Source organism: Helianthus annuus, chromosome 10 (assembly GCF_002127325.2).
Source record: "Helianthus annuus cultivar XRQ/B chromosome 10, HanXRQr2.0-SUNRISE, whole genome shotgun sequence".
Classification (NCBI taxonomy): domain Eukaryota; kingdom Viridiplantae; phylum Streptophyta; class Magnoliopsida; order Asterales; family Asteraceae; genus Helianthus; species Helianthus annuus.
The window spans coordinates 38,828,255-38,900,343 of NC_035442.2; the positions used below are offsets into that span (position 1 = coordinate 38,828,255).

At 39.0% G+C, this 72,089-nt stretch overlaps 3 protein-coding genes across 6 annotated transcripts in view; 1 reads left to right on the plus strand and 2 right to left on the minus strand.

The window, feature by feature from the left end:
* The first annotated feature begins 15,014 nt into the window (after window positions 1-15,014).
* On the plus strand, window positions 15,015-21,340 carry LOC110884430 (protein WHAT'S THIS FACTOR 1 homolog, chloroplastic). Of its 4 annotated transcripts, XM_022132144.2 has the most exons (3): window positions 15,015-15,172; window positions 19,374-19,467; window positions 19,886-21,340. In XM_022132144.2, the coding sequence occupies exon 3, from the start codon at window positions 20,074-20,076 to the stop codon at window positions 21,268-21,270; it is 1,197 nt and encodes a 398-aa protein (XP_021987836.1). In that variant the 5' UTR covers window positions 15,015-15,172; window positions 19,374-19,467; window positions 19,886-20,073; the 3' UTR covers window positions 21,271-21,340. The 4 variants fall into 4 exon arrangements, with proteins under 4 accessions (XP_021987836.1, XP_021987832.1, XP_021987834.1 ...); XM_022132140.2 differs by lacking the exon at window positions 19,374-19,467; XM_022132142.2 differs by lacking the exons at window positions 15,015-15,172; window positions 19,374-19,467 and adding an exon at window positions 15,392-15,660.
* Window positions 21,341-29,576: 8,236 nt separating this feature from the next.
* On the minus strand, window positions 29,577-38,206 carry LOC110880974 (protein FAR1-RELATED SEQUENCE 5-like). Its single transcript, XM_022129381.1, has 4 exons — window positions 38,149-38,206; window positions 37,827-37,901; window positions 29,840-30,599; window positions 29,577-29,631 (listed from the first exon to the last, which is right to left on the minus strand). Exons 1-4 carry the CDS (start codon window positions 38,204-38,206, stop codon window positions 29,577-29,579), a joined length of 948 nt encoding a protein of 315 aa, XP_021985073.1.
* A 30,175-nt stretch (window positions 38,207-68,381) lies between these two features.
* The window catches only part of LOC110884431 (aldose reductase), a 6,630-nt gene continuing 2,922 nt past the window's right edge, over window positions 68,382-72,089 (minus strand). Inside the window, exons 3-6 of the mRNA XM_022132145.2 lie at window positions 72,055-72,089; window positions 71,762-71,968; window positions 69,488-69,559; window positions 68,382-68,949 (exon numbers count right to left, since the gene is read on the minus strand). The exon at window positions 72,055-72,089 is cut by the window's right edge and continues 127 nt beyond it. Coding sequence (XP_021987837.1) covers window positions 68,617-68,949; window positions 69,488-69,559; window positions 71,762-71,968; window positions 72,055-72,089 — 647 coding nt within the window. The 3' untranslated portion in view covers window positions 68,382-68,616. The remainder of the gene's footprint in view (window positions 68,950-69,487; window positions 69,560-71,761; window positions 71,969-72,054) is intronic.

Here is a 72,089-nt window from a genome sequence, read left to right on the forward strand (position 1 = left end):
CGGTGCATTGGTCACTAGAGCTGGTCGGTGATGCAACTGCTGCTGAGCCTGTACGGCTTGCAGAGGCGCAGCAGTAGTTATGACAGCATAATTCTTGTTGCTGGAGCTGCTGTTGTTGTGCTTCTTTCTTCGACGTGATGACTTGGATGGTTGAGCAGAGGTGGTGTCGGCGGTTGCTGCACTAGTAGCTTGATGCAAAGACTTGGAGGGCTTATCCCATACACCAGATTTTACCCGCTTGTCATTGATCTCGGCGGCAAGCAAGTAAGTCTCCTCAATTGATGATGTCTTGGCGACGTGAACAAAATCGGCAACACAATCAGGTAGAGCTCGAATGTACTTCTTGATGGCCATGTCTGGCGTCTTGACTTGGTCAGGACAGATAATGCTAAGTTGCTTGAAGCGAGCAGTCAAGGCAGCATTGTCTGCGTCCTTCTGCTTGAGGTTCCAAAACTCGTCCTCCAGCTTCTGGCGTTCATGGGGAGGGCAGAATTCGTCCATCATGATGGCTTTCAGCTCTTCCTAAGTCAGCTTATAAGCTGCATCATTCCCGCGTTTGTTTCGTTTGGCCGTCCACCAGTCTAGAGCTCGGGACTGGAAGACGCCGGTCGCATTCAGGGTACGGAGATTTTCCGGACAGCCGCTTTGGCGCAGAGTGACTTCGACCAAATCAAACCATTGAAACATCATGGTAGGGCCATCTTCTCCGGTGAATTCTTTTGGTCCGCATGCCTTAAACTGTTTGAAGCTGAAAACAGTCTTGTTAGCATCTTTAGGAGCTTCGATTCTCGACTCCTCAGACGATTTGCTAACGTTTTCATAAACATCGCTCACAGCTTTTGCCACTTGCTTGGCGATGATAGCAGCAAGGCGACGGTCTCGCTTTTCTTGACGGGTAAGAGGGTGTCGGGGTCCAGATGACGACATGGTCTGCAACAGACATCGTCACAGAACTCAACACAACTATTCGAATCTCACCTCACACGTCTACTACTTACTAAAGCTCAGGAACAAGATAAGCACGAATCACATAAACACATAGGCATGAAAATCACATAATCACATCACAGAAGCACATAAGCACATACGCATTTAATCACAGAGGTAGTCAGAATACAGAAACCTATCATTCAAAGCTCGCGTGTCGTTCGATTATAGCGTTCGCGTTTAGTACATTGAATAGTATAGCACAATCGTATAGCATGTCGAGTGTAGTATAAGCGTATATCGTAGCATAGTATCGTCTAGATTTGCAGCGACTTGTAACCGTCTTGAGATAGAATAGCAATGCGAGTCGTGTGTGTCGATCGTAGTGATAGCAAAATCGAACAATTCTCCAAAAATTTGAACACATAAAAAGATAATTACACATAAAACACATAAAACCAACGAATTATCAGAGTGGCAGTTGCGGGCTCAGAATCGAAACACATAAATTCGAAAGATAGATTGTCTGTGGCTATTAGACATCGACTACCTAAAGCGATTCGACTATTCTCAATGGACTTGTCGTCACATTCCGACTTTCGGGATCGTGTTTCTGCCTCGATTCTTGGGCATTCCGCACGCGTTCCCTAGGCCATACTCGTGAGTTCAGGTCGTTGGAGTCCGTCGAGGCTTTGGTGAGATAAATGAACGTCGGAACAAGTTGTCAAGGTTAGGGTTTCACCCCTAGCTTAGCAACTTCTTCCTTGTTTTTAGTAAAATTGAGGAGATTATTCATCAAAATATGGATTTCACTCCTGATTTGGTATAATTCTCCTCGTACGTTATTGAATGTAATGAGGAAATCATTGATAAATTGATAAAATCAGCATTGACCAACCAATTTAGTCGAGAGTTTGCGGTTTTCACACCTAATCCCGACTAAATCGCTTGACCCTATTTGAAAATTCGAGTGCAGTGATAGCGAGAAATAGCTGGGTATAGCACATAAGCTTGGTCTGTTGGGTTCCTAACTATAGTCTAGGTCTCTGAGGCAGCGACCCGGACTAGGTCGTGTCCAGCCTAATTCCCTATAGTTATGGCTCTGATACCAATCTGTCACACCCCAACCGATGGCGGAATCATCGGGGCATGGCACTGAGCGAAACAGATTGTCCAGAAGTTTCCACAACAACTATCATTACCATTCAGTTTTAAATAATACGTCCCATACCGTATCCCAAACAGTAAAACAAATTATTACAGATAACAACTAGTCAAATACTCTGTTTCGACAACTCATATTCAAATATAAAAATAAATATTGTTTGTTTGCTTCTAAAGACCCCTAGTTTGACCACTGCAGACAACTATTTGTTGGGGGGCTCTAGAGCTTTATTCTAGCCTCACTTCCCTAGCAAATAAACACCTTAAACACCTGTCACATACGTTAAAATAAAGTCAATACATATAATGTATAAGTGAGAATACAAGTTTGATAATAGCATATAGAGTTTGAAATAGTTTACGCATAACTAGCACGTACACAGAGGAAAACGAAGCATGTTAATTATCGACATGGATCCATCGATACCAATGACTGCGGGTTGACTGCCCGAGGCAGTTCGCAATACATGATTACCACCGTAATCCATGCAAGTAATGGTCCTTAACAACCCCCGTGTGAACGGGTGCTGAGTCCAAACTATAGTACTACGTCGTTAAGGTAGGTAGACAGCATTCCACGTGTAAACATAACAACAAGCATTCATTTAGTCACGTAATACATGCAGAACAGTTAGCGTTTAAAGTAATTGAGTAGTGTGTTCGATTGTGATTTAGATAAGTAACGTATGTAACACCCAAGAGTGCTAAAGCAAAAAGGATTCGAGTATACTCACAGCGGTTGATGGATTGAAGGGAGCGCTTGAGAGTAGGGTTAGCCTGAATAGTTTGATAGCATAACGATGAGTAACGCGTAAAAAGGAAACAAGTGTTGATGGGTCGAACAGCCTGGTCGATCGGACGGTAGGTTCGATCAAACGGGTTGTTCGTTCGGTTTGACAGTCCGTTCGGACGGCCTGTTCGGTCGGCCGGTAGGCTCGATCGGTTGGGCTGTTCGAGTGGATTGTTTCTTCCTTTGAGTAGGATGTGTTTGTGTATGATGGCTTGTCCTTTTGAAGATTTCGTTGTAGTATTTGAGAACATTGAAGTGTCCTTACCTTTCAGGTCGATCGTTCGAACGGACCGTTCGATCGCTCGGCTTAACCGATCGGTTAGGTATTTCAGTAATGGGTCCTTAGCAGGATGTCACCTGATCGGATGGCATGTTCGATCGGGTGGCACCCCAATACGTCGAACGAGTTGAAAATCGATTAAGTGTTGAAGCATAGTATCTCATGATCCGAAGAGTAGTGTTATCAAACAGTCGTTCGATCGAACATCACTTCGTTCAATACTAGACTTCATGAAATTGTCAAGGTGTGGGGCCATGTGCTAGCCGATGTGCTGGCCTGGTCGATCGGCTGACATGTCCGATCGGTTGGGGTGTTCGTTCGAACAGCCTGTTCGATCGGTCAGCATCCTGACCTGGTCGTCCTGTTCGTCTAACACTTGGCTGTTCTGATTGTTTGACGTTACATCGAGGTATTTTGACAACGAGTTGAACCATGGAACCTTCATTCTTACTTGTTTCCCCTGCTCGGACAGGAATCACCCAAGTCCGGTTGGTGAACAGTTCGGAACGGAGTTTAAGTTTAACCCGAAATCGGTGAACCTCGTAGATAGAATCCGAATCTTGAACCACCCAACTATTAGAATGATTAGTGAGTTAGCTCAAGCTCCGTTTCTACCTGTTTGAAGGTATTGAGTGTAAAAGAGTTGAAAGAAAGTTGGAAAATCCTTCTTTCAATCCTTCACACCGCATAAATGTTCAGATCTACCACAGATCTTTGTTTGTTTATGTGGAAACGGTTAGATCCAAGTGATTCTGGGTGGATTGAGGCCAAAACATGAAGTTCTTGAAGAACACCATGATGACATCATCCTAGAATACTTAGATCTTGATGATTTCCCAGTTAGAAATCAAGATTTGAAAGATAGAAAGGTGTAGGAGTGTGCATAGATCAAGGAAGTACAAGATTTAGGATGAAATCTTACCGGGATTGAGAGAAATCTGAGAAATAGTGAAGAACACGAGCTGGTCGGTCAGAGAGTTTCCAAAAGTGGAAAGAATGACAATGACAGGGCTATTTATAGGCTTCCAAAAGGGGAAAGGGCTGGCCAATCGGCCAGGCATCCCGATCGGACAGCCTGCTCGATCGGATAGTCCGTCCGATCGGCTGGGCTGTTCGATCGGCTGAAAGCCTGATCGATCAACAACCTGTTTTGAGCGTTCGGTGCGACGATTTCTGATATTTCGATTTCGATTGAGGATGATACGAATACGATAGAGTTTCCTATTCAAATTACTTATAGTCCCAACTACTATATCTACATACAAGCATCTATATCTCGCACTATCTTTTCATAATTCGATTTCGATTGAGTTCCATTGAGTTTCGAGTTTCGATTCGATTGATCACCACACATAACATAAAGTAAACACGCACAAGTAACACATAAGGCACACACACACGTATAAATAATACCAAAGCTGCATAATTCGAGTTTCGATTGATGATTCGATTAGCTTGATTATTGATTGATTGACTTTATCGCATTGTTACTTCCTACTATTCACAGTCGTAAAACGTTTCGCGTCGATAAATATTCGATTACTTCGATTCCTTTTGATTAACAACACTTACTCCACATAATACAACTAATAAAACGTAAAATAGACTAATTACAGTCAAAGAAGTCAATCTTGACTTTGACGTTGACTTTGACATTCGAAAACACGGGGTGTTACAGAAGTGATGACGAATTTCGATGTGTTTCGTTTTAGCGTGATGAACAGGAGTTTTTGTAATGTTTATTGCGGCCTCATTATCAACAAAGATAGGGGTGTTAAGAAATTGCAAACCGTAGTCGCGCATCTATTGCTGGATCCACAAGATCTGAGAGCAGCAACTGCTAGCAGATACATACTCAGCTTCACATGTGGATAGAGCCACAGAGGTCTGCTTCTAACATTGCCAGGTGACCAAACGTGGTCCAAAGAACTGACATCCCGCAGTTGTTGATTTTGCGTTAACTTTGCAGCTTCCGTAGTCGGAATCAGAATACCCTTTGAGCATGAAATCGCCTGTTTTTGGATACCACAACCCCAATGATGGAGTTCCTTTCAGGTAGCGTAATATCCGTTTCACAATCACCATATGCGAAGCTCTGGGGCTTGACTGAAACCGTGCTGCGAGGCACGTCGGATACATGATATCGGGTCTTGAAGCAGTTAAGTACATCAACGATCCGATCATGGAACGATACATCGTTTCATCTACCCTGTCTCCGGTGAGATCTGGGTTTATCCCATGATTTTTTGCTAAAGGGGTTGAAGCTGGAGTAGATCCTGACATCCCAAATTTCTCTAAGATATCATGAACATACTTCGTCTGGTGTATGAAAATTCCCTCGGTAGTTGATCAACTTGAGGACCCAAGAAGAATTTCATCTCCCCCATCGATGACATTTCGAATTTTTGCTTCATAACTGATTCAAAATCTTTGCACAAACTTTCATTTGTTGACCCAAATATAATGTCGTCCACGTATATCTGCACTATCAGAAGATGTCCATCGACCTCTTTGGTGAAGAGAGTGGCATCCACTTTTCCACGGATGAAGCTGTTGGCTAACAGGTGTTGAGACAATGTCTCGTACCAAGCTCTCGGGGCCTGGTGTAAACCATATAGCGCTTTATCCAGCAAATAAACCTTGTCTTTTTGGATTGGGTCGGTGAAGCCCGGTGGCTGTCCGACATATACCTCCTCTTTTACATTCCCATAAAGAAACGCCGATTTCACATCTAACTGAAAAACTTTAAAACCCTTCCATGATGCAAATGCTAGAAAGATTCTAATTGCTTCTAGTCGAGCCACGAGAGCATATACTTCGGTGAAATCTATACCCTCCTGCTGACTAAAGCCCTGGACTACGAGTCGAGCTTTGTTTCGAATAATAACCCCTCGATCATCTCTCTTGCATTTAAACACCCATTTTGTGTTAATTTTCCTGTGACCATCAGGTAAATCTACTAAATTCCACACTCCTAACTTCTCGAACTGGCTCAGTTCCTCTTGCATCGCATTGACCCAAGAATCTTTAATAAGCGCCTCCTTATAAGTCCTCGGTTCAATCTGCGAAATAAAACAACCAAGTGAAAACTTAGTTTGTAACGGAGCAACTGTAATATAAAGACAAGTAAGCCCTTGATCAATTTGTCGTCTAGTGCGGACACCTGATTGTAATTCTCCAATAATCAGCTCCTCTGGATGATATGAAAGAGTTCTTGGCATCACGTCGCCTGGAACATCTACCTCGCCCTCCAGATTTGTAATATTTTGATCTACACTTTGTTCACTGACTGGAATAGTTTGACTTGAAATCTGAATTTGCTCCCCCTCAGAATCTGAATCACCATGGTCAAATACTGGTTTGTTCTCAGATTCTTGATTATCATTCTCTGTCGTCTGATTATCATGAGCAACTTCATTTTGTTGAATATCATCATGTTCTCCAGCATTGCTTGGACCTGCTTCATCATCATTTGAAGTATGCCTTTGACGCCTTGAAGACTCAGCTGGGAACCTTTCCTGAGATGACTCGTACTCTCTTAGAATATCCAACTCGTCAAAGAAATCTTCTTCTTCCTCTTCTTTTTCCATGTCAAATGAATTCCACAAAGTGTCATAATGAAAACGCCATGAATCGCCTGGATTCGATGGTGGCATTGTGTGACCTTGACACTCAACATTCGATGCTTCAATGATCCTCTTTAAGCTTGGAACAAAGACTCGTCTTAGGGGACTTGAGTAACCAACGAATATACCTTCGATGCTCTTTGTACCAAACTTTCCAAAAGGCTCTAGAACAGTGCAGGGAGACCCAAACGGTTTTAAAGGCTTTAGGTTCGGCTTGCGGTTGTTGATCAGCTCGAAACATGTTTTATTGAATTTCTTGACAGTGAGAACCCGGTTGAGCGTATAGCATGCGGCTGATACTGCTTCTGCCCAAAAGTTAACAGGTAGTTTGGAATCAGCAAGCATCGTCCTGGCCGTTTCAACTAGCGTCCTATTCTTTCTTTCAGCTACTCCATTCTGTTATGGAGTGTATGGAGCACTAAATTCATGCAATATACCTCTTTCATCGCAATACTCTTCCATCTTGATATTCTTGAACTCAGTACCATTGTCACTACGTAATCTTCTAATGCATGTCTGGTACAAATTTTCCATCTTCTTGAAAAGCGTCATCAAATGATCAAACGTCTCATCTTTTGACTTCAGAAATAGTACCCAAGAAAATCTTGAATAATCGTCTGTGACTACAAGACAATAGAGATCCCCAGTAATACTTTTGACGTTCACTAGACCAAACAAATCCATATGAAGTCTCTCTAAAAGTCTTGAAATTGAATTTTCTTTCTTCCCGGGGTGAGATTTCTTCTTTTGCTTTCCTTTGATGCAGCTAATGCACTCCCCCTCAAAATGAAAACCTTTTACATGAACACCAGTAACCAAATCATTGTGCACCAGGTGATTCATTTTTCGCAAATGTATATGACCCATCTTTCGGTGCCACAACTGTGATTCTTTCTCTGTTGCTCTAGACATAAAACAATGAGCCTGATCCGTGGTAGTAGTTGCTACACTCATGTCCAACACGTACAGATCATTGACTCTTGGTGCTCTCATGATAATCCATTCTTCAGGAATAACAAATCCTGGTTTCAAGATCAAACACTCTTTGTCTGTGAAGTGCGTTGTATACATCCTATCACAGATCTGAGAAATACTCAGAAGATTATTCTCAAGCTCAGCAATGTAGTTAACTCTTTCAAACGTGACAATGTCATTGGATAACGTTCCTTCTCCAACTATGCTACCTCCTTGATTTCCCGCAAAACCTACATAACCTCCATTAAAACTACGAACATCGTACAACAGGGTCTTCTTCCCCGTCATGTGCCGAGAAGCTCCACTATCCATAATCCAACGTGAAACGGATCTTGGAAGCTCCTGCACAATTCACAAACATTTAGTTAGTTTTGGATGCTACCCAAGCCTCTTTTGACTCAGGTAGCTGAATATCAATGACAGTTCTTTTGGCGATCAATGGTGGAAAATTCTTGTCATTTTTTTTCAAGCTTTCTTCAGATCCAATCTCAACCTTTTTGTATAAGAAAAAATCATTTTTGGAAGGTTGATAAGATGATTGGTCTTTCTTTTGAACATTTTTCTTTTCAGATGTAGAAATCTCTCGCGGTTCAAGTTTCTCATAGTAATCTAAAGGAACATTCATCTTTACCGGTATGGTAGAAGATGATTGTTTTTCCGACACTGAAACCTTTGGTTTTGGAGAAATTGTTTTCTTTTCCACAACTTTTGGCTTCCATGTTTGTTGAGATGACGCAACCCGTTTGTAAAACATGTCATTTTTAATTACCAAATTTTTAACACGTTCAGTTTTGACTTTGATATTTTCATTTTTCAAAACCTTTTGCTCAACAACCATTGGAGCTTTACCTTTCACATCAATTTTCCTTTTCTGAATCTCAACAACTTCAGTCTTAGGCTTCAAATTGGTACACTTTCGAGCAATATGTCCAATTTGATTGCATTTGAAACATATTCGGGTGTCAACTACCCGACTTGTGCCTTCAGACTGAGACTGTGAGGCCTTCTTCTCAAAGAACTCTTTGTTTGATTTTGAAAAGATTTTAGATTCTTCATCAGAAAGTGAACTCGAACTTGAACTTTTCACAAACACTTTCTTCTCAGCAAACCTTCTGTTTTGAACATTCTTTTTCTGATAATTCTTACACCCTGATAACCACCCGACCATTTATTTCGATTGTTGTTATGAAAACGCGGTGGAACAACAGGCTTCTTATAGTAAGCTTTATCTTTTTCAAAATTCATTTGCCTCTTTGTCTGATTTAAACTTTTTACCTCAGACAGATCAATTTCAATCATTTTGAACACGTTTGTCAATTTAGCAACATTAACATTCTCCAATGGAAACTCAGAATCCGAATACAACTTATCCGATCCCGACATCTTGTACATGACAAGAGTAGGTTCTTCATTTAAGTTGTTTTTGGATTTTGGTTTTGGAATGTATTTGGCCAAAAAAACATTCATCTTCCTCAGTAGTGTCACTTTCAGACTTTAAAACTTTTTCAACCACACTTTTCACAACTTCAGTTTGGACACTATCTTCATCGGAAGATGAAGTGAATGTGACATCAATTGTGTCTGGAAGTTTCACTTCATGAACATCTCCATCATTAACCACCCCTGATTGTTTCTTTGAATAATTGTTTAGAACTGGTGATGGAACCTGGTGAAACCCAACCCCGGTTCCATCAAAGTATACATCTTCGCCTGCTTTGTTTTTCCCGATGGGTTTGGGAACAATGTGTTGTAAAACAAAGCTTGCAGAGTTGTAACTGTTCAGTTTCAACTGGATGCGTTCATTTTCAATTTTAGCTTCTTGGAATTGAAGCTTCAGTTTAGCAATTTCATCCAGTTGCTGGTTGATTAACTCTTCTTTCACTCTAAGAACACCGGTCAGTTGAAGATTTTCTTTGTCTGCCTTACCATTTCTTTCATCAGAATCTTTAACCGTTCGTTTTAGCTTCTCAAAATTTTCTGAGATTTGACGATTTTCAAGAATCAATTTCTCATTTTCTTTCCTAATTCTTTCTACGTCATTTTTATCGTTTTCGATTTTCTCAGTTAATTATTTTAATTTTTCGTTTGAAGCTTTTAACAGTTTATCACGGTTTAAGATCTGATCTTCAACACTTCTGACTCTACTAGTCAGTTCTTCAACCTTCTTACCACTGAGGTAAGCATTTGTACTACAAACTTTGCACTCTTTCATGTAATTTTTGCAGTTGTTCTTAGATTTAATATTCTTACCTGACACATGTGTATCGTTTAAACTAACCTTGTTTTTTGACTCAGTTCCAGAACCAGAAACTACCTCTAGTTCTTTTGCAGCTAGAACCTTGTCAGCCATCTTCTTCAAGTTTTCAGCGGTGAATTCTTGTGAAGTATCAATAATTCCATCATCGATCTTCTTTGGCTGCGGTTCTTTTTCTGTCTCTTTCTCTTTCTCATCAAATTCTCCTCCTCCCCACCATTCTCTCTGTCTGGCTTCTTCTTCATCAGCAAGCTGTTTGGTGAGAACTTCAATATCAACAGTATCTGGATCCACAGCTATGTTACCATTAGGATCAAGATAACATTCTCTATTAGGATCCCATCGCCTTGCTTTCTTTGCTTCCATCCATGTACGATAGATTTTGCCTTTCATGACTTGAGCTGTTGCCTTCCTGTTCACATACTTCACTTCTCCAGTTCTGTTATCTTTAAACGGAACAATCTTTGCTGCTGCAAAGGCATAACCAACTACGTCTTCCTCAGGCAAAGCATCACTCCAATCATAACCTTCATCGTCATGAAAAACTGCAAGTGCCCTGGATTTTTTCTTTGGGTGCCTCCTCTATTTGCTTCATCCTGGGAGGTTCTGATTTATTCTGATGATAAATCGCTCTTTTGTAATAATCCGCTCGAAAAGGATTTGCAGTATCATCAGTGTAAGCATTTCTGCACTCACGCTTAAAGTGACCTTTCTGTTTACACTTGAAACACGTGACTTTTGACTTGTCAAAGCCTAACTTGGTAGAAGGTCCACCAATAGACTGTCTTCCGGTAATCTCCATGAATCGATGTGCTCTTCTCACTGCACTTGCCATACACCACCTTATGTCAATCAACTCCATCACTTTAGGGTCTATCTGATCGTAATCTTCCTTTGTTAGGTTGGTGTTGCCTATCTTTCCTGCAACGAGACTTTCGTACGATTCTAACACAGACGCTAAAAACACCATCTGTTGTTTAGCAGATTCTTCACTGAAATTCTGACGAAGAACCACCATGGTAGCCACTACTAGGAGTTTCTTGATTCACTTTGTTTGAGCTTTCTACAGAAAATGCTGTTTTAGGAGATGCGGTCTTTGGGATCATACAACCTCTGTAATACAGCTCCACATTCTGCTGATAAGATGTGTTATTGACTTTATTGGATTTTTTGATCTCTAATTCATGGCTTTCCAGTCTTTCAATAAGCAGATCAACCTTCAAATCAGCCGGCTTTATCGTATTCTTCAGCATCAATGCAAAATACTGCCAGTCTTGCTCATTCGGTAGTGCGTCAAACAATTTGTCTACCAGCTCTTCTTGAGTGTAAATGATGTCATGTCTAGCAAGCTCCATCTTCAGATGCCCGAATCTCTCAATCATCTTGGAAAAAGACTCGTTCTTTAAACAACCAAACAAATCAAACTCTCTTCGTAACAGTTTCTTTCTGTTCTTAACTATTTCAGCACTGCCAATACATTTTATTTTTAATTTTTCCCAAAAGTCTCTCGAATCTTTATACTCAATCAGTGCGATAATGTCATCTCGGACAGATTGGTAAAGCAGAGCAATACACTTTTGTTCAGCTACATATCTTTCAATTTGATTTACTTCTAAGTTCTCATAATCATCTCTCCCCAAATCAAAGCCATTTTTCAAACTTCTCCAATTGGGATACGCAAACGCTTTAAGCCATTCTTCGAATCTGGTAGCCCACCTGTTGTAGTCTTCAATAGCCATCAACTTGGGCAGCTTGTTGTATGTTCCGTATGCACTGTTTACGCTCATAGCATCCGAAAGAATTTTCTTCGCATTCGGTGTTGGTGTAGTTTCACTCGTGTTGTTTGAAGTACCATCTCCTAAACCACTGGTAAATGCAAACACGTCAGAGAAAGGATTCATGAAATCATCCATCTTTCAAGTACCTGAAACAATCAACAAATACTTAGAATAATTTTTGGAATTGTGAAAATTGCACATTCAAACGAAATTAGTTGAAGCGGAATTGCTTCAAACGGAATTCCAACTTAAACGGGATTAAGAGTTTCAAACGGGATTACTGATTTCAAACGATATCTAATTCCGTGCGGAATTAGATTTCTTTCAAATGAAATTAATCCAACTGAGACGGAATTAGATACTTTGAAGCGGAATTAGTAATTCCGTTTCAACTCTTCAAGCAGAATTTGATTCCGTGTGACTTTTCAAACGAGATTAGGAATTTGTTGGCTAATTCCGTGCGGAATTAGGATTCAGATTCAACCGGAATTAGGATGACATCAACATTTTCGAATCTGTTTTCAAGCGGAATTACAGTTTTTATCAAATTTTGATCGAATTTTAGTCCAATTCTTTCAAGGATTAGTTAAAACTATGTTTCGCTTGATATATGTGAATTTCAGGTCATTTTGTCCGTTCAAACTTGTTCAAATCAGAAAAGAATGAGTAGAAGTGAGAAAATCCGATGAAATCTAGCTGAATTGGTATGAACTCCTCGTCCTGAGCTCTGATACCACTTGTTGGATCGACGTGTGACCCTAACGAGTCAATCTGAGTAGTTCATCATCAAATACAAAGGCGGAATCAATGTAATTGATGTAAAACAGCTTGTTCCTTTCTAATTATCCTCTTATTGATTGATTCTGAGCTTTTTACAATTCTGACAACAATTCGGCAGCACCTCGGCTCACAATCAATGGTCTAATTCCGTTCCAAATGACAGATCAGATCAGGTATTTATAGGCATAGTAATTCCGCTTGAACATTTACAACCGGAATTACATTTCAAATGAAATTACTTAATTCTATGCAGAATTAGTAATTTCGTTTGAGATATCTAATTCCATTTGAATGACACTAAACACATTTCAAGCGGAATTACCTATATACTCGTTTTCTCGTTTTGTGTGCTCTGATCTACCTAATACATTACAAGACTTAATAAAGACGAAGTTAACAGACATCCATGCATCAACAGTTGTGACAGTCAGAGTTGTTGGGGCAGAGTTGGTGGAGGTGCTGTGGCGATGGTGGTGGTGCGTTGGTGCGAGTGCAGTGGTGATGTTACGACGGTGATGGTGGTGGTGATGGTGGTGTGGTTGAGAGAGAGAGAGAGAGAGAGAGAAGAAGAAAGAGAGAGTGTGTGTTCAGTGTGTGTGAGAATAATAATAATAATAATAATAATAATAATAATAATAATAATAATAATAATAATAATAATAAGAATAATAATAATAATAATAATACAAGGGTATTTGAGTCTTTTAGTAAAGAACTAATAGAAAATTCAAATGAAGTTAGTAACTGGACTCAAATGGTTAAGAAAAGTGGCTTTAGGGACTAAGGGCGTTTAACATTTTGATTTCGGAATCAAGTAGTTAAAACCTCAAAAACAACTCAAAAACTAATTTACCCTATTTTAAAATAGGGGAAATTGATGTTATCACCCCAAACTAATCAATTTTGACCGCTGTCACTCCCAACTTTCATTTTAGCTCTCACCACCCCCAACTTAACACTTGGGTTGCTATGTTATCCAGTCATTAACCACGCACTAACTATGTTAGTTTTTTTTTTTTGATGATGTGGCTTGTTTTTAATGACTTGGCATTTCTCAAATGACGTGGCATATAAAAAAAATAAATGACTAAATAAATAAAATACCCCCTGCCATAGCTTCATCTTCATCCATCTTCAATCACAAAACCCCAACCTTCACCTCCACCACCACCACCCACCTGCAACCACCGCCCAAACCCACCCCTACCACCGGCCACCATGGATCCTATTCTCCCTTATCATTCCCCAAATTCAGCCGCCACACACTAGATCCCACAAAACTCAGCTCGTTGCATACACAATCATTCATAAATCCATATAATCAACCTCCGTGTCTGATTGCATTTGCTTCCAAGAAACACCAATCGTAAATCTAACGCTAGGAGGTCGTATTTATTACTTGTTCCCTCAATTATATATAAAATATATACATACATTGTATCATCACATATCTGGAGTATTAATGAATCCACCAATAATCAACGAGACTTCATTCTCAACTGCCAATCCTTCTTCTTACTGTTAACCTGAGATTTGGCCCCTTTCATCCATCAATGACGGTGCAAAACGAGGGTTTAGGGCTCAAAGTTAACAACTTTGTTAGTGGGTTTAGGAAAATAAGGAATCTTCTGTCACAGATCAGAGTGGTGGTAGTAGGAAACAAAGGGATGCTAATTCTGGCAGCAACAATGATTTGGTAGGGGTTTTTGGTGATGAGCGATGGTGATTGTGATAGTCGGTGGTGCTCACGATGGTGTGGCGGTGGTTCCAATGATGACGACGAACGTTGTGTTGAACGGAACAAAAACGATAATGATGTTCTTAGGACTTCGATACATTGACGAAGTGATTTCGGTGGTTCAAACATGATTTCCAGCGACAAGGTAAACCCAACGATCTTCGATTTTTTTAATAGTAGTATGGTAATGACATTGACAAAGTGATTCCAGTGGTTCAAACATAGCGACAAGGTAAACCCAATGATTTTTCGATTTATTTTGAAGAGTGATTGGGTGCTGGGTAGGGTGGATAATAGCGAAGGATGGTGGTGGGGTGGATGACAGGATGGTGGTGTGGGGTGGGTGGTGGTGGTGTTAAGAGAGAGAGAGACTGAAAATTATAAATTGATTTTTTGTATGTAATATATTTATACACATATAAATATTTATCTTTTTGTTATTTATAAAATATGTTCCAGATCTATATCAGCATGCCACATAGGATAAATTAGCCACGTCAGCGAAAAAAAACTAACGTAGTTAGTGTCTGGTTAACGACTAAGTGACACAACAACCCAAGTGTTAAGTTAGGGGTGATGTAAGCTAAAGTGAAAGTTGAAAGTGACAACGGTCAAAATTATTAGCTTGGAGTGAAAAAAATGCATTTTCCCTTTAAAATAAGATATTGAACATGATTTTTTTCTAATCGTTGCAAATGTTTTTATACACAAATCGGCCCTAATTATTAATCACAGTTTCCCTGCCTCAAGCCCTCACTACGCCAGTCACGACGACGTGACCCCTTCATTGTTACTCAACCGGCAGCCATCGCCTCCGACATCTCGACATTCCGCCGGCGGTTGTCCTTAGACAGACATAGGTAAACCTCCAAGTTTGGTGCTCTGTTTTTGCTTTAGTGAAGAATATTAACAAGTTGATGTTAACAAAAATCTTAACCTATTTAGATTTAGTAGTAAATAACTTTGACTTTTTAACTCAAAATCCATCTTGTCTCTGTTCATTTCTTTTCTTTTTAGGGGAAAATAATAATTTTTTTATGAGGTCTTTCAAGTGCAAAAATGGGAAATTGATTCTGTTTAGTTTGTGTGAAAAAGAAAAATAATCTGCAGTATATGTAAATCTTTATCATGATACTTGTTTTATAGCTATGTGTGTGGTATGACAAAAGTGAAATAGATATAATGGCGAGTGGTGAATGATTGTTTGCTGAAATTATTGTATGTTGATCCATAAAAGCACATAAGGCGCACGCCCAGGTGCTTAGGCTAGGCGAATGACTGTGCTTAAAGTAGACGCAAGGTGAGAACCTTTCTATAGTCACGCCCCTTTTGCTAGATGCAAAAACAGGTGTTTTTTTTTCTTATTCTGCTAACTTCTTTCCCCAAAATGTTTTAGGCTCATATAAACTCAAATTGTGCTAGTCTTTAACAAACTTGTTGCCCGACTACCTGCCATTGCTTTGTAATTGCCCTTTTTCGTGTGGAATGATATTCAAAATAATTATTATTTAACAAACCTAAGCCTTACTTACCAGTTACCAACTGATCGACTCTTTTAGATGCATTTCAATAAACTATAGATGATTATATTTTTGATAGGATATACGAGCAGATAAATTACCCTCTCAATCTGTTTGGCACTATGTTGTCAAAGACGCAAGGTGCAGGCGAGGCGCATCGGCCTCGCTTGGAGCCTAGGCGCAAGGCGCAGAAAAAGCGTGGGCTTTTTTAAGAAAATCACACATAGAGAAAAAGAAATATAAAAAATATGTTATGCTTTGAAAATAAGTAAGATTCCACATATAAAATAAAAAAAATTAAAAAACTACTATATATGCCATTTAAGATCATGTAGCGAATAGTTAGTAGCAAAAGTTTAGGACTTATACACATGTAGTGATACCAAAAGTTACTAGGACTTATACAAACGTTGATGGTTACTAAAACATTTAAACTTATAGTTCATCATCAATCATCAAGACCATCATCAAAGCCATCAGAACTTCCATCAACATCAATTGGATATTCAGCTTCGGCTCGCTGCGCCTGAGCGCCTAGGCGCGCACCTTTTGCGCCTAAGCACCGTTTTTACAAAAAAAAAGCCCATTTTTGCGCCTAAGCTACCACCAGGCGCTATAGGCGCGCCTCGCTGCGCCCGAGCGCCTAGGCGCACGCCTTTTGCGCTTTTGACAACTATGGTTTGGCATAATCTTGTAGGTTGATCTTAAGCCAAGCCTAATTATGGTTGTTTATTGTGAACGGTGAGTTTACATTAAGGTTGAGCATTTTGTGGTTTTCGTTATACAATCCATAATTTGTAACTTGTGGGCTGAAATATTGTCCTTTGTCCGAAGATAGAGGGGGCAAATCTGACCCAAAAACTATTATATGGGTCAGTTTAACCATTTAAAAACTACAATGGGTTGTTTTGGGTCGAATAAATTAGGCAAGGGGGCTCACTTAAAAAGTAGAAGCTCTTATCCATGGGTCAACTTGGGTCTATTAAATTAGAATTACGGGTCAATACGGGTCATTAGTTTGAAATAGAAAACCACGGGTGAAGTAAGAACTGGAAGTCATGAACGTCTGAACGACTGAACATCATCACTTCATCAGCGACACCCCAATCTCCGCCATCTCCTCCGCTACAAACCCCCCACCGTCTCCGCCGTCTCTGTTATCTCCTCCGCCACAAACCCCCCACCCTCCGCCGTCTGAACGACTGAACATCATCACTTCATCAGCGACGGCATCTTCGATTAATCATCCTTTTCCGGTGAAGGTATCATCATAACCTTATTCTTAAACATTTCATTTCATTTGCGATCATTTCTTAGATTAGGGCTCCATATAATTCCCTAAATTTAATCTAGGATTATCATGTATTTGACTGGTCAAATTCAGATTAAGAAAATCGAAACGGGTCAAAACGAGCATTCTGAAGATTGTGAATTTGTTGTTTTGTCGGTCATTTTCATGAATTAAGCTTAAACTTTATTAGATTAAAACTGTGTTTAATGCTTTGAATATTCAAGATCTTGGATATAACAATATAGGAAGTTGTAAACGCTTGACTGTGGAGTGTGTTTTAGACTGGAAGTTTGATCGGTTTCTTTTTTAGCTAATATTTTAGGCTTACAAATTTGACCCGATATAACACAATGGGTTGAAATTGCCAAATCTAGTTATATTTATTTTAGGCGACGGTTGGAAACTATTCCGCGTGTTTGTTAGGAAAAGCTATTTTGCACCTGGCGTTAGGTGTGTGACTGCGGTTACGATTGATATGGGGTTTGTTGTTGAGGCTCAAGAGGAGGAGGAGTTGCCCGAGAGGCTATTTGGGGCGGATTGGGTTTGTCAGATGGAGATGGGTTCAGCTCGGGTTGTTGAGACCGTGGCGAGTAAAGTGTCGGGTGGGACGGGTGGTGGGAGTCGGGTTCAGGCGTCGGATTTGGATGATGAAGATGATGGTGTTGGTATCGAATTTGGTTTATGTTATATATGGAATTTAATTTAAGTTGCTGGATTATTCATGAGTTTGGTAGAAAGATGGAAGGTAAGGGGGTGTTTGTTTTTTCTTCAAACATCTTCAAGGGGGCTGATGTCTGCAGGCGCACAGACGTTACCCTTGAAGACTGTTTGTTTTTTTTCTTTAAACAGATCTGAACTCAGCTTTTTTCATCTTAAAAAATAAGCTATGGACCCCTTACTTAAAACATCTTCACACCTCCCTCTTCTCCTCCCTCAAACATCAGCCCCTCCCACCGCTGCTCCTCCTCCTTCTCCGACCTCCCTCTTCTCCTCCGGCGACCCACCTCCTCCTCCGGCGACCTCCCTCTTCTCCTCCGGCGACCTACCTCCTCCGGCGACCTACCCCTTCTCCGACCTCCCCCCTCCTCCGGCGACCTACCTCCTTCTCCGGCGACCTCCCTCCTCCTCTGGTGAGCAGCTCTTTCTCCGACCTCCCTCTTCTCCTCCGCAGGATCGAAGCGGAATGTGAATGTTTCGTCATTTTTGATGTGCTTCAGACCGGTATCAACTTATAAAAACAAACAGTCTTATATTTTCAGCTTGCAGATCTTCAGACCACATCTTCAGTTGCAGACATAAAAACAGATGAAATCAGCTTGCAGACAATTTATGTCTGCAAAAACAAACAGCACCTAAGCTGCTGTGGCTGCTGGTTCTTTATCTGTCTATAGTTATTCATGAATTGCGAATTATAAATTCATCGTCACTACACGACTCAGAACCATCTGCAGCCAATGGTGTAACTGTTTCAGGTGACAATAATGCATCTGCTTCAGCATCATCTGCAGCAAATGGTGCAACTGTTTCAGGTGACGATAAATTATCAAAAAAAAAAAAAAAAAAAACTGACCCGACCCAAAGTAACATGAGAATAACACAACCCCATTAGTATATGAATAATTAACTTTAGTTATCATTATCATTATAAAAAAACCTGACCCACCCGAAACCTGTTCTGACCCGGACCCGTTTCGACCGGAACCAAAACAACCCTTTTTTATAATTGACCCGTGTTGACCCATGACCCGACCGGCCCGTTTGCCAGGTCTGTCTGAAGTATGCACTAATAAAGTCTCAGTATAGGCTTACACATGTATCAATAATGAAGATAAGCACTAAAATGTGTTATTACATCATAATGAAGATAAGCACCTATGCTTTGTTTTGTGAGGGAATGCTTGTGTTTGGATCTGCATCCTTACGCACAAAATAAAGATTTGAGATCATTTTGGAAGAATAATACATATGCTAAGAAAACACAGGATCATAATGCACTTTCGAAAGACAAACACGAATCACCTGAAGAGTTACGAGATTTGGAATGGGAATTATGATATTATCTTAGGTTTTTTTTTTTTTTTTTTTTTTGTGTGTGTGTAAATCGCAGTTGCTCTTGTTTTTTCTTTCTCGAAATTCATCAAATCTACACCCTTGATATTCAAATTTCATGGTGAAATCTTGCCGTTTAGGTTGTTCTAGGTTGATTTTAGGCGTGTTTACGGTTGGTATAATTGTTTTAGAGCTGTTCAGGGGATTTTTGTCCGGAATTTTGTCGCAACTTGGTCTGAAAGTGGGCTTTTGAAGCGAAGCGAGAAGGCTACACTGGGCTTAGGCGTGCGCCTAGGTGAGCCTTGACAACATATTTGTAATCCCAGTAAATGTATAAAGTAAAGATAACGGAATAACACGTATGTATAGCATACCAATAAATATTTGTAATCCCAGTAAATGTGTTTTTTTTATGTTATGCTACACTTTAAGCTATACTACATCTGTCATATTTTTTACACTTTAGCTAATGGTTTTGAGCCTTCAGCTAATAGCTCCAAGCTAGCAGTTCTAGATCTAGCTAAACATCATAAATTTCTTACCATCGGTTCGATGGAAAACGTGTTCTTTAATTACTTGACACATTATCATCCTTTAATGGAAAACATGACTTTTTTTTTGTATCATTTAATGTATAATTGTGTTTGGTAGTTTGGCTTTCTTAAGTTTCTAAACTGTCACTTCTGATACCATGTTTATTTACTCTTTGCTAGGTGGATCAACCATTCATGTAGTTTTATTACTGGATTTCTGTCGTCATTTGTCAACAGAAGCTGATCCTGAGAATTGAACTTTGACTACTTGTTCTAATTCCTTTGGGTGACAAAAAACACAATTCTTCTGTTTGTATTGTGCACACCAACTGTTCGACGTTTTGCTCCAAAGAGCTTCTTAACCAATTATGAGAATTTTATCACAACCATCGCTTCTACTACGACGCTTAACATCTCCCGTACATAATGGACTTTGTGACAACAACTCGTTCGGGAAATCAACCTTTATGTTGTTTCAAATCATGCACAAAACCAGTGGAGGAACACGACCTAAAAAGAAAATCTACCACAGAGTACACGAACTCGACAAAGCAATGGACCTCCAAAAGAAACCCACCGCGATCCTGAAGCTGAAATCAATCATCCAATCACAAAAGAGTCAATCTTTACTCCTCAGAGACCTTGAAAAAGAAGTTGGCATCATCCAAAAATGGAATTTTATATCCGTTATCGAAAAATACCCATCGATTTTCCATGTGAGCGGTGGTCATAAAACGCCACCTGCGGTCACACTTACCACAAAAGCTAAAAGGATTGCCGATGAAGAAGCTCTAGCCAATGAACTAATGGAACCGATTTTGGTTAAAAATCTAAGGAAACTGTTGATGTTGTCGGTTGATTGCCGGCTGCCACTTGAAACCATCGATTTCATTCAGCCGGAATTGGGTTTGCCTGACAATTTCGAGAAATTGTTAATCCCGAAGTTTCCCGGATTTTTTTCGGTGAAAGATGTACGCGGGAGACCCCATCTTGAACTGGAAAATTGGGATTCTTCACTTGCGGTAACAGCCCGCGAGGAAACATATATGAATTCAAGAATGTTGGACACTTCTGGGCCCGCAAAACGGGCCCGTATTTCAAAAGATGGAAACTTTCCAGGCCCGTTTGCGTTTCGGTTGAAATTCCCAGTTGGGTTTAGACCGAACATGAGTTATCTTCATGAACTTGAGAAATGGCAGAAAATGGATTTTCCGTCGCCTTATTTGAATGCGAGAAGATTTGAAGTGTCGGATCCGAAAGCTAGAAAGAGGGCGGTTGCAGTGCTTCATGAGCTTCTTAGTTTGACTATGGAGAAACGGTTGACTTCTGGTCAACTCGATGCGTTTCATTCGGAACTGAGATTACCGGCCCGCTTGTTGCTTTGCTTAATTAAGCACCATGGTATGTTTTACATTACGAATAAGGGGGCGAAAAGTACTGTATTTCTTAAAGAAGCTTATGATGGGTCAAGATTAGTTGATAAATGTCCGATTTTGATTTTTAGGGATAAGTTTGTAGCACTCACTGGTAGAAGAGATCTTGAACCAACTTCATGTACTACATGACCATGACCATGAGATTGAAAAAAATGATTATAGAGGATTTTTCTTTTTTTAAATATTTATTTTTGAATCATATGGTTGTAGTTTGCCTTAGTTTCACACATATCAGACGCGATATTTGAATTCGAATCATAATGGATTTGTTCACTGCTAAGCCAAGTAGTTAATGCAGTAAAAAAATCAGAAATTGGTTAAGGACCGATATTTAACAATTCTAGCAAGTAGAAACTAGTTAAGAAGAAACATGAATGGTATCGATATCGGGAAAATTGGTGATATATCGTTCAATATTACCGATAAAATTGGTACCGATATTTTGCATCGCTATCTCACCAAGGCCAATAGCCGATATATCGGTGATATATCAGCGATATTAACTACATAACTGCTAAGCGTGGTTTCCTTCTAAACATCATTGAAAACCTAAACTTTGCTAGCGTCTAATTGCCGCAAGAAAGGTTGAGATGCTTGGTATCAACTCAAGTGAATCCGTTTGAGTTGAGAATCGACGATTGAATCAAACAGATTATCCTTGTTAGGTGGAGGGGACACCCATCTTGGAAGCCACTTGAACCCATGAACACAACCAATAGGATGATCCCGCCTCCTTTGAACTCGCTCCAACCCAAATTAACCTTAAAGGGAGGTGGAACCCATCTAGTTGAACCCACTTAACATTTATGAAGAGAGAGAAGAGAAGGAAGATGTGAGGGTTGAATCACGGGTTGGGTTGTGAACCAGGAAGTGAACCTATATGGTGAACCCATGGTGGTTGCGGCGGTGTCCCCTTGTTGTCTGTGTGAAGCCACGACTTCATCTAGTGGATGCCCATCACCCTTTTCTTATTTTTTTTTAATTAAATCTTTTTCACGTTATCTGATTTTTAAGTTCCAACACAAAGAATCTTAAAAGTCAGTCATCTCTTTATATGATTTTTGTTTGTGTCTGCCTGTATGACCTTGCAGACTGGTACTCTGGCGAACCGAAGCCCAAAACATGTTTGTGGGCCTAATGAAATTAAACAAGACAATCATCTTTTTATTTATGATTTTTGTTTGTGTCTGCCTGTCTGGTCCGGCGGACCCAAGCCCAAAACATATTCGTGTACTAGTGAAATTAAATAATCGCACAAGTCATATATGTGTAGGGTAGGATTATAATTATAAACAAATATATGGACGTCAATATTTGTTATTTAATTGAAAACTTCAAGGAATTTTTTGAAGGTAGGTCAAGTCATTTTACTTTATTATATAGAATTTAAAATACTTGCATGCAAAAGTTTTTATTTTATAAACTCGAAATCATTTTTCAAACTTACACTAAACTGTACATTGAATATAAACTACTATTTACGACTCCGTGCTTTGTGGTGATACAGTTAAACCGAACAGAAAGCAGATATAACAACGTTGAATATCGCACGTGGATTGCGGCGTGTTAAATAGCAAAAAAAAGATCAAAATGTAAAACATAAAAAAGAATAATCAACTTATGACCCAAGTGTTGCGACGGGATTGTTAAATAACAAAAAAAACGTTATACCACACACACATAGCGTGTCACTCGCAAAACTTATACCGGAACATAAACCAATGTTGTAAAAAAGCGCATGTTAACTCGTAAAAATTAGACCAAAACATAAAGCATAAACAAGGATAACTAAGTCGACTCCCGCACAATGCGACAATATTATTAAACCGCAAAAAACAATTGTAAAAACGTTGAATCACACACGTGCGTAGTGTGTTAACTTACAAAATTTAGACTGGAATTTAAAACATTGTTGTAAAAAAGAATAACTGAGTCTAAACAACGTAAAAATAATATATATATATATATATATATATATATATTGATATATATATATTGGGGAAAATTTAAGGTTCAAGTAATAAGCTAAATAAAAATGGAAAGGTTTATCTTCTATGTTTTCAGAGGTATGATGTGTAAAAAAGTTGAAGGATCAAGATTTGTAAATAAATCCAAATAGTAAAAAACCCTTTTTGTTTAATAAAGGATAGATAATTACATATTTAATGGATTACCTTTTTGGTTAATAAAGGATAGATAATTACATGTTTAATAGGATTATTTACTCTAGTAATGCTAAAACCTTTCAGTTCTATTAAAACTTTTTGTTACAAATCTAATCCAGTTTCTTTAAATTCAATTATTTTAGCAAATACTTAACTTCTGTTTTGCTCTTTGTGGTTTGTTCGTTTTAACAATTTTGCCCCAATGATTTAAAAAATGTCAGTTTCCTCCCTAATCTTTCTAACTTATCACCATTTTGCTCCCCGCCTTTAACTCCATTTAAAATGTTTGTTAGTTTTGTGGGTATTTTGGTAATTTAAAAAATATCAGTATGGTCATTTGAGTCTTTCATATAAATAAACATTAAACTTGTTTATTTTACATAAACATAAACATAAATAAATATCTATCTTCTTTATTTTATACTCTCTCTCTCTCTCTCTCTCAAACAGAAACACCCACACTCACCACCACCAACTACCATCACCTGTCGACAACCACCACCACCATCTGCCATTCCAAATCAATGGAGCCACCAAACCACATAAGTATCAACCTTTTCACCATTAGATTTGTGAACCGGATCTCTAACCCCAAACATCAAATTTGTCACAGATCTGTTTCACCATCCTCTTCTACAAGTGCCGTAGCCGGCAGACACCACCACCGCCACCAGGAATCACCACCTCAGCCCCAAAAACCACCGGAATCACCGCCATATCTCTACCTTCTGCCTATCACCACATCACATACATACCACCACAACAACAACGGTTCACCTAGCCGCCGCTACTACTAACATCGGAATCACCACCATCTCTCTACCTTCTTGTTCGAAACCTTAGATCTAGAAACTGATGTCAATATCCCCTTGTAACCCTAGCCGCTGCTACCAACAATGGTTCAACTAGTCGCCGCCGCCGCTACCATGCTGACGGGTTGCGTGTGATGGTGGTGGTTGGGTTGTGAGTGTATGAATGTGTGTAGGTTGAATGAATTTTTTATTATAAGTGAGAAGAGAGATGAAGGGGAAGATAGGGGGAGGGAGGGTGAGATGAGAGAGAGTGATTATTAACTTTTATAATATAAAAAAATCTTATATATATAGGGTTAGGATTATTTTTGAACTTTAAATAATTGCATAACTTTCAGACTTCTAACAAACAATCATTTTATTGATATATTTTTATATTATGGAAATTTTATCATTTATTATATGTATTTTTATGATTTCATACATGTTAAAGAGTAATTTTATCATATATATGTGATTCTATAATGTAATTAGTTATTAGACATAATGTAATAACCAAATTATATATATATATATATTTATATATATATATATATCTAATAACTAATTACATTATAAAATTACATTTAAAACATAATAAAATTGCTCTTAACATATATGTAATCATAAAATTACCTATAATAAATGATAAAAGTACCCTAAATATATAAATATAAATATTGTTTAGTAATAGTTTTGAAAGTACTGCAATTATTTAGAGTTCTGAAATAAATCCAACTGTATATATATATATATATATATTTATATATGAATAAACTATATATAAATGAGAAAACTAAAAATTTTTGGGTGTGGGGGGAGAGGGTTTAAGGTGCTTTTTTGGGAGGGGGGGGGAGGGTTTAGGTTTTTGAGCGGTGCGGGTGGGGGTTTAGGTTTTTAAGGGGTGGGGGGTTTAAGCTTTTGGTGGGAGGGTAGATTTAGGGTTTTAGAGGGTGGGTTAGGTGGTTTAGGCTTTTTTCATATTAGTGCACATGTGTAGTACAACTTTTTTTTTGTTAAATTTTTTTTTAGGGTAAATTACTTTTTGAGTCCCTGTGTTTTAGTGGTTTTAACTAGTTGAGTCCAAAAGCAAAAAGTTTAACGACCTGAGTCCCTATAAGCATTTTCATTAACCATTTGAGTCATTTTGAGTCCAAATTTTAACCTTTTGAGTCCAATTTTTTGGACTCAAATCGTTATAAAATGAACAAAATTGGACTCAAAATGTTATAAAATAAATGGTTAGGGACTCAGTGCGTTAAACTTTTTGATTTTGGACTCAAGTGGTTAAAACCACTAAAACACAGGGACTCAAAAAGTAATTTACTCTTTTTTTTATATATTAAATATAGCGATTTTTTTATTAAAAATTCAAAAAATTGGTACGTTTTTAGGCATTTTTGTTTTGTTTTTTGGTTTTCTCGTTTGTGAAAAACTCTCTCAATTTTGAACACTAGTGAACTAATCCTAGTCCTTGATTATCAATACACAAGTGTAAATCAATGGCCAGGATTTTGATGATGAATGTACACTAGTGTATTTTACGATTTGATGATGTAAATCCATTGCCAAGATTTGTTCACTTGGTTCACAAATACACTAGTGTTCACTTTAGAACCCCACCCTATATATATATATATATATATATATATATATATATATATATATATATATATATATATATATATATATATAGAGAGAGAGAGAGAGAGAGAGAGAGAGAGAGGAGAGAGAGATAGGCCGGTTAATGTACAATACCACTTATCCTACATTACGTACGCGATATTCTCAACCGTAGGATCTTCAATCCATCAAACTAATTTAAATCATTAAATTAATCATATTAATGTAATCAAATCTTATAAAAAAGGTTAAAATCGTCATTACGATATCTTAATCTCTGTAACTGACGGAGATTGGAATCTTATATTCAAGAATCGTATACAAAAATCCAACCATGAATAAAAAATCGAACCCTAAATCAAATACAACAACGTAAGATTCTTATTAACAAACCTCCTTCTCCCTTCTGCGATTTCATATCTGCTTATTTTGGAAGTTCTGAACTATAACAACATCGATCGACCGTCTATCGAAGAAGATGATGCAGGATGAACATTATAATATGCGAAATACATATTGAACATGCGAAAACAATTGAAAAACAAAAAGAAAGGGTGTGTTTTATTATAGTGTGCAAATTCTTGTTTTAGAAACATGCGATTTTAAAAAAAAAGGTGATATTGATTGAGGTTTGTTATAGTGTGCGAATTCTTGTTTTAGACACCTACGATTTTAAAAAAAGGTGATATTGTTTGAGGTTTGTTATAGCGTGCGAATTCTTGTTTTAGACACATGCGATTTTAAAAAATGATCTTGTTTGTGGTTTCTTAAAGTGTGCGAATTCGTTTTCGAATCACATGTGATTTAAAAAAAAATGCTACTGATGATTTCATGTAACTTTGTCCACATTGATTGAAAATGCACAAATCATAAATTATGAATTGATAATTAAAATAAATATAAATTTACTATTTTATATAAAAAATGAATTTAATACCGATGTGACTGTAATGCGATTTGTAATGATCAATTTTAACATAAATACTACTGAACTTACCACCCTACCTACATAATAAATTTACTATTTTAATACTACCTCCGTCCCACTAAAAGTGTCCTATTTTGAATTTTCAAAGTCTTTATTTATAAACTTTGACTTTAATTATAAATTTTTGTGTTATATAAAACTTGATGAAAATTAACCCGATAAAAACACTTGTAAAACACACTCAAATCATATAACTTTCATCAAGTATCATCTAACACAAACAAAATTATTTAAGGTCAAAGTTTATAAATAAAGACTTTGAAAATTCAAAATATGACACTTTTAATGGGACAGAGGGAGTATAAAATACCCATGGATAACAACCTTCCATATTAAGACACCGAACACACACAAAACACACACAAAAATGTCATCTGAAGATTCAGAACAAATAAAGAACATTGCAATAAAGGAACTATTGTCAACTCGCACGTTGACAGAAATAAGCACCGATGTCACCTCTTCTCATTTGATACTTGATGTGCAGGGGAAGATTCTTGCAAAACTCAAGAAAAATCAAGGGATGTGGGAGAGACTACTTGAAGAACCACCATCAAGCTTCAGAGACGCAACATTGGATCACATAAAGGAACAGTCTCGAGCTAATGACTTAGCCTTCTCTTTCCTGAAAGATGCTCTAAACACAGTGAAAGAAAAGATGGAGTTCATCTCGGCTGAACGTGACAAAATTTTTGCTTCAAGTAACTAGATTTCTGTTTATCATTTTATGGTTTTAGTTGTGTTAGACAATAACAAATACTTTATATTTATGTTTTGTGTACATGTTTTGAAAACATCTTATGTTTAACTATTATATAAATCGTATGAATGAATTACACATGTTTGTAACAAAATACAAGATAACTCAAAATCGCATGTCATAAAATGAAAAACACATTGAAATCGCATGTTAAACTACTTATAGACTGATGCATATGAAATCACATGTTTACATACTAAATCGCATGTTTATATAATAAAAACTCATGTGTATTAAATCGCATATTTCTCGTATAAAATCGCATGTACAATTAAAAAAATTAATCTTCCTCATCTGAAACCACTTCCCAATCATCTTCTTCACTGCCATCATCACTCCTTCCACTGTAATCTTCAAACTCATCTTCATCGTCTTCGACCTCGTTGACTTTATGCCTGGGATTTTTTTTCCAATCTGGACTCCCTTCATCTTCTTTTGTTGTTTGCCTTTCAGTATCTCGCAAGTCCGAATATCATGACCTTTTTCGTTGCATACACTACATGTCCTTGACCTTTTTCCTTTGCGGCTTATCATTTGTTCCTTCTTCGATTTAATCCTTTTATGCGAGCCACGACCTTTGTTTCTTATACCAGTTGGCACACGGACAGTAGGAGGTGCATTAGTTACTGGTTGTTGATAACCAATCAACTTTGAAAACCGGTCAAACTTTGGATCAAGTTGCTTGGTTATACGATTCTGATAAACTTTTTCTTTAATCTGCTTCATTTGATCACTGACTAAAACAAGTTGATCAAGGTCGGAAATCAAATTACTAACCAAATACTCCCTTGTGTAGATGATTTGGCGAGCAATCTGTTTAGCCTTGTATTGCTCATCCTTATCATCCACCTTTACATCAAACGTGGCGTTTAATTCATTCGAAACCCCATATTTTGTCCAGCTCTTCATAACATATTTGTTTGGTATTTCTTTAACACCAAACATCTTGAAAATAAAATAGATGTGTTTACATAGCAGCCTATACTGTTCAAAATGCGAACAGCTACATTGTGCAGTTGCATCATCTTCAAGATTCTTGAAATACACCTACAGAAAACAAAAACAAAAAACAAAATAAAAGATAAAAAATTAAAATCGCATGTGTATATGAACAATTTCGGATGTCTAAAAAAATCATTTTCTTGAATTAATTTAAAATCGCATGCATTTCATCAAAATCGCATATTGTAAAATCATGTTCTGTATTAAATTCGCATGGGGGTTTTAAAAATCGCATGTTTTAACATATATGTTGTATTACCTCTAATAACCCATCTCCGTTAGCTTTAAAGTCTTTCAACGATATCCTTATCTGGGCTCGATTTTGGTGTCCATTGGCAAACATTCGGTAATAGTTCCATATATCTCTGTTTGCTGATCGAAGAATATAGACTTGGTGTATATCTTAGCAGCATCTTTTTCCAAATTAGTTTTGCTCCAATCATCTTGCGCAGTATATCTTGAAATATAATCATTCTTTGTGTGATTGAACCTTTGGACATCCATTGCACCGTCAAAATGATTCATAAACTCTACAAGAATGAGTTGTGAATTAGCCACTTGGCAAAAAAATGGTTCTCACTCTCTGATCTCGAAGTTGTTCTCATAAGTCCAGACATTGGTTCGTGCCGGTAAAAAGCCGGAATCCACATGGATCTCATCACAAACATATCATCAATCCATTTATTTTGTGTAAGACCGTACTCAATCATTACCAACTTCCACTGTCTCTCAAATTCTTCTGGCTCAATGGAATCAGTCCATACAATATCGCACATCTTCCTTTTAAAGCCATCATTGTTGCACAACTCATGTCCAACCTATACCGATAAATGGTTTTCATATCAGCCTGTAACGAATCTATAGTATAAAAAATGCTAACGAAAGACAATATAGCATAGTATACCTTATCTGCCACTTTTTTCATTATGTGCCACATGCACAATCTGTGTCTGCTAGTAGTAAAAACATCCTCGATAGCCTGTTTCATCGCAGGGTCTTGGTCCGTCACTACAACCTTCGGCTGCCATCCAAATGACTTTAGAATGAATTGAGAAGCCATTTATAAGAGTCAATGTTCTCCGATGCCAACAACCCAGCTCCAAGGGTTACATTTCGACAGTGGTGTCAATCCCAGTGAACGGAACAAACACCATCTTGTACCTGAAATTCAATAAAATTAAAGATTTAGTAACGTGCGAAGTACACATTGTAACATGCGAAATAGACAAAATATGACATGCGAAATAGACAATAAAACATGTGATATATTCAACACCTAATCTTCAATGTATATTAACATGCGATATTGCAAGTTTACAAAATCATATAACATGCGAAAAAAATTAAAAACCATTTATGTAAAACTTACTTGTTTGTCTTTAAAGTTGCATTGAACGATATCACATCCCCGAACTCCATAAAGTTACGCTTGCATAACCCATCGTCCCAAAACAAACCAGTTAACCGTTTGTCCTCATCAACAGAATATTCAAACGAAAAATCAACTAAATATTGTTTTTTATCAGTCAACCTATTGATCACCATGTCATCGTCATATTCTCCTATATAGTTGTTAATTCGAGTCTTAAAGTTTTTGCAATCATCGACGGTGGCGCCAACATTCTCGAAACCACCGTAACGTTTCCTCATTATATGAAAAGCTTTGACAGGGCCAAGGTTTAGAGTGCCTAGTTCCCATATCATCTCCTCCTGGACATCTGACAATTGCCTGTACGCTGGCAGCATATGAATATCGTGTGGACATACAAACTTATGATTATGGCCATCAACGAATTTCTTGACTGTATATGATCTACCATCTACCGAGCAAATCATAAGTTGAGCTTTGGACCCAGTTCTAATGGTCCCCCTGTTCCTTGATTTGAATGGCTTTTTTGACTTCGAATAAGCATCGTCAATAAACAATGGCTTATGTCCCTCTTTAGAACAAACAAAATACTTAGTTTTGGTTATACCACCACTGTGTACTTCACTACCTTTCTGAGTAGAAAAACCAGCTAACTTAGCATATGTTTGGTAAAACACGTATGCTTGTTCGATAGAGGTAAATTGCATTCCAACCACAGGTGTAGCTGATGGTTCAACCTCCGGAATATAAAGCCTTTCATCTACATAAATCAAAATTTAAAAAAAAAAAGAAACACATGTGATTTATAGGACTCATAACATGCGATATATTAAAAACTCCATAATTTCATCATAAGAACAATAAAACGTGCGAATTGTTGGACTCATAACATGCGAAAATGACCATTTTGATAAATATGCTTTACACATGCGATTTATGATATCATAACATGCGAAATCGGCATTTAGAAATAAACATCACATGCGAATTCCCAGACCCAAAACATGCGAACTTATAGAATTTGCTTTCATATCAATTATCCTCTAATTGAACATTCAAAACCTTCAAATCAATTATAATAATGCAAAATCATTACTACGATTAAACAAAACACATCTACGAACAATTTAAAGATCTGAATTAACATAAATTACCATTCAAACACTCATTTACACCACTTGTATTTGCATTTGGATTTGGATTTGCAGATTCAGGATTTAAAACATCGTCAATCGTAACTCTCTGATATGCAGATAATTGAACCTGATCACCAACCGATCGAGCGTCTTCTAACTCAACATGCGTGTTTCATCCGGTGCTGCTCTGTGGATCCATTGAACAAAACAATTGAATCAAACCCTAAAGCAGAACAACGAAAACTGCAATGTATTGTTTGAGAATTATGAAAAATTTGAAACTGATTCGAATTATAATTACCGAGATAGTAGTGTAACGAACTTCTCGCTGATTGAATGAATAGACTAATTTGCCCTCAGCTGATTGAATGAATTGTCTGATTTAACCTTATGAAAGAAAAACGAATCAGCACACGCGTACGACCAATGAAGTCGCGTATGTAATGTAGGATAAGGGCATTTGTATCCTACACTTCCTCTATATATATATGGGAAGACTTAAATGAGAAAGCTAAATATTGTGAGAATGGATGGATAAATTGCGAGAACTTGGTAAAATACAATTTAAATTCAAATTTTTTACACATATCATTATTATTCGAATACATTGTTAGAAATTTAATTTACATGTTTTACGTGAATTCGTAAATAAAGAAAATTTACACATGTATAAATTTGCCACTTACACATATGTAAGTTTGTTATATTTACACGTGTTTAAAAAATCTAATAGGAGTGATTTTAAGAGTAGAAATGAATTATTTGATGTTGTAAATTCTTTTTTTTTCATGTATCTTAAATACCACGATGGTTGTATTAAAAAAATTGGTTTCGATTGTTTTTTTATTCGGTCTCACGGTTCTCGCAATATTTAGCATTCTTAAGATAACTCTCCCATATATATATGTATGTGTATATATATATATATATATATATATATATATATATATATATATATATATATATATATATAGGGAGAAGATCATGCGAGAACCACCTCTTATTGCGAGAACCACGAGAACCAATGTGAACACAACAAAAAATGACTAAAAATAGCTAAAAATCACACAAATTTTTTTTTTAATATTTTTTTATATAAAAATCGCTACTTTTTGGCCACTAAAAGTAGCGATTTAAGCATAAAAAATATTAAAAAAATAATTTTTTAGATTTTTTAAAGATTTTTTTAGGTTTTTTGGGGTGTTTAGTTTTTAGCATTTTAGCTTGGGGGTGGGGGGGGGGGGTGGGGGTTAGGGTTTTTTAGTTTTTTTTAGCTATTTTAGGTTGTGTTCACATTGGTTCTCGCGGTTCTCACAATAAATGGAGTTCTCGCATGAGCCCCTCCCTATATATATATATATATATATATATATATATATATAGGGGAAGGTTCAAATGAAAACCACTAGTTATTGTGAAAACTCGAAAACTAATTAAAAAAAGCCAAAAAAACATACAAAATTTTTTTTTTAATTTTTCTTTTTTGCAATCAAAATTTCGCAGGTTTTTTAATATAAAAAAAATTTTCAAAAAAAAAAAAAATTTTTTGTGTAGTGCACATGTGTAATACTGCACATATGTATGTGTACTACACATGTGTATTATTACACATGTGCACTACACAAATTTTTTTTTTTTTTTTTTGAAAAAAAGTTTTTTTATATATAAAAACTAGCGATTTTTATAAAAAAAAATTGAAAAAAAAAAATTTTTGTGTGTTTTTTAGGCTTTTTTTAGTTAGTTTTCGAGTTTTCACAATAAAAGTGGTTTTCATTTGAACCATCCCATATATATATATATATATATATATATATATATATATATATATATTGGAGAGTTCAAATGAGAAGAATTTTTTTGTAAGAATAAAAAAGACGAAATTTCAACCAATAAGAAAGCTTTATTTTACTTCATTTAATATAAGTAGCTAATGTTACTACAAGGTTACATTAGTAAATCTACATAGGTCATTAATTTGTAGTCTTCCTCTTTAATAGCTAACTATAATAAATTTTTTCCAACTTATCTTCAAAAAATATTTTTTTTTCAAAAAAAAGAAAATAATTTAATTTAAAGTGTATGATAAATTATGAGTTGTGTAGGATAAATTACGAGTTGTGTAGGATAAATTTCAACGTGTAGAATGAATTTCCAAATATGTAGGATAACTTTTGATTTGTGTAGGCAAAAAAAGTTAGTGTGGAGGATAATAGTCTTTATGACTAATTAATTAGTCAAAAATGATAATAAATGAGATAAGTGAAAAACTATTTAATGAACCTTCCCCTATATATATATATATATATATATATATATATATATATATATATATATATATATATATATATATATATATATATATGGTGGGGTTCTAGAGTGACAACTAGTGTATTTGTGAAATGAGTGAACAAATCCTAGTCATTGATTTACACTTGTAAATTGATAATCAACGGCTAGGATTAGTTCACTAGTGTTCACAACAAAGGGGTTGTTCACAAATGAACCTAATAACAATTTTCGATATTTTAGGTATACAAAAAAACATTTTTTAAAAAAAAAAATTGTAGTGCATATGTGTAATAGTACACATGTGTATGTGTACTACACATGTGAATTGTTACACATGTGCACTACAATTTTCTTTTTTTTGAAAAAAAAAAAGATTTTTTTATATACAAAAACTAGCAATTTTTAATAAAAAAAATGCCAAAAAAAACTTGATGTGTTTTTTAGGCTTTTTTAGTTAGTTTTCGAGCTTTCGCGTTAAAAGTGGTTTTCATTTGAACCATCCCATATATATATATATATATAGGATTAGGTTCAAACGTGAACAAAATCCCAAGAGTGAACTGATCTGGGCCCTTGATTTTTAAGATCTTGAGATTAAAGTGAGTGGCATGATGGTAATTATTTGGTTAATTTTTTTCTTTTAATTAAATACAAAAAGGGTATATTTGTAATTTCAATCTTAAATTGATTGCATAAATCTCTCACAAATCAAGTAATCAATTATTCTCTTAAATTGATTGCATAAATCTCTCACAAATCAAATCAAGGATTAGGAAAGATGTAACCTAATTCAATTACTAAAATAATTATTTGTTTAAATGCGATGTACACATGTGTATTCTGATTTTGCCCTCTTTTTAATGCGATGTACATATGTGTATATCGTCTGTTTTTTGTGATATCTTAGAATTTTTTTTTTTGTATTGAATGTTGATGTACACCTGCGAATTACTGTACACATATGTATGATGCTGAGTACACATGTGTACTGTTCTATTTATATCCAAGTACACATGTGTATACCGTTGAAATATGAAGGTTACTTAAAAATCAAAATTTGAATTCTGGTGATGAAATCTGAAATAAAAATTAAAATTGAAATCTGGTGATTTGTTGTTTGTTTTGATAATTATATTATTAATAAATAAACATAATGTGGATAATGAATTTAAATTAGGAAAGATGTAACTTAATTCAATTATTAAAATAATGATTTAAATCTAATTTTTTATATAATTACAATCCTACCGTTAACAACTAAAAAGGAAATCAAGGGTCCATATCTGTTCACGCAGTTCACTCTTGGGAGGTTGTTCATGCTGGAACCCTACCATATATATATATATATATATATAGGGTGAGATTCTAGAGTGAACACTAGTGTATTTGTAAACTAATTGAACAAATCCTGGCTATTTGCTTTAAATCATCAAATCGTAAGATACACTTGTATTTTCATCACCAAATCCTAACCATTGATTTACACTTGTGTATTGATAAAAAAGGGCTAGGATTAGTTCACTAGTGTTTCCAGCCAAGTGGGTTGTTCACAAATGAACTTAACCGTATATATATAAAATTACAAAAATACCCACAAAACTAACAGACATTTTGAATGGAGTTAGTAGCGGGAAGCAAAATGGTGATAAATTAGAAAGATTAGGGAGGAAACTGACACTTTTCAAACCATTGAGGCGAAACCGTCAAAATGACCAAACCACAGGAAGCAAAATAGAAGTTAAATATTTAACAAATTTCCTTTTGGTTAAATCTATTTTTATAAAATTCACAAATCCAACACCCAAAAGATTTCTCACAATCGCTTATAACAAAACCCAAAATCCATGTTTAGAGGCCCTTAATTGTTTGTTTCCAATATAATACCTAAAGTAGGGTAGGGATCCTAAGAAAAGAGCACCCTATTTGGGAAACTTGAGAAGCATTCTTAACCACATATTTCTCCAAGCCAATTTTTTTTTATACATCTAATCGCTTATTTTCAAGATTTTTTTGCATATATACATACATGTATATTGTCAATTTTGAATTATACACATATATATTTAAGTAATTTTTAAGCTGTACATATGTGTATATTATGAAAAATATATATCCTTCACCTAAGAAGTGTAGGAATCGAGTCAAACGAATGCTGATTGAGTTCATTCCTGCGGCATTGGGACCGGCTCATTGAACAATAACAAAATCTAAACACTAAAGCTAAAGCTAAACCCTAAACCCTATGCTAAAACCTAAAAACTAAACCGTAAACTCTTATGCTAAACCCTAAATACTAATACTAAACACTAAAACTAACCCCTAATGCTAAACCCTAAAGAACTAAATCTTTCACCTCAATCATAGATTTACAACACTTATTTTTCAATTTTAAACATGTATATACATAAAAAATGTATTGTACAATTGGGCTTAACATACGTACATTGCGTATGCTGTGAATATATAACATGAAAATTTTGTACTTACAACATGTGATTTTTTAGATAGCGGTAAAATCGCCCGAGTGAAAAAACAATCGCATGTTTAAAAAAATAACAAATTCGCATGGTGATTAAAAAAACAAAATCGCATGTTATATATTCACAGCGTACGCAATGTAGTTAAACCCAATTGTACGTTAACCAACCCCTATACATATATATATAGTTAAAAGATTGACAATACAGAAATAGCTCCGATTTAAAAAAAAATTGCTATGTCAACAATTTTTTTTATATTTTTGCTTGGAAAAAATATGTGGTTCAGAATATTTTTCATATTTCTCAATTAATCTAGTACTAGCGGTAAGACCCGTGTGCAAACACTGGTCGTTTCTTAGAAAACCATGCATAACACATATTGACAGAAGATATAGATATGTGTATTGATATTTTACCAAAACGTGTTATTTATTATAGCTATAAGACAACTATATAAGTAAATATAAAAGATTTTAACAAACTTAATAAAAGATGTCTAACAGACTTAAAGTTTAGATTGTGCAAACACGAGTGATTTCTTAGAAAACCATGCATAACAAATATAAATGATGATTATAGTTATATTTATATAGACTTATAAATAAAATAAATAAATAAGTCAGTCAGTAAATACTTAAAGTTTAGAGTATAAAAACTTAAAGTTTAGATTCTGCTGAGTCTTGTTTCTCTTCTGTAAATGTCTGAAAAACCATTTTGATGATGTAATCTTCTTGGGCCTTGTCTTCTTTTGTTAATTCATCCATCTGCTTTTCTTTACTTCTTTGATAAAGGATGCTACCATGTGGAGCAGTGAGTCTCCTGATTGGCAATTTTTGTTGTTTCACTGGAGCCACTGCTTCCGGATAATCAGGCTTTTTAGGAGCAGTGGGATCTCTCTTCCTTAACTCTTCCAACTTTTTGTAGGTAGCAAACACCTTTTCTTCTCTCCACCTTGTAACATGCTTTCTTGACCCATAATCAGCAGTTATCAGCTCTTTTTTCATTCTTTTCAGTTTCAAGGTCCTTTCTGGTACATTTTTCTTGTAATTGGCCCAAACCGGAGGAGTTTGCTTTACGGATGTCTTGAATCATCTTTTGAATTCTGACTGTCTCCTCTTGTAGTTCACTGATGGTCCATTCTTTGTATTGATACTTTTCTGCCTTGTACTTCTTGTATGCTATTATGTATTCAAGATAGTAATTTCTCATGCTTTCATCATATTTTTCTGATAATTTCTGACAAAAGACCTTTGAGAACTGCTCTAAAGTTCTAACTTTACTGAGCAGATATTGATAATTTGTTTGAATCTCTTTGTCAGACTTTCCCTCTGTATATCTCTTTTAGATATATCCTCTGCTTGTTGGGCCTTTATTTTGAGATATTCTTCTATATTTCTTGGCAAAGGATAACCTTGAACAGATGGGAGTTTCCTCTTTTCAGGATCAGCTTCAGAGTAGAAGGATTTGATTTCCTCCCTGACTGCTGGAAGATCTAGAGGATATTGTACTCCTACAGGGTCAATGGCAGTGTTTTGATTGAAGAGTTGAACTGAAGATAATGGAACAGGGTTTCGAATGGTGACAGTGGACAGCGGTTGTGTAGATGTTAGAGTTGGGGAAGTGTCATCTTCCACTACATTGTTTGTTATCTTTCTCCTTTTGTGCTTTGGAGAAGTTGGTGGTGTATTTATAGTTTCGGTGGCAGAGATTGAAGTAGTTGATTAACACTTGTTGAAACAACTGGTTTTCCAACCACTGTGGTCACTACAACAGTTGATGTGTCAATTGTTGTTTTCTGCTTTTTGGCAGCTGGATTTTGTGATGGTGATATTGTTTTTGGTATGACAGTGGATTGACTGTGGGTTGATGTAGTAGTGATGGCAGTTGTTGAGATAACATCTGTTGAAACAACTGAAGTACCAACAACTGTTGATACAACATAGGTCTTAACATTTGTTGGTTTGGAGGTTTGATGACAGGAAATTTTGGGAATTTGAGGAGTTTGTTTGGTGGTTTTGGAAGGTGTGGTTTTGCGTTGAATTACTTTTCTGGTAGGCTGTCTTCTTTTAGGTTTAGAAGTACCATGCTCTTCTTTTTCCATCAAAACTTTCTTCTCCTCCTCAAACTTTTTAGATCCTTTCATGTTTGCCTTTAATGCTGCAAATGCATTTTGAGTCTCATCAACCTTTTTAAACTATCTGGTCTTGGGATTTCTACCACAAGTTTGGACATTCGATCTGCTGGCATGTATAAACCATCTTCTTTTCCCTTCTTCCCTTTAGTTTTCTCCCAATTTTTGACATCATTAGGATTTTCAACAAAGATGATTGAAGGAGGAGCAGTGCCAGTAGTTTGAAGCAGATGAGCTTTAATGGCTTTGATATCTGCTTGAGTATCTTTGTACCTAGCTTCAATGACATTTCTGACCATTTGAAGTTGAACTTCATGCTGTTGATCTGCATATTGTCTTTGTTTATGAAACAGATGTTGAAACAGATGCCATAGCTCAGCAGCAGATGGATCAGATGTTGCGGATGGTGCAGCAATGGGTGTAGCCTTTTGAGCTTGTAACAACTGTTGCAACATAGTTTTGATTTCTCCAACAGATGTGTCAAGTTTATCAACCCTCTCCGTCAATTCTTGGTACTTTAAACCATCACCCAATTTAATGGGATCATCTGATTTCCCACCAGTGGTGGTTGTATCAGTGGTTGACTTAGGAAAAATTTCCCAAAAATCATCCACTGATGCAGCTTGTTCTCGGTACTTTGGACTTCTTTCTTCAGCAGAGCTTACAATTTTAAGGTAACCAGCATATAATGGAAACACACCAGTGGACACTATGGTTCCCAAAGAAGAAATTGCCTTCAAGGGAATCTCGCTAATGAAACTACTGTCCAGGTGTAAACCAGTGGCTTCAACAACAGTAGTAGCTGCTCCACTTAAACTACTGACATGAATTACTTGTAATTCCTGCAGTGTAGCTTTCTCAACTGTTGGTGGGTTAACAGAGATAGAAACACTAGACTCAGTCTGTCACACCCCAACCGATGGCGGAAACATCGGGGCATGGCACTGAGCGAAACAGATTGTTCAGAAGTTTCCATAAAAACTATTTATATAATCCAGTTAAAGATACGTCCCATACCGTATCCCGAATAAACAAACATGTCATTACAGATAATCATCCAAACAAGAAATTCCGTTCCGACAACTCAGATTCAAATATTATTACAACAATTGTTTATCTGCTTCTAGACCCCAATTCTGTTGACTTTCTGGCTGAAATGCCAGAGGACAAGATCTACAGACAACTATGCCCCAGACACTTGTTCCTGGCAGACAACCATTTGTTGGGGGCTTCTAGAAACTTATTCTAGCCTCGCTTTCCTAGCAAATAACCATCCTAAATACCTGTCACATACGTTAAAATAAAGTCAATACATATAATGTAAAGGTGAGCACACAAGTTTGATAATAGCATATAGAGTTTGAATAGTTTACGCATAACCAGCACGTACACAGAGGAAAACGAAGCATGTTAATTATCGACATGGACCTATCGATACCAATGACTGCGGGTTGACCGTCCGAGACGGTTCGCAATACATGATTACCACCGTAATCCATGCAAGTAATTGTCCTTAACAACCCCCGTGTAAACGGGTGCTGAGTCCAAACTATAGTACTACGTCGTTAAGGCAGGTAGACAGCATTCCACGTGTAAACACAATCAACAATATTCATTAAGTCACGTAATACATGCATATTGGTTAGCGTTCAAGTAGTTTGAGTAGTGTGATCGATTGTGTTTTGATATAAGTAACGTATGTAACACCCAAAAGTGCTAAAAGCAAAAAGTGATCGAGTATACTCACAGTGATTGATTATGGATTGAAGGGAGCGCTGAGAGTAAGGTTAGCCTGAATAGTTCGATAGCACAACAATGAGTAACGTGGAAATGTAAACAAATGTGGATGGATCGAAGAGGCTGGTCGATCGAACGGCAGGTTCGATCGAACGGGCTGTTCGATCGGCTGGTATGTCCGTTTGGACAGTCCTGTTCGATCGGCCGGTAGGCTCGATCGGCTGGGCCATTCGAGTGGATTGTTTCTTCCTCTGGTGTGTTTGTGTTTGAGGATTTGAACTTTTGAAGTTTTCGTTGTAGTATATGAGAGCACTAAGGTGTTCTTACCTTTCAGGTCGATCGATCGAACGGTCCGTTCGATCGGCCGGATTAACCGATCGGCTGGGAACTTTTGAAGTGGTTCTCAACAGGATGTCGCTCGACCGAACAGACCATTCGATCGGCTGGCATTCCCTACTACGAACGAGTTGTAAAATCAATTGAGTGTTGAAGCATAGTATCTTATGATCCGAAGAGTAATGTTTACCAATCGAGTAGCATACTCGATCGAACATCACTTCGTCAATAGCATACTTTGTAAAGTTTGAAAAGTAGGACCATGTGCTAGCCGATCGGCTGGCCTGGTCGATCGGCTGGTATGTCCGATCGGCTGGGCTGTTTGAACAGCCTAGCCGTTCGGCCAGCATTTCTGACCTGGTCGGCCTTTCGTCTAACACTTGGCTGTTTGATTATTTGTCATGCTTTTAAGGTAACTTGACGGTGAGTTAAACTGTAGAACGTGGGTTCTTACTTGTTGCACCGGTTCGGACAGGTTAGTTGCGAGTGACCGATCTCGTGCCACACAATAGGCGATCGACATCTTCTACCATACAAAGCCTCGAAAGGTGCCATTTGAATGCTGGCATGATAGCTGTTATTGTACGAGAATTCCACCAATGGCAGGTGTTTGTTCCAACTACCACCAAAATCTATGACACACGCTCGGAGCATGTCTTCAAGAGTACGAATCGTTCTTTCAGTCTGTCCGTCGGTTTGAGGATGGAATGCAGTACTCAGATTAAGCGACGTACCAAGGGCCGCTTGAAACGTTTCCCACAATCGCGAAGTGAACCGAGCGTCACGGTCTGAAATGATGTCACGAGGCGTACCATGATTACAAATGATCTCGTGGGTGTAGATTTGGGCTAGTCGCTCCACCTTATAGTCTTCTCGTATCGGCAAAAAGTGGGCTGATTTCGTTAGACGATCGACTATGACCCAAATACTGTCGTGACCTGATGGCGTGGGCGGGAGTTTTGTTATGAAATCCATAGCTATACTCTCCCACTTCCATATAGGTATCGGCGGTTGTTCGAGTAAGCCAGAAGGTCTTTGATGTTCAGCCTTGACTCTTGCGCAAGTTAGACAACTTCCAACGTAGAGGGCGATATCTCGTTTCATGCCCGACCACCAGTACTTATAGCGAAGGTCCTGTTACATCTTATCTGCACCGGGATGAATAGAATACCGGGATTTATGGGCTTCATTCATGATAATCTTTCGCAATTCGGTCCGCTTAGGGATCCAAATTCGGTCCAGATAATAGAATATCCCATCGGATTTACTTACTAACTGAGCTCCATCGTGATAGATTCTCTCTTTCTTCAATGTACGCTCGTTAAAGCAAGCATGTTGAGCTTCGCGAATAAGGGTTTCGAGATTGTGCTGGGCTTGGATGTTTCGGGTACTGAGCACGTAACTCTTTCTGCTGAGCGCGTCGGCAACCACATTCGCCTTGCCTGGGTGATAACGAATCTCACAGTCGTAATTGTTGAGAAGTTCTACCCATCGGGGTTGACACATATTAAGCTCTCTCTGATTAAAGATGTGTTGTAAACTCCTGTGATCAGTGTATATTGTACACCTAGTGCCATACAGGTAGTGTCGCCAAATCTTCAATGCAAAGACAACCGCGCCTAGCTCGAGGTCATGGGTTGTATAGTTCTTCTCGTGGATCTTGAGCTGACGAGATGCGTAGGCTATAACCTTGTCTTGCTGCATGAGGACACAGCCGAGACCAAGGTTAGAAGCATCACAGTAGACAATGAAGTTGTCGCTTCCGTCGGGCAGCGTAAGAATGGGAGCATTGCACAGCATGTGCTTGAGGGTTTGAAAAGCAGTATCTTGTGCATTTCCCCACACAAAAGGCTTGTCCTTATGAGTAAGAGCGGTAAGTGGCACAGCGATCTTAGAGAATCCTTCAATGAATCGTCGATAATAGCCCGCTAGTCCGAGAAAAGAACGAACTTCTGACGGGTTCTTAGGCGTAATCCAGCTTTTGACGGCTTCAATCTTTGCGGGGTCGACATGGATACCCTGACTATTCGCGATGTGACCCAGAAACTGAACCTCCTCCAACCAGAATTCGCACTTGGAGAATTTGGCGTAGAGTCGGTTCCCCTGGAGTAACTCGAGAACCAAACGTAGATGTTGCGCGTGTTCGGCTTTCGTTCTGGAATATATCAAGACATCGTCGATGAACACGATGACGAAACAGTCAAGATAAGGCTTACACACGCGATTCATCAGGTCCATAAAAACTGCGGGTGCGTTGGTTAGACCAAAGGGCATAACAACAAATTTGTAATGGCCATAACGGGTTCGAAAAGCGGTTTTAGGAATGTTTTCCTCTTGAATCCGTAGCTGATGATATCCTGAACGCAGATCGATCTTAGAGAAACATGATGCACCTTGTAACTGATCAAACAAATCGTCGATTCGGGGCAAGGGGTATCGGTTCTTGATGGTTAGCTTATTCAATTCCCGATAGTCGATGCACATCCGGAACGATCCATCCTTCTTTTTGATGAAGAGGACTGGCGCGCCCCAAGGAGAGGTGCTTGGGCGAATAAAGCCTTTTTCGAGTAATTCCTGGAGTTGATTTGAGAGTTCCCTCATTTCGGATGGTGCGAGTCGGTAAGGGGCTTTGGCAACGGGGTTAGCTCCAGGAATGAGGTCGATGCAGAAGTCGATATCACGACTTGGTGGTAGTCCGGGAAGATCGTCAGGGAACACCTAAGGAAATTCACGAACCACTGGAACGTCTTTGACTTCAACTTTCTTTTTCTTTTCCTTCTCCGCTACTACAATGTTGGCCAAGAAAGCTCGGTATTCCTTGCGGAGATACTTGCTAGCTTGGACACATGACATAAGCTTGAGACCTTTCGACGCTGTTTCACCGTACACACACAATAGATCACCATTCGCGAGCGAGAATCGTATCATCTTTTCAAAGCACACAACTTCAGCATGGTTTTCGCGAAGAGAGTCCATGCCTATTATGACATCAAAGCTTCCGAGTTCCATTGGAATAAGGTCGATTGGAAAGATGTGATTGTTGAGTTTGAGGGTACAATCACGGAGTACAGAATTAACGGCAATAGTTCTTCCCATAGCGACTTCGACTTCAAATGACGAGGACAGATAAGAGCGCTTACGACTAAGAAGCTTCTCGAATTCAAACGACACAAAGCAGTTATCGGCTCCAGTATCAAACAAACATAATGCATAAATACCATTCACAAGGAACGTACCATTAACCACGTTGTTATCCGCCTGAGCCTGACGGGCATTGATGTTGAAGGTTCGGGCATGGGCTGCTTGCTGCTGTTGCTGAGGCTGCTGTTGTTGCTGTTGTTGCTGTTGTTGCTGTTGCTGCTGGGGCTCTTGCTTAACCACCCTGTTCGGGCACCTGTTCGCAAAGTGGTTGGGATCACCACATGCGAACCAGACTCGAGCATTGACTACTGGTGCTTGAGCTGCTTGTTGGCCTTGAGGGGCAGGGAGTAGAGCTTGGTTGGCAACAGCTGGAACTGGGGCTTGACGGGGACCATAGCGACAGTTCGCAGTGAAATGCCCGTAGAGGTTGCAGTGAGTGCAAAAACGACAAGCCAGACCCACTGGATGATGATAAGAGCATGTCGGGCAGAGTGGGTGAGGGCCTGTGTATGCACGCTTTGCTGGCGGTGCATTGATCACTGGAGCTGAGCGCTGGTGCTGCTGCTGCTGAACTGGTACAGCTTGAAGAGGAGCAGCAGTGGTTGCGGCAGCACAGCTCTTGTTGCTGGAGCTGTTGTTCTTCTTCCTTCTTTTTGAAGACTTGGAGGCTTGAGCAGTGGTGTTGTCGGTGGATGTTGTTGTAGCTTGGTGCAGAGACTTGGTTTGCTTATCCTAGAAACCAGACTTTACTCGCTTGTCATTGATCTCAGCGGCGAGTAGGTAGGTTTCTTCGATCGTTGCTGGCTTGGCGGCGTGAACAAAGTCGGCTACACAGTCAGGCAGGGCTCGAATATACTTCTTGATAGCTTGATCTGAGGTCTTGACTTGATCGGGACATATGATACTAAGCTGCTAGAAGCGAGCAGTGAGAGCAGCGTTGTCTCCGTCCTTCTGCTTAATGACCCAAAATTCATCCTCAAGCTTTTGGCGTTCATGAGGAGGGCAAAATTCATCGATCATAATTGCCTTCAGTTCCTCCCATGTCAGCTCGTATGCTGCATCATTCCCACGCTTGTTTCGTTTAACAGTCCACCAGTCTAAAGCACGGGACTGGAAGACGCCGGTAGCATTGAGAGTGCGGAGATTTTCGGGGCATCCGCTTTGTCGCAGGGTTACTTCGACCGAGTCGAACCAGTGAAACATGGCAGTAGGGCCATCCTCACCGGTGAACTCCTTCGGTCCGCACGCTTTAAACTGCTTGAAGCTAAAAGCAGTCTTGCTGGAATCTTTAAGGTATCAGCATGAGATCCTTCAGACGACTTGCTAGCGTTTTCATACACCTCACTCACAGCTTTCGCCACGGATTTGGAGATGATAGCAGCGAGACGCCTGTCTCTCTTTTCTTGGCGGGTCAGACGTCGACGTGATCCAGACGACGACATGGTCTGCAATAGACATCGTCACAGGACTCAACACAACGTAATCGAGTCTCACCTCACACGTCTAGATTACTAAAGCTTAGGAACACGTCGAAACACATATCACGTAATCTTATAGGCACAAAAGCACAGAATCCACATAACCACAGAAGCACATAAGCAAGTAGAGCACAGAAGCACATAGTCACGAAAGGCACATACGCCTTTAATCACAGTGGCAGTCAGAAAACAGAAACCTATCCTTCCAAGTCGAGTGTCGTTCATATAACAATCGCGTATGGTATATCGGGTAGCATAGTATAGTATAGCCTAACTTAGTCGTATAGCATAGCATAGCATAATATCGTCTAGATTGCAGCAACTGGAGATCGAATAGGGATGGAATAACAGTACGAGTCGCGTGTGTCGATTGAAATGATAGCAAAATCGAATAACATCCCAAATTATAAACACAAAAACAGAGAAAGCACACATAAACACATAAAAATCAACGAGTCATCAGAGTACACGGTTGCGGTTCTCAGAATCGAAACACATAAAATCGAGAGATAGACTGTCTGCGGCTACTAGACATCGACTACCCAAGGCAACTCGACTATTCACAGTAGATTTGTCATCATTTTCGACTCTAGAGGTCGTGTTCCTGCCTCGATTCTTGGGCATTCCACACGCGTTCCCTAGGTCATACTTGTGAGTTCAGGTCGTTGGAGTCTGTCGAATACTTTGGTGAGATGAAATAAAGTTCGGAATAAATTATCAAAGTTCGGGTTTCACCCCTGACTTAACGACCTCTGTTCCTGAGCTTTTAATAAAATAAAGGAGATTATTCATCAAAATATGGATTTCACTCCTGATTTGGTATAATCTCCCTTGTTTGTTGGCGAAAATAATGAGATAAGCGTGAATAAATAAAATCAGCATAAGTCAGTCAATTTAGTCGGGAGTTTGCGGTTTTCACACCTATTCCTGACTGTATCGCCTGACTTTAATTGAAAATTCGAGTGCAGTGATAGTGAAGAATTGCAGAATAAGGCACATAAACTGGGTCTGTTGGTTCCTAACTATAGTCTAGGTCTCTAAGACAGCGACCCGGACTAGGTCGTGTCTAACCTAATTCCCTATAGTTATGGCTCTGATACCAATCTGTCACTCCCCAACCGATGGCGGAAACATCGGGGCATGGCACTGAGCGAAACAGATTGTTCAGAAGTTTTCATAACAACTATTTATATAATCTAGTTAAAGATACGTCCCATACCGTATCCCGAATAAACAAACATGTCATTACAGATAATCATCCAAACAAGAAATTCCGTTCCGACAACTCAGATTCAAGTATTATTACAGCAATTGTTTATCTGCTTCTAGACCCCTATTCTGTTGACTTTCTGGCTGAAATGCTAGAGGACAAGATCTACAGACAACTATGCCCCAGACACTTGTTCCTGGCAGACAACCATTTGTTGGGGGCTTCTAGAAACTTATTCTAGCCTCGCTTTCTTAGCAAATAACCATCCTAAATACCTGTCACATACGTTAAAATAAAGTCAATACATATAATGTAAAGGTGAGCACACAAGTTTGATAATAGCATATAGAGTTTGAATAGTTTACGCATAACCAGCACGTACACAGAGGAAAACGAAGCATGTTAATTATCGACATGGACCTATCGATACCAATGACTGCGGGTTGACCGTCCGAGACGGTTCGCAATACATGATTACCACCGTAATCCATGCAAGTAATTGTCCTTAACAACCCCCGTGTAAACGGGTGCTGAGTCCAAACTGTAGTACTACGTCGTTAAGGCAGGCAGACGGCATTCCACGTGTAAACACTATCAATAAGCATTCATTAAGTCACGTAATACATAAATATTGGTTAGCGTTCAAGTAGTTTGAGTAGTGTGATCGATTGTGTTTTGATATAAGTAACGTATGTAACACCCAAAAGTGCTAAAAGCAAAGAGGGATCGAGTATACTCACAGTGATTGATTATGGATTGAAGGGAGCGTTGAGAGTAGGGTTAGCCTGAATAGTTCGATAGCACAACATTGAGTAACGTGGAAATGTAAACAAATGTGGATGGATCGAATAGGCTGGTCGATCGAACGGCAGGTTCGATCGAACGGGCTGTTCGATCGGCTGGTATGTCCGTTTGGACAGTCCTGTTCGATCGGCCGGTAGGCTCGATCGGCTGGGCCATTCGAGTGGATTGTTTCTTCCTCTGGTGTGTTTGTGTTTGAGGATTTGAACTTTTGAAGTTTTCGTTGTAGTATATGAGAGCACTAAGGTGTTCTTACCTTTCAGGTCGATCGATCGAACGGTTCGTTCGATCGGCCGGATTAACCGATCGGCTGGGAACTTTTGAAGTGGTTCTCAACAGGATGTCGCTCGATCAAACAGCCCGTTCGATCGGCTAGCATTCCCTACTACGAACGAATTGTAAAATCAATTGAGTGTTGAAGCATAGTATCTCATGATCCGAAGAGTAATGTTTACCAATCGAGTAGCATACTCGATCGAACATCACTTCGTCAATAGCATACTTCGTAAAGTTTGAAAAGTGGGACCATGTGCTAGCCGATCGGCTGGCCCGGTCGATCGGCTGGTATGTCCGATCGGCTGGGCTGTTTGAACAGCCTAGCCGTTCGGCCAGCATTTCTGACCTGGTCGGCCTTTCGTCTAACACTTGGCTGTTAGATTATTTGTCATGCTTTTAAGGTAACTTGATGGCGAGTTAAACTGTAGAACATGGGTTCTTACTTGTTGCACCGGTTCGGACAGGAATCACCCAAATCCGGCCGGTGAACTGCTCGAAACGGTAAGTTGACGTTTAACCCGAAATCAGTGAACCTTGTATATAGAATCCGAATCTTGAACCTCTTAACTGTTAGAACGATTAGTTAGCCGGTTCAAGCTCCGTTTCTACCGGTTTTAAGGCTTCGAGTGTAAAAGGTTGAAGAAAGTTGGAAATCATTCATAAAAATGTTAAGATTCTTACAAATCTTAGTTTGTTTATGTGGAAACCGGTCAGATCTAAGCTATTAATGGTTGAATGAGGCCAAAGTTTGGTGTTCTTCAAGAACACCATGATGACATCACCCAAGAACACTTAGATCTTGGTGATTTCATGGTTAGAAATCTAGTTTTGAAAGATAGAAAGGTGTAGAATCATGCAATGATAAAAAACGTACAAGAATTAGAGTGAAAACTTACCGGAGTTGAGAGAAATCTGAGAAAAGGTGAAGAAGAAGGCTGGTTCGGTCAGAGCTTTCCAAAAATAGAAAGTGTGACAATGACAGCCCTATTATAGGCTCCAAAAGAGGAAAGTGGCAGCCGATCGGCCAGGAGCTCCGATCGAATGGGCTGCTCGATCGGCTAGGAAGATGCTAGCCGATCGGCTGGCCTGCTCGACCAGGATGCCTCCTGTTCGATCCGCGACCCACTTTGAGCGTTTCGTGACGATTTTTGATGTTTCGATTTCGATGGACGATGATACGAATACGATAGAGTTCCTAGTCAAATTACTTTCAGTCCCAATCACTATATCTACATACAAGCATCTACATTTCACGTTTCGATGTCGGTTTCGATTGAGTTTGATTGCTTTTCGAGTTTCGATTCGATTTTCGATTGATTCACTTGAATACCACACCACATATAAGTAAAACACGCAAAAGTAACACATAAGGCACACACACACGTAATACAATACCAGAGTTCACATAATTCGAGTCTCGAGCTTGATTGATGAATCGATTAGCTTGATTATCGATTGATTAACTTTATCGCATTGTTACTTCCTACTATTCACAGTCATAAATCGGTCGCATTGATTAAACATTCGATTACTTCGATTCTTTCTGATTACAACACTTACTCCACAAAATACAACCAAAACATAATATAGACTATCTATAGTCATAGAAAGTCAAAGTTGACTTGGACTTGACTTTGACTTTGACATTCGAAAACACGGGGTGTTACAGCCTCCCCTTGTTTAGGGAATTTCGTCCCGAAATTAGGTCGAAGGCTACACAACGCCGTGATTTACCAATTTGATGCTTCAGATCTATTTATTTAAACAACTGCGGGTACTTGGCCTTCATGTCGCTTTCGAGTTCCCAAGTGAACTCCGCGCCTCGTTTGCCTTCCCATCGGACTTTCATGATCGGGATGCGAGAGCGCCTGAGTTGCTTGGTTTGGCGATCCATGATTTCGACAGGCTTTTCCACGAAGTGTAATGTTTCGTTGACCTGAAGATCGTCGAGCGGTATGATTGAATCATGATCAGCAAGGCATTTTCGGAGGTTAAAGACGTGGAAATGGGTGGACGTTACTTAGTTCCTCCGGTAGTTCGAGTCTGTAGGCGACTTTTCCGATCCTCTCCAGAATCCTAAAAGGTCCAACATATCGAGGCGCTAGTTTCCCTTTCTTGTCGAATCTGACTACACCCTTCCAAGGTGATACCTTTAGGAGTACGTAGTCGCCAACGTCAAATTCAAGGGGCTTGCGTCTTCTATCGGCGTAACTTTTCTGTCTGTTCCGAGCTTTCACCAAGTTGTCTCGAATCTGGTGGATTTTGTCAATCGTTTCTTGTAGAACCTCGGGACCGGTTAGTTGCGAGTGACCGATCTCGTGCCACACAATAGGCGATCGACATCTTCTACCATACAAAGCCTCGAAAGGTGCCATTTGAATGCTGGCATGATAGCTGTTATTGTATGAGAATTCCACCAATGGCAGGTGTTTGTTCCAACTACCACCAAAATCTATGACACACGCTCGGAGCATGTCTTCAAGAGTACAGATCGTTCTTTCAGTCTGTCCGTCGGTTTGAGGATGGAATGCAGTACTCAGATTAAGCGACGTACCAAGGGCCGCTTGAAACGTTTCCCACAATCGCGAAGTGAACCGAGCGTCAAGGTCTGAAATGATGTCACGAGGCGTACCATGATTACAAATGATCTCGTCGGTGTAGATTTGGGCTAGTCGCTCCACCTTATAGTCTTCTCGTATCGGCAAAAAGTGGGCTGATTTCGTTAGACGATCGACTATGACCCAAATACTGTCGTGACCTGATGGCGTGGGCGGGCGTTTTGTTATGAAATCCATAGCTATACTCTCCCACTTCCATATAGGTATCGGCGTTTGTTCGAGTAAGCCAGAAGGTCTTTGATGTTCAGCCTTGACTCTTGCGCAGGTTAGACAACTTCCAACGTAGAGGGCGATATCTCGTTTCATGCCCGGCCACCAGTACTTATAGCGAAGGTCCTGGTACATCTTATCTGCACCGGGATGAATAGAATACCGGGACTTGTGGGCTTCATTCATGATAATCTTTTGCAATTCGGTCCGCTTAGGGATCCAAATTCGGTCCAGATAATAGAATATCCCATCGGATTTACTTACTAACTGAGCTCCATCGTGATAGATTCTCTCTTTCTTCAATGTACGCTTGTTAAAGCAAGCATGTTGAGCTTCGCGAATAAGGGTTTCGAGATTGTGCTGGGCTTGGATGTTTCGGGTACTGAGCACGTAACTCTTTCTGCTGAGCGCGTTGGCAACCACATTCGCCTTGCCTGGGTGATAACGAATCTCACAGTCGTAATCGTTGAGAAGTTCTACCCATCGGCGTTGACACATATTAAGCTCTCTCTGATTAAAGATGTGTTGTAAACTCCTGTGATCAGTGTAGATTGTACACCTAGTGCCATACAGGTAGTGTCGCCAAATCTTCAATGCAAAGACAACCGCGCCTAGCTCGAGGTCATGGGTTGTATAGTTCTTCTCGTGGATCTTGAGCTGACGAGATGCGTAGGCTATAACCTTGTCTCGCTGCATGAGGACACAGCCGAGACCAAGGTTAGAAGCATCACAGTAGACAATGAAGTTGTCGCTTCCGTCGGGCAGCGTAAGAATGGGAGCGTTGCACAGCATGTGCTTGAGGGTTTGAAAAGCAGTCTCTTGTGCGTTTCCCCACACAAAAGGCTTGTCCTTATGAGTAAGAGCGGTAAGTGGCACAACGATCTTGGAGAATCCTTCAATGAATCGTCGATAATAGCCCGCTAGTCCGAGAAAAGAACGAACTTCTGACGGGTTCTTAGGCGTAATCCAGCTTTTGACGGCTTCAATCTTTGCGGGGTCGACATGGATACGCTGACTATTCACGATGTGACCCATAAACTGAACCTCCTCCAACCAGAATTCACACTTGGAGAATTTGGCGTAGAGTCGGTTCCCCTGGAGTAACTCGAGAACCAAACGTAGATGTTGCGCGTGTTCGTCTTTCGTTCTGGAATATATCAAGACATCGTCGATGAACACGATGACGAAACGGTCAAGATAAGGCTTACACACGCGATTCATGTGACACTTCGGGTTTTCCCGGAAAACCATTTCTGTAATTGATCAACTTGTATTTATATTTATATATTATTATTAAATGAAAATCGGTGATTCATCGTTACGTGTTCATTATTGAGAAGGTGTACGTATATATGTATTTATATATATATATATATAGGTATAAGTGTGTATGTGAGACGAGCCGAGACCCGACTCGAGACCGCTTGGTCTCGAGTGAACAGCAAGTGTTGGGCCGGTTAGGGCCGTGCGACCGAGAACCCAACCCGGAAACCCCTAAGCCCACTCGTGACATTATATAAACCGACCCTCCCCTCCCTTAACCATTTTTACAACACTCGCCTTCACTCACTCCTTCTTACTCACCAAAACCCTAAAAACCTAAGAACTCTAGCAACCAAAACCATCTCCTTCTCCCTCTTCCTCTCCCGGATCAAGTAGACAAACGACAAGGAGGATCGGCCGGATCAATCTTCACCCGAACACCCCCTTTCTTACACCTCGAGATAGCCGGTTAGTGTTTTCTTGACTTGAATGTGATCTTCATTATTTTGTGCTTGATTATGCTTGTTGATGATTGTTTGGCCATGTTTTGTGAATAAAATGGATAACCGGTTAGCATGTTTATGTTTCGGAGTGTGTTGATAGAATGGATATTCATGATTTTGGTTGATTAAATATAATATGTCTCGGATTGAATGGTTTGCATGTTATATGATGATGGTTATTGATGCTTGTTATCCGGATGATGTTACGAGAAGGATTGGAGGGTTTTTATGCATGATCTCGGGGTTGGTTTGTTGATAAATGGGGTTGATTGTTCATAAGAAATTTCTTGAATGTGTTTGAATATGGTAAGAACATGTATGAATGTCCTTGAAATATTTTGAATATGCCTTGTTTGATCTGTTTTAGACATAATTTGGACAAGAAAACATGTTTAGTGGGGATAGTACACTGTTACATGAAAATGCAATTCTATTGGTCAGTACATTGCAGGTTCTAGAAGATTTGTTGTGCACGTAATCGCGGTTGCGAGTCGCAACCTTTGGTTGCGACTCGAGACCACATCAAGTCTTGTCGAGATCTCCCGGTTGCGAGTCGCAATCAACGCGTATCGAATCCGGTTGCGAGTCGTAACCACTGCTGCTAAGTCGGAACCGCTAGTTGCGAGTCGTAACCTCTGGTTGCGACTCGAAACCAAAACGTGATGAACCGAGACCTCGGTTGCGAGTCGTAACCTCGGTTGCGAGTCGCAACCACCCTTGTCTCGACTGGACTATTTTAGTGTTATTGGGCTTTGACTGTTGGGCTTTCTGTTGACTGGGCTACGTGTTGTTGCTACTGATTGTGTGTTTAGGGCTGACCCAATAACCCAACTGTTCGTTGTTGTATGCATGCTAAGTGTTTATAACATGTTTGCCATACGTGTTCGCTATGTGCTTATTTGTACCCAACTTGACCCATACTTGGTAACCATGCTAGGACGTGGTGACCAACATACTTGACCGGGTAAAATAATCTACCGAGCAACCCAAGGTGAGTTCACAACTTAAAAGCATGCGTCCCGGTGGTTTGGGACACGAGACTAAAACAACCTTATCCCCTTGTAAAGGGGATACCATTCACTTTCCTTCCCTAGTTACTGGGAACAAACTTACTTTCTCTTCCCTTGTATTGGGAAACCTTTTAGTTAATTACTGTTTATACGGAATGCAACCAAACGGCACTAAACGCAACTCTATCACTCAAGTCCCTACTACATAATACCGATTAGTCGCCGGGGCCAGGCGAACGGGTTATTAGTTGATAGCGCTATTTAGGTTTTACCAACCTCACACCGTGCCATGGTATGGGATCGGTCGTGAACTAATGTACTCAGGCATCCGTCAATGATGATAGAACATTGACATCGGGGCATCCTGCGGAAACGCAAACGGTTACCTAGTGTTCGGTATTGGAAAAACAGTTTAGTCGCTAACTTTTGGGGTAGCTCCCCATGGCATGTATAAACGGATAAATTAACTGGTGAAACGAGTTTTTGGTAATTAAAACTGGACAACTAGTGAACTCACTCAGCATTATTGTTGACCCCCTTACTGCATGCTTTGCAGGTAACCAGTGACTGAGGAGCTGCTGCTTGGGGATGTGTAGTGATCGTCAAAACCCGTGTGTTGGGTTTTATTTATCTCGAACCATGAACTGTCTTTTAAAACTATTTGGTTTATGCTTCCGCTGTTTTGTTTAAACTTACTATTAAACTTAAGCTAAGATGTTTCTAAACTACTGAAGATAACATTTTACTTTACTATTAACCAATGCTTAGTATAATTGGTGGCTGGATCCTGGTCAGTCACGCCCTCAAAGCGGGTGTTATCCGCAGGTGGATTTTGGGGGTGTGACAGATTGGTATCAGAGCCATTGGTTATAGTGAACTTGGTTTTAAAAAGGGGAAAATCTTTTTGAGAAAAACCAGACTATAACCCGTGACTCGTGACGACACTACACTCCAAGTGCAAGGCTCGACTTATCTGACCTCCTAGTTCGGACCCATAATTACTTGCTTGTTTATCTTATGTTTTCTGCTTTACTATACGTACTAGTTTGCCTGATTAGATAGATACGCCTCCCTTCTTCTATCTCATTCTCGCTGTGTTACGACACCATACTCATACTATGTTTTCTGGTTATGAAGACAATGAGTGGACGCGGACGAGGAAACGTCAACATGACTCAGGCTCAGTTCACTAACCTGCTCAACACGGTGGCTGCAGCTTTCGCAGCTCACCCTATAGGTAAGCTCGTTGTTTTAGGATGTTTAGATCCTACCGCCACATCGACTTTTCGCCTCTAAACCTATTTCGCTTCACTCCTCACAACAGGTCAGCCTGCGCCTGTGCAACCACGTGTCTGTACCTTCAAGACCTTCATGGATTGCAAGCCTCTTCCATTCAGTGGCACTGAGGGTGCCATAGGTCTTCTGCACTGGATCGAGAAGGTCGAAGCTGTCTTCGCTGTCTGCGAGTGTCCCCCTGCTAATTGGGTGAAGTTTGCTACTGGTACTCTTGAGGGAAGCGCACTTTCATGGTGGAAGGCGCAGATTCAAATGCTTAGTTTGGAGACTGCTAACGCTACTGCATGGGAAGATTTCAAGGATATGATCAAGGAAGAGTACTGTCACAGGGATGACATCCACAAACTCGAGGACGAGTACTATGAACTCAAGATGGTTGGGTCAGAGATTGAGACCTACACCAAGCTGTCCAACGACTATGCTGCTCTTTGTCCAAACATGTCCCGACCTATGTACCGAAGGATCGAATTGTATATCAAGGGCTTAGTCCCAGAAATCAGGAGCCACGTAACCTCGGCCAACCTCACTGCCATACAGCCCGTGGTTCGTCTTGCCCACAAACTCACCAACCAGGCTGTGGAGGAGGGCAGGTTGCCCAAAAGGATCAGTGCTGCGGAAGGAACTTCTAGTGATGGTAAACGAAAGTGGGATGGAAATCAGGGCAAGGATGCTAACTCTACTCAGGCCCCAGCTCAGCAAAGGAAAACTGACAACAACAAGGGCACTCAACAACAGGGTGGCTACCGGGGAAGCTACCCTAAGTGCAACAAGTGTAACAGGCACCACAATGGGGCATGTAACAAGGGCCAGTGTCAGCGATGCCACAAGATGGGGCACGAAGCCAAGGATTGTAGAAGTCAGTTCCCAGCAAGGCAGAATCAGCAACAACCCCAATAGCAACAGCAGCAGGGAAACAACCGAGCATGTTTTAAATGCGGGGCAACAGGGCACATGCGAAAGGATTGCCCTGAACTGAATCAGAATCGCAACAACAATCAGGGAGCTGGGAACAATGAGCAGAACAACAATGCTGGGAATGCAAGGGGAAGAGCTTTTGTGATTGGAGCTGGAGAAGCAAGGAACGACCCCAACGTCGTGGCGGGTAAGTTCCTTCTTGATGATCGTTATGTTTCTGTGTTATTTGATTCCGGTGCCGATGCCAGCTATGTATCCCTTCGCATTAGTAAGAAACTTAAGCACCCGCCTGCATTATTAAGTTCTAAGCACGTTGTCGAGATAGCTAATGGTAAGAACATCGAGGCCACGCACATGATCCACGACTGCACACTAGAATTGTCTGGCCACACGTTTAGTATCGATCTTTTCCCTGTCAAACTTGGAAGCTTCGACGTCGTCATTGGTATGGATTGGTTATCCAAACATCGTGCTGAGATCCTCTGTCAAGAGAAAGCAGTTCGTATACCTCGTCGTTCTGGCCAACCCCTCATCGTCGAAGGCAACAAAGGTGGAGAAGTCACAGGCATTATCTCGCTTTTAAAAGCCCAGAAGTGTTTACAGAAAGGGCACACCGCTATCCTAGCACTTGTCACCGACACCCACGAAAAGGAAAAGAGGATTGAAGATTTTCCTATAGTACGCGACTATCCCGAGGTATTCCCTGAGGAACTACCTGGACTCCCTCCCCACCGTCAGGTCGAATTTCAAATCGAGCTAGCTCCCAGAGCAGCACCCATAGCTCGTGCACCGTACCGTCTAGCCCCTGCAGAACTGAAGGAACTCTCCACGCAATTACAGGAACTATTGGATAAAGGATTTATCCGTCCTAGTTCATCACCCTGGGGAGCCCCAGTACTCTTTGTCAAGAAGAAGGATGGCACATTCCGAATGTGCATCGACTATCGTGAGCTGAACAAGGTTACCATCAAGAATCGTTACCCTCTCCCGCGCATCGACGACCTATTCAATCAGTTGCAAGGATCGAGCTACTATTCAAAGATCGACCTACGGTCAGGCTATCATCAGCTGAGAGTTCGTAATGAAGACAACTCTAAGACTGCGTTCAGGACTCGTTATGGTCATTACGAGTTCCTCGTTATGCCTTTTGGAATGACTAACGCACCTGCAGTGTTCATGGATCTTATGAACCGCGTATGTAAGCCTTACCTCGACAAATTCGTGATCGTGTTTATCGACGACATCCTGATTTATTCGAAAAGTCAGGAGGAGCATGAACAACACCTACGCCTTATTCTGGAACTCCTTCGCAACGAGCAGCTGTACGCCAAATTCTCTAAATATGACTTCTGGCTTCGAGAAGTCCATTTCCTCGGCCATGTAGTTAATAAGAACGGAATTCACGTCGACCCCGCTAAGATCGAATCAATAAAGAACTGGCCTACGCCTAAGACTCCCACTGAAGTTCGCCAATTCTTGGGTTTGGCAGGCTACTACCGCAGATTCATTCAGGGATTCTCAAAGATTGCACAACCCCTCACTATACTCACTCAGAAAGGCGTCGCCTACAAGTGGAATGAAGCACAGGAGTCTGCTTTTCAGAGGCTTAAGGATAACCTCTGTAGCGCCCCTATTCTCTCATTGCCTGAAGGCACTGACGACTTCGTAGTTTACTGTGATGCATCTATTCATGGGCTCGGTTGCGTGTTAATGCAACGCGAGAAAGTTATTGCCTACGCCTCACGACAACTCAAGACACACGAAAGGAACTACACAACGCATGACTTGGAACTGGGGGCAGTGGTTTTTGCTCTTAAGATATGGAGACATTACCTGTACGGTACCAAGTGCACTATTTACACCGATCACAGGAGTCTCGAGCATATCTTTAGGCAAAAGGAATTAAACATGCGACAGCGCCGCTGGGTCGAACTCTTGAATGACTACGAATGCGCCATCAAGTATCATCCGGGCAAGGCCAATGTCGTGGCAGACGCCCTCAGCCGAAAGGACACTATACCAAAGCGCGTGCGAGCATTGCAACTTACCATCCAGTCTAACCTCCCTACTCAGATCCGAAATGCCCAAGTTGAAGCATTGAAACCGGAAAACATCAGGGCTGAGTCTCTGCGAGGGTCGAGGCAGCGACTAGAACAGAAGGAAGATGGCGCATACTATGTAACAGGGCGCATTTGGGTCCCTCTCTATGGAGATTTGCGTGAGCTCGTAATGGACGAAGCCCACAAGTCCCGCTACTCAGTACATCCTGGTTCGGACAAGATGTACCACGACTTGAAGACTACATATTGGTGGCCTGGTATGAAGGCCCACATAGCAACATACGTCAGCAAATGTTTGACTTGCGCAAGAGTCAAGACAGAATACCAGAAGCCAGCAGGCCTACTCCAACAACCAGAAATCCCGAAATGGAAATGGGAGCAAATTTCCATGGATTTTGTCACAGGGCTACCTAGGTCCCAACGCGGAAATGATACTATTTGGGTGATAGTAGATCGATTGACCAAGTCCGCGCACTTTCTGGCTATTAAGGAAACAGACAAGTTTTCTACCTTGGCAGAAATTTACTTAAAGGAAGTAGTTTCGAGGCACGGGGTGCCAACCTCAATTATTTCCGACCGAGACGCTCGTTTTACTTCGGAATTGTGGCAAGCTATGCACAAATCCTTTGGCTCACGCTTGGACATGAGCACCGCTTATCACCCGCAAACGGATGGACAGTCCGAACGCACCATCCAGACTCTAGAAGACATGCTTAGAGCGTGTGTGATCGATTTTGGCAAGAATTGGAAGAAGCATCTACCGCTAGTAGAGTTCTCCTACAACAACAGCTACCACACTAGTATTCGGGCAGCACCTTTTGAGGCATTGTACGGTCGTAAATGCCGGTCACCTCTTTGCTGGGCGGAAATCGGTGATAGTCAAATCACGGGCCCAGAGATGGTGGTAGATACAACGGAAAAGATTGCCCAGATCAGACAACGCATGGCGGCAGCTCGTGACCGTCAGAAAAGTTACGCTGACAAGCGTAGGAAACCATTGGAATTCCAGGTCGGTGACCGGGTTCTACTCAAAGTCTCACCCTGGAAGGGTGTGGTTCGCTTTGGTAAACGGGGCAAGCTTAATCCGCGATATATCGGACCATTCGAAATTACCGAGAAAATCGGTAAGGTTGCTTATAGATTGAACCTGCCTGAAGAACTGAGTGCGGTACACAACGTTTTTCACGTATCTAATCTGAAGAAGTGTCTATCAGATGAAACGCTCGTAATTCCTTTCAAGGAACTAACTATTGATGAACAGCTACACTTTACTGAGGAACCGATTGAAATCACTGATCGAGAGATCAAAATCCTCAAACGTAGCCAGATACCTCTTGTACGAGTCCGTTGGAACTCGCGACGCGGCCCAGAGTATACCTGGGAGCGGGAAGACCAGATGAAGCACAAGTATCCCCGGCTATTCCCTAACGAAGATCCCAGCACTGAAGCTACGGCCGAATTTCGGGACGAAATTCCAAACTAACGGGGGGATGATGTGACACCCCGTTGAAACGCTTTCACTTACGCTAGCTTGACAGTGGCTGCCTTAACTTTCGGGACGAAAGTTCCTAAAACTTGGGGATAATGTGACACTTCGGGTTTTCCCGGACAACCATTTTTGTAATTGATCAACTTGTATTTATATTTATATATTATTATTAAATGAAAATCGGTGATTCATCGTTACGTGTTCATTATTGAGAAGGTGTACGTATATATATATTTATATATATATATATAGGTATAAGTGTGTATGTGAGACGAGCCGAGACCCGACTCGAGACCGCTTGGTCTCGAGTGAACAGCAAGTGTTGGGCCGGTTAGGGCCGTGCGACCGAGAACCCAACCCGGAAACCCCTAAGCCCACTCGTGACATTATATAAACCGACCCTCCCCTCCCTTAACCATTTTTACAACACTCACCTTCACTCACTCCTTCTTCCTCACTAAAACCCTAAAAACCTAAGAACTCTAGCAACCAAAACCATCTCCTTCTCCCTCTTCCTCTCCCGGATCAAGTAGACAAACGACAAGGAGGATCGGCCGGATCAATCTTCACCCGAACACCCCCTTTCTTACACCTCGAGATAGCCGGTTAGTGTTTTCTTGACTTGAATGTGATCTTCATTATTTTGTGCTTGATTATGCTTGTTGATGATTGTTTGGCCATGTTTTGTGAATAAAATGGATAACCGGTTAGCATGTTTATGTTTCGGAGTGTGTTGATAGAATGGATATTCATGATTTTGGTTGATTAAATATAATATGTCTCGGATTGAATGGTTTGCATGTTATATGATGATGGTTATTGATGCTTGTTATCCGGATGATGTTACGAGAAGGATTGGAGGGTTTTTATGCATGATCTCGGGGTTGGTTTGTTGATAAATGGGGTTGATTGTTCATAAGAAATTTCTTGAATGTGTTTGAATATGGTAAGAACATGTATGAATGTCCTTGAAATATTTTGAATATGCCTTGTTTGATCTGTTTTAGACATAATTTGGACAAGAAAACATGTTTAGTGGGGATAGTACACTGTTACATGAAAATGCAATTCTATTGGTCAGTACATTGCAGGTTCTAGAAGATTTGTTGTGCACGTAATCGCGGTTGCGAGTCGCAACCTTTGGTTGCGACTCGAGACCACATCAAGTCTTGTCGAGATCTCCCGGTTGCGAGTCGCAATCAACGCGTATCGAATCCGGTTGCGAGTCGTAACCACTGCTGCTAAGTCGGAACCGCTAGTTGCGAGTCGTAACCTCTGGTTGCGACTCGAAACCAAAACGTGATGAACCGAGACCTCGGTTGCGAGTCGTAACCTCGGTTGCGAGTCGCAACCACCCTTGTCTCGACTGGACTATTTTAGTGTTATTGGGCTTTGACTGTTGGGCTTTCTGTTGACTAGGCTACGTGTTGTTGCTACTGATTGTGTGTTTAGGGCTGACCCAATAACCCAACTGTTCGTTGTTGTATGCATGCTAAGTGTTTATAACATGTTTGCCATACGTGTTCGCTATGTGCTTATTTGTACCCAACTTGACCCATACTTGGTAACCATGCTAGGACGTGGTGACCAACATACTTGACCGGGTAAAATAATCTACCGAGCAACCCAAGGTGAGTTCACAACTTAAAAGCATGCGTCCCGGTGGTTTGGGACACGAGACTAAAACAACCTTATCCCCTTGTAAAGGGGATACCATTCACTTTCCTTCCCTAGTTACTGGGAACAAACTTACTTTCTCTTCCCTTGTATTGGGAAACCTTTTAGTTAATTACTGTTTATACGGAATGCAACCAAACGGCACTAAACGCAACTCTATCACTCAAGTCCCTACTACATAATACCGATTAGTCGCCGGGGCCAGGCGAACGGGTTATTAGTTGATAGCGCTATTTAGGTTTTACCAACCTCACACCGTGCCATGGTATGGGATCGGTCGTGAACTAATGTACTCAGGCATCCGTCAGTGATGATAGAACATTGACATCGGGGCATCCTGCGGAAACGCAAACGGTTACCTAGTGTTCGGTATTGGAAAAACAGTTTAGTCGCTAACTTTTGGGGTAGCTCCCCATGGCATGTATAAACAGATAAATTAACTGGTGAAACGAGTTTTTGGTAATTAAAACTGGACAACTAGTGAACTCACTCAGCATTATTGTTGACCCCCTTACTGCATGCTTTGCAGGTAACCAGTGACTGAGGAGCTGCTGCTTGGGGATGTGTAGTGATCGTCAAAACCCGTGTGTTGGGTTTTATTTATCTCGAACCATGAACTGTCTTTTAAAACTATTTGGTTTATGCTTCCGCTGTTTTGTTTAAACTTACTATTAAACTTAAGCTAAGATGTTGCTAAACTACTCAAGATAACATTTTACTTTACTATTAACCAATGCTTAGTATAATTGGTGGCTGGATCCTGCTCAGTCACGCCCTCAAAGCGGGTGTTATCCGCAGGTGGATTTTGGGGGTGTGACAATTCATCAGGTCCATAAAAACTGCGGGTGCGTTGGTTAGACCAAAGGGCATAACAACAAATTCGTAATGCCATAACGGGTTCGAAAACGGTTTTAGGAATGTCTTCCTCTTGAATCCATAGCTGATGATATCCTGAACGCAGATCGATCTTAGAGAAACATGATGCACCTTGTAACTGATCATACAAATTGTCGATTCGGGGCAAGGGGTATCGGTTCTTGATGGTTAGCTTATTCAATTCCCAATAGTCGATGCACATCCGGAACGATCCATCCTTCTTTTTGATGAAGAGGACTGGCGCGCCCCAAGGAGAGGTGCTTGGGCGAATAAAGCCTTTTTCGATTAATTCCTGGAGTTGATTCGAGAGTTCCCTCATTTCGGATGGTGCGAGTCGGTAAGGGGCTTTGGCAACGGGGTTAGCTCCAGGAATGAGGTCGATGCGGAAGTCGATATCACGACTTGGTGGTAGTCCGGGAAGATTGTCAGGGAACACCTGAGGAAATTCACGAACCACTGGAACGTCTTTGACTTCAACTTTCTTTTTCTTTTCCTTCTCCGCTACTACAATGTTGGCCAAGAAAGCTCGGTATTCCTTGCGGAGATACTTGCTAGCTTGGACACATGACATAAGCTTGAGACCTTTCGACGTTGTTTCACCATACACACACAATAGATCACCATTCGCGAGCGAGAATCGTATCATCTTTTCAAAGCACACAACTTCAGCATGGTTTTCGCGAAGAAAGTCCATGCCTATTATGACATCAAAGCTTCCGAGTTGCATTGGAATAAGGTCGATTGGAAAGATGTGATTGTTGAGTTCGAGAGTACAATCACGGAGTACAGAATTAACGGCAATAGTTCTTCCCGTAGCGACTTCGACTTCGAATGACGAGGACAGATAAGAGCGCTTACGACTAAGAAGCTTCTCGAATTCAAACGATAGAGTTCCTAGTCAAATTACTTTCAGTCAAATTACTTTCAGTCCCAATCACTATATCTACATACAAGCATCTACATTTCACGTTTCGATGTCGGTTTCGATTGAGTTTGATTGCTTTTCGAGTTTCGATTCGATTTTCGATTGATTCGCTTGAATACCACACCAACATATAAGTAAAACACGCACAAGTAACACATAAGGCACACACACGTAATACAATACCAGAGTTTACATAATTCGAGTATCGAGCTTGATTGATGAATCGATTAGCTTGATTATCGATTGATTAACTTTATCGCATTGTTACTTCCTACTATTCACAGTCGTAAATCGGTCGCATTGATTAAACATTCGATTACTTCGATTCTTTCTGATTACAACACTTACTCCACAGAATACAACCAGAACATAATATAGACTATCTATAGTCATAGAAAGTCAAAGTTGACTTGGACTTGACTTTGACTTTGACATTTGAAAACACGGGGTGTTACACAGTCACTTGTTGTGGTATATTCTCATTGACAAATGATTGAGAAGAACCGATTTTTATCTGAGCTATATCCAGTGCATCCCACAGACGTATCATTGATTGTGGTGTGCCTGTTGATACAACCTGATCCTTTTGAGAGGATGCAGGAGGAGTTTTAGGCTCAGGTTGAGATCTTTCTTCCATCTGCTGTGAGGAAGTAGCAGCAGTGGATTCAGGTGACTTTTGTGTTGTCACAGGTGTTACCTCTGGAATTTCGTCTTCCCGAGTTACCTTTTTGGTGGGTTTGGAGGGCTTTTGGATAGTTTTCTCTTTGGTCTTTTTGATGATTTTTTGTGCGGGTTTCACAGATGTGGTTGTGCTTCTGTGATCACCAGGAGCAGTGGGCTCAACAACAGGGGCCTGAGGAGCAGTTGTTACTACTAAATTCTGCTCAGGTACCTCTGTTTGGGTTTTTAATGGTTTTGACAGCCTTGTGACTGTTTCAGAAGTTAGACTGTTTATTTGAATAGCATTTCCTTGAATAAGCACATGCGCATTATCCTTTGAAAACTTCTTTTGAAGATAAAAACTTAAAAACCTTGGAAACAATAAAAATGATTTTTTATTAACATTCTTAATCATATCATTGAAAATTTCCTAAGAGTAGTTAAAATTTTGTTCAGCCATGATAGCATAGCCCATGTATTGAATTTTCAATGGTATTTCATTAAAAGCTGTTGTTTTATTTGACACACACATCAAGAGGGTATGGAATTAAAACTTCGGAGCAGGAGGAAAACAGCCCTTTTCTAAAGTATTCTTTTTCATTTCTTCTTCATACCCTCTCTCAGACAAATCAGTTTGGTACTCTGTTTTTGGGAAAGAACTTTTACCATCATTGATTTCAAAAACCTCTGAAATGGTTTGAGGTGTAATGACCACTGGAATTCCCCTTATTGATGAAGTAATAGCTAAGGTCTTTTTGTCCATAGTTTCAAGCTTTGCATTTTTCCAGAACTCTCGTTTGGTATCCACGTAGATGGTTTCATTGCAAGTCAACAAAGTTTTGTACTTTGAAGATGAAAGTGCATCAATCACAGAATGAAAACTTGTGTTTTTACTTGTTTTTGCAAGTGTACTCACGTAGTTATGACGGAATTTGAATGGCAGATCCATGATAAATCAAAGGTAGTTAAGAACGAAGGAAGAAGATGAGTGATTTGAGAGAATTTGATGAAAATTGCTTTTGAAAGGAACTTTGAATTCGACTCGATAGTAAAAACCCTGTTTGGGGTTTTGATCAGGGTTTTATAGATAGAAAAAGTGAATGCTGACGTGGCAGCAGTTACAAAAGATCTGACGGCTAAGTACTGTCCATGTGAGAACCACTGATGAATCAATATTAGTAGTTTAGATTGCTGAAAATGAAAATAGTAACTGACTATAACTATTAGTGGATAGACTATCAGTGAATTAAAACACTGACCTTTAACAACAGTCATTTTATAAACAGTGGTTCAAGCATGTTCCTTCTCCCAAAAAACGATATTTTAACCCATCAGTCATTTCAATCCCCTTCAACCTCCACAAAACACTATTTTAACCAAACACTGGTTTTAAACCACCATTTTAACCAAACAGCTGTTTCAACCATAGTTTTCTCAACAGTAGTTCCAAACATCTATTTTCATCCATCTGTTGAACAAAGTTAACAGATGTACCAACCACTGTTTTATTTTCAAACATATGTTCCCAATAACAGAGCTTTGATCATTTAAACATACCTTTGCCAATATTACAGTGCTGAAAATGAAAACAGTAGCTGACTATAACTATCAGTGGATAGTCTATCAGTGGATTAAAACACTGAGCTTTAACTACAGTCACTATATAAACAGTAATTCAAGAATCTTCCTTCTCCAAAAAAACAATATTTTAACCCATCAGTCATTTCAATCCCCTTCAACCTCCACAAAATACTATTTTAACACAACAGTGGTTTTAAACCACCATTTTAACAAAATAGTGGTTTCAACCACAGTTTTCTCAACAGTAGTTACAAACATCTGTTTTCATACATCTGTTGACCGAAGTCAACAGATGTATCAACCACTGTTTTATTTTCAAACATCTGTTCCCAATAACAGAGCTTTGATCATTTAAACATACCTTTGCCAATATTACAAGCTTTTACACTCTCAAACCTAAATATTTATTTACTTAGTTTAAATAACAAACATGGTTAATAATTTTAACAGAACTAATTATATAAAAACTACAAGTGTCAAACAGCATACAAAGTTCATCCATCTGTTGACCCAAGTCAACAGATGTATCAACCACTGTTTTATTTTGAAACATCTGTTCGCAATAAAAGAGCTTTGATCATTTAAACAGACCTTTGCCAATATTACAAGCTTTTACACTCTCAAACATCAATATTCATTCAATAAAATTTTAACGCAGCAAATAACAGAGCTTTGATTAATAATTTTAACATAACTAATTATATATAAAATACAATTGTCAAAACAGCAAATAGCATTCAATAAAATACAGGATCCTAATTCCTAATCAATTGGTGAAACAGTAGTCTCGATAAGTAAAGCTCCTTTCGGACCATTGAAGTTGTCAACATGTTGGAGGTATTTCAGAAGTTCGTTGCTGAGATCAACTTCAATCATATCCCCCCAGATGCTTGTTATCAGCCATTTGTTGTCTTCAATTATATTAGTCCTTCGACGCCTATCTACATAATCAACTACACGAGGATTATTGAAAACAAACACCTTCATCCAGCCTTCTTCTTCATATCTGAGCAAATCAACAGTTAGCTCACCAGACTTTCCAATAACAATCATATGCAGCCTCTTTGCAATGGTCAAAAAATGCCCTTGGCAAGGATTGACTACAATACTCTCGGGAAAATGAAGCATTCTGAAAGTCTCACTTAGAACATCAAAAGCAACGATGTTCCTCTCACCTAATGGATACCAATAATTTGAAACCATAAAATATATGGTTTTATCAGCATAAACTCCTGTAGACCATGAATAACCACTTGAACCATAATTGTTTACGCTACCGGCATTTATTGTTCTCCATGACTCACGACGTCGTGAGTAAACACGAGCAGTAGTTACATTAGTGTAACATCTGATGTTCAGCACTTTCAGATCATTGAACTGATCAAAATAAATTCCACCAGTATCAGACTTTCGATGATGATTGTAATTGAAGTAGTCATCACACAAAATCTTATAGTGCCTGGTAGTTGGATTCCAAAGAATCAACTGATAGCAAATCCCTTGATTACAAACTAACAACAAACCATTAAATGACGATAAAATACGTAAGTTGCTAGGGTGGACATTGTTAGGAAAACTTAAGGTTTTGCTTCTAACAACATTCAAACTACCAGCAACTACGTCGTCAATGACAATTGACGTGTCTTTAAAAGATAATAGTTTCTTTTGTACTGAATCTCCTCTTCGGAGAGCATGCATCATCTGAAATGCATGACTTGACAATTCGCTATAAAAATTCTTGGAAAGACATTTGAAACGACCGTTATCTTCTGCAGAGAGCCTTGTGAAAATCTCGTAAACAATCACTTGAAACCCATTTCTTTCCATTCTGAAGATAGCCTTGTGAAAATCTCGTCAACAAACTTTTGAAGATGATTGAGTAGATGGATGAAAACGGTAATGATCAAAACCACTGGCCAATGTATTTTATATACCAAATGAAGGCGGTTATGACTAAAGAATATGATGCGATAGTCGTTAGGCTTTTAATGCATTTATATGGGAAAAATATAAAATTAAACACGTTATTATAATTAAAAATAACCTATTCATTTACCTATAACACGCCTTTAACATAAGAAAGAAGTGATTGAGTGACGTGCATTAATTGCAAAGTACATATCTCAAGGCATTTTGAATTTGAAATTACCGGTAATTTTTTTACCACTGATATGCTATATGTTTACCAAAGCAAACATCTGCTAGGTTATACTTTCTTAGCTATGGGCAGTAGTTTACACCCTTGAATGTGGGCCAGACCTTTGACATTTAAATATACAGCAATAGTTTGAAATACAAAGATATTGCGAACATCGGTTTAAGCCTCTCCTGTTTCCAACAGTAGCAAGTCAATCAGATGTTGGCAACAACAGATGATAGCAATTGACAACAGTAGCAAGTCAAACAGCCGTTAGATCAGCAGATGATGATTTAGAGCAGATGTTCTCTATACACTAACAGAAATTGATACAATATCAACATAATCTAATAATCTAATTAAACTCAGAAAGAACTTCACTTATACATCAAAAGTCCCAATCTGCAATTACACGATGATCATAAAAATTAGATAATAATACTAATTCAGCTTAAAATCACAACCAAACTTTAAAATCTAACAACACCACCAAAAAATTTACGAACCAAACAGCAAAAATTTAGTGCTTTTATCTACAAATTTAGTGCTTTTAGATTTAAATTGCATCAATGTATATCTTCGAGAATCGCTATGAACTCCACGGAAGTATTTTGAAATTCATCAACATCAGGTCTTTCCTGCGGGTTCTACATCATCATCATCTGCCCAAACTCATATATATAATTATCATTTAAATGAACATTATTAATAATCTTTCTTTGTGTTTAATTTAACTTTATGCTTCTTTTAATACGAACCTATAATAACCCGCAGCAGATTGTATGAATTTCAAACAACTGGGATTAGACTGAAATATAAACCGAGAATTAGAGTATATCACTTGAAAATTAAGAATTCAAAAATTTAAAACTGGAGTAGCAAAAAAAAACACATACTTTACACGAAGTTGAAATAATGACACTGCAAACAACTATAGAACAATCATCATCATCATCATCATCATCTGCAGGAAATACCATTACTCTAGTAAGATAAAATGTTATCTTACAGCAGTAGCAGATGCTTTCTTGCGTTTAGTAGGAACTACTGCGGGTTCTACATCATCATCATCTGCCCAAAATCATACACATAATCATCATTTAACATTATTAATAATCTTTCTTTGTGTTTAATTTAACTTTATGCTTTTTTTAATACAAACCTATAATAACCCGCAACAGATTGTATGGATTTCAAACAACTGAGATTAGACTGAAATATAAACCGAGAATTAGAGTATATCACTTCAAAATTAAGAATTCAAAATTTCAAAACTGGAGTAGCAAAAAACACATACTTTACACGATGTGGAAACAATGACACTGGAAACAACTGTAGAACAATCATCATCATCATCATCAACTGCAGCAGACCATTCACAATCAACATTTAGCCATAACTCAGATAACAAAACTTTAGTAAAAATCAAAAAGAAAAACAAACATAATCATATATATCACATTACCATGATCAAGGAACCACATATCCCCAAAATTATTTCTGAAAGTGGGACAGAGAGAGCTTCAGTTTTCTGTTATCCTTTATGAACAAATGCCGAGTATTGAGAAGAAGGAGTTTGAGGGAGAGATACATTAGAAATGTGGTTTGAAAATACAAAAGTAGAGAACACGTTTATATAAGAACATAATTGATAGAAGTGAGTGAATGACATGAATTAATTAAAAATTACATATCCCCATGCATTTTGAATTTCAAATTACCCGCATTTTCAAAAGAGCTGCTGCTAGGTATACATTTGCCAAAGGCATCATCTGCTACTTTCTTATAGAAGAGCAGATGTTTGCCCTTTGGAATGTGGGTCAGACCATTTGAATATACAAGATAGTGGTTCGTAAATCAAATTAAAGTGATTTATATATTAGGCTTTATGATGTAATAATGAGATAAGAAAAACCTTGTTGGATATACTCTCACGCTGACACGTCAACTTTTCTTATGTCATTGAGATTTCTTCTTTTATAGAAAGTATAGATTCTCATAAGATCCTAACCCACCCAAAGTAAAACTAAACATAAAAATATTTTCGTACTTATGCTATTTGTCCTGTGTGCTTTTTGATAGCTTTTTGTACACAAGTACCATTGGAGTGCTGCAATAGCAAGTACGAGTTGGGTCCAAAGTTTCCCTTTTACCATCCCCGGAATGGTATAATGTAATCATAATAAACATTATTGAAGAAAATATCAAGAAGGTTCTAGTAATCACCTAAAACTATATAGAGATGACTTGGTCTCATATAAAATAACAAATAAAAAACCCTCACCAACTTGGCATAATTAGCAAGTATTTAATTAAACACCACAATACATTGCAACTTATTCATTAAAGTTCAACCAAATTAACTTGCATATTCTACACCATAACATCTTTTACTACGTACAAGTTTCCTTCGTTTTGACCCGTTAGCCGATCCGCCTCTCAGGTTACAAACATGACTAGACATATATTACACACACCAAAAAAAAAAGAAAACAACTTTTAAACACCCATACTTATTGTAACTAGACTTTTTTAAGTTATTTCAGTCCTCATGATCCCATATATCTGCCACACTCCGGTATGGTCCATCGTTCTTGTTCACAAAGAGATCTTCACCATGCAATACTCTTTCTTGATCCGAGATGTTACTTAGAACATTGAAATCTTGATCCGGAATTACCCAATTGAAGACATGCATGTTTTCTTTGATTCTATCAGGGTTTGTTGATTTAGGTATTACACTTGTGCCTCGTTGGATCGCCCACCTCACAAGAACCTGCCCGGGACTCTTGTTTAACTTCTTTGCTATCTTCTCCACCGTCGAATCATGGATGAGATCGCGGCCATTTGCTTGTGATCCCAAAGGCGAATACGCCTATAAAATCAATACAACAAAAGGGATTTTAGCATATATATAACCAGATAAACCCAAGCCCGTCAACTCGCTTACAAATGATCCTAACAAGCTAAAAAGTTGAGCTTGAGTTCGCCTCGTAAAAAGTAGACCCAACTCATTTATTTTTAAAATTTTGTTCTAAGACGATTATTGATTATTTGATTTATATAAATATATTTGTTTCCTGTGTATAAAAAAGACAAAAAAACACCGAAATTTTGTTCTTAGAAGATTAGAGATTATTTGATTTATATTGATATTTTTGTGTGTAGATATATATTGGCTTCTATTTAAAAAGACAAAACAATAAAAAGCCAACCAACCAAGTTCTCGTTTACAAATCTAGCTGAATCAGCTTGCGTTCAAACAAAGCCGATTTCGACCGAGCAGTGACCGTTTTTAAAATGTCGGGCTGCTCAAAAACAGCTCCTGGGCTTTTTAAACAGTCCTAGACATGTCTTTTTCTACACATGATCGGTTAATTTGCAATTTTAGTCCAAGTTTCTATTAATGTTACCGTGACATGGATCCCTTTCTTCTGGCATGCTTCCAGCATTTTGTCATTCCTCCACCCCGGATGCATTTCCATCTAAAATTTAAACAAAATACAAAAAAAACACATATCCATGTTAGAAAATAACTTAAATAATATATGAAACGAGTTGACGCTAACCCGCGCGTTGCGGCGGGACATAATCAAAGCAGAAGATATATATAGTGAAAACTGATAAAAAATGTTTGATTATATGTTAAAGTGACACCGATCGAAACCAAATTAGACGACGATTTATTGATTTGAGATGAGTAATTTTTATACCTAAAAGCAATTTTGCCCTCACCATTCTAGAACATGTCATGGTGCAACCCATAAATATCCAAGTAGAACGTCATGTATTGACATACAAATGAAAGTTTCCATGAATCATTGATCTTATAAAAGTGTACTTTTCTTGCTAGTTAATTAAGCCTTAATTTAATGCATATTAAGTAACAATTCTCTAAATAAGGTTAAGTAGGAATTCCAGAATTCCCGTCATAGTCATGGATATAATTTTCATTGAATTATTATATCTTTTTACCACACATTTACACTTGTAGTTGATGTTTAAACAATGGTGCACCTGATGGATGTTTTGGTATGGAATCACTTAATTTTAGACCAAATTAACTGACTTGCTACTAAAATGAGAACAAATCATACTTCTATACCAGAAACAACTTGCACAGCAAGATAGCCAAAAAAATCAAAATCAATCAGTACAATAATCGACAGTAATTGTCATGCTCCTTATGATCATTAACCACACAGAAAAAAGCGAAAACTATTACCAAAAGTTGGAACAAATCACACTCTCATACCAAGAAAAAATGAAAAAAAAAATGTCAAAACCAACAACAGTAACTTTTATATATCTAGTATGTGGCAAAAAAGGATGCAAGACTCTCATGGAATTGAAAAGACATGATTGCCTCCAATCGTAGTCATCAATTAACAAATTGATGAAGTAATCAAAATAGCATTCTTGTGGTTGGTTTTAATATAATTGTCTTCTTGGCTGCCAAAAAAAAAAACAAAATAGCAACACTTACTCAAATTAAATGGAAATACAAATGGCATAACCATTTTTTTTGACGGTGGGGGAAATATTTCATTAAAACAAAGCCAAAAGTGTACAACACACCCAAAACTGTTACACATACATGCCCTTAAAACAATAAAAAGAAACAGAGACTTCTTGATAACAAAATTTAATCGCTCACTATGTAGTCGCATATAACTTGAAATCTAACCGTCTGTAACAACTGGAACTCCGGAAGGGTCAATCATTGGTGTGTGATCTGTCAACGATTCCGGTGAGAAAGTAACCGCCGTTGCAGGCGCCGATGACTGGATTATATTGGAGTTAGGGGATTTGTGGTGTGCGGCCTGGAGAAATGAATGTTGTGTTGGAGGGAAGGAGATTTGTGGGTGTGAAAGTGATTGGTGGTTATGAGAGAAAAACGCCGGTTCTCAAATGAATTCGATTAAGGAAAAGATGCCAATTTATGACACCCTTAAGACTTAAGATACCGGCACGTCGGCTAAAGAAAACATGTTCGATGCTCTTGGGTTAATTAATTGGTTTTCTAAAACTGCCTAATCGACACCACCCTTTATTGGCATAACTGCCATTCTAATCGACACCATCCTACATACTAAAACATAGAATATTAAATTTAAAGGCACATGTGTAATAAAGGCACCTGTGTTTGTGGTGGTGGTGATATAGGGTGGTGAAAAGGTGGCAATTGATGTGGGGGGTATTGAAAAGGTGTCAAATGATGTGGGAGAAGACGCGTCGGTTAATTAAGATTGAGTGGTGAACGTTGTTGCTTTTTGTAGTATTATATTATATTATATAATTAATTTTCTAACCGACATGATTTTTAAATGAAAGGGTATGACTAAATTTATAATATAATTATATAACCGACACGTCTTTTAAATGAAAGGTATAAAATAATTTTCGAACCAACGCGACTTTAAACGAAAAGGTATAACCCAAGTTTATAATACAATTTTCTAAACGACGCGACTTTTAAACAAAAAAGTATGAATCTAGTTGGTAAAATCACACCTTTTCAAACGGTATGGATTAAAGTAAAATCACACATTTTCAAAGGGACGTGATGTTTAATGAAATGAGACATAACCCAAGTTGTTTTATATCACACCTTTTCAAACGGACGCGATGTTTAATCATACCCCAAGTTACTATTTGTATAAGAGTATAATGTTGTTGATAATTACCTGGCATACAGATGGCATTGTTTGAGCAAAACCAGTGAGCTTATTGAGCTTCTTTAATGTGAAATTGCTTATTCCAATGTCTCTAACCAGGTCTTGTGCTACAAGTTTCTCCATTTCTCTCCACACACCTTCCATGTCAAATTCCAAAACCTCTCCAGCCTTTGGAGGCCTGCTGGCTCCGTCTTTTAGTCGAAACGGCCAATGGATCTGTAAATTTAATTTGTTTGTTTTTAAAAAGAAACCATTATGATTTTAGTATTGAAAGTAATTATTATTAAGTTTAAAGATATTACCAGATAAAGATCAAGGTAGTCAAGTTGAAGCTCTT

Excerpts from the sequence above, each read along its gene's own strand:
- LOC110880974 (XM_022129381.1), bottom strand. The coding sequence starts at position 38,206 with ATGCAGATCAACAGCATGAAGTTCAACTTCAAATGGTCAGAAATGTCA. Across the intron at positions 30,600-37,826 it reads GATGGAAAAAGAAGAGCATG|ATGAAAGGCTTTATATTCCG; the intron begins GTACTTCTAAAC and ends TGATTTATGTAG. Across the intron at positions 29,632-29,839 it reads GCAACTTTAAAGACAAACAA|GTACAAGATGGTGTTTGTTC; the intron begins GTAAGTTTTACA and ends ATTGAATTTCAG.
- LOC110884430 (XM_022132144.2), top strand. The coding sequence starts at position 20,074 with ATGAGAATTTTATCACAACCATCGCTTCTACTACGACGCTTAACATCT.